The sequence below is a fragment of the Dromiciops gliroides genome, chromosome 4, assembly GCF_019393635.1.
Source record: "Dromiciops gliroides isolate mDroGli1 chromosome 4, mDroGli1.pri, whole genome shotgun sequence".
In the NCBI taxonomy this organism is placed as follows: domain Eukaryota; kingdom Metazoa; phylum Chordata; class Mammalia; order Microbiotheria; family Microbiotheriidae; genus Dromiciops; species Dromiciops gliroides.
The window spans coordinates 241,858,214-241,929,523 of record NC_057864.1 but is presented as its reverse complement, the minus strand read 5'-3'; the positions used below and the strand labels follow the sequence as shown (position 1 = coordinate 241,929,523).

At 41.9% G+C, this 71,310-nt stretch overlaps 2 protein-coding genes, 2 long non-coding RNA genes and 1 other non-coding gene across 12 annotated transcripts; 2 read left to right on the top strand and 3 right to left on the bottom strand.

The window, feature by feature from the left end:
• Positions 1-8,266: 8,266 nt before the first annotated feature.
• LOC122726893 lies at positions 8,267-8,373 on the bottom strand. The gene has a single exon (XR_006352886.1). It is a non-coding gene; the product is annotated as a U6 spliceosomal RNA (small nuclear RNA).
• Positions 8,374-11,548: 3,175 nt separating this feature from the next.
• LOC122725862 (60S ribosomal protein L28-like) lies at positions 11,549-11,959 on the bottom strand. The gene has a single exon (XM_043963211.1). It carries the CDS (start codon positions 11,957-11,959, stop codon positions 11,549-11,551), a length of 411 nt encoding a protein of 136 aa, XP_043819146.1.
• A 40,627-nt stretch (positions 11,960-52,586) lies between these two features.
• Positions 52,587-57,590, top strand: LOC122753160 (DLA class I histocompatibility antigen, A9/A9 alpha chain-like). Of its 8 annotated transcripts, none has more exons than XM_044000315.1 (8): positions 52,702-52,777; positions 53,818-54,087; positions 54,308-54,583; positions 55,496-55,771; positions 55,926-56,030; positions 56,541-56,573; positions 56,761-56,805; positions 56,986-57,590. In XM_044000315.1, the coding sequence occupies exons 1-8, from the start codon at positions 52,717-52,719 to the stop codon at positions 56,988-56,990; spliced, it is 1,071 nt and encodes a 356-aa protein (XP_043856250.1). In that variant the 5' UTR covers positions 52,702-52,716; the 3' UTR covers positions 56,991-57,590. The 8 variants fall into 8 exon arrangements, with proteins under 8 accessions (XP_043856244.1, XP_043856250.1, XP_043856245.1 ...); XM_044000310.1 differs by having other exon boundaries at positions 52,759-52,897; XM_044000314.1 differs by lacking the exon at positions 55,926-56,030 and having other exon boundaries at positions 52,759-52,897.
• A 975-nt stretch (positions 57,591-58,565) lies between these two features.
• LOC122753163 lies at positions 58,566-59,385 on the top strand. Its single transcript, XR_006356251.1, has 2 exons — positions 58,566-59,232; positions 59,289-59,385. It is a non-coding gene; the product is annotated as an uncharacterized LOC122753163 (long non-coding RNA).
• A 4,449-nt stretch (positions 59,386-63,834) lies between these two features.
• LOC122753164 lies at positions 63,835-65,687 on the bottom strand. Its single transcript, XR_006356252.1, has 3 exons — positions 64,796-65,687; positions 64,258-64,336; positions 63,835-64,100 (listed from the first exon to the last, which is right to left on the bottom strand). It is a non-coding gene; the product is annotated as an uncharacterized LOC122753164 (long non-coding RNA).
• Between the last annotated feature and the right edge of the window lie 5,623 nt (positions 65,688-71,310).

The window sequence follows — 71,310 nt, the reverse complement described above, 5'->3', positions numbered from 1 at the left end:
GTTTGGGTTTGAACTGGGACATTTGAATTCAGGAGATTTTTATAAAGGCATTATTAGATTCTTAAAAGGGGTTAAAAAGATTGTTATAAATGAAGACTAGAAGTAGGGTAATGACAGTAGAAGTGGAAAGTCTGTGATGAATGAAAAGAAATTTCAGAAGTATAATCAGAACTTGGCAACTAATTGAATATAAGGAATGGGGAAGGATTAAGAGAATACTCAAGGTATCAAGTTTCAAAATGAATCTGTTCTGGACATGTTGAATTTGAGGTATTGGTGTTGGACAGGTATAGGTAGTTAAGAAATGTCTCACCACAATAATTTTGAAAACCTCAGAACTCTGGTTAACATAGTGACCAACCAGGACTTCAAAAGACTGATGATAAAACACACTTCCTTTTGTCAGAGAGGAGACAAGAATAGACGTATAGAATGAGATGACATTTTCAGACATGGTTAATGTGTTGATTTATTTTGCTTGACTATACTTTGGTATAAGGAAGGGGTTCTATTTGGGAGAAAGGGTGAATTTCATGGAAAGTGACATATGCAAAAGAACTAAATAGAACACAAATTACAGCAAAAGGAAACAAAAACTTCAGATGGGAGACGGAAACAAGGCAATCTTAATACTATTAAATGTAATATACATTCAAAACACCATGCAACAGTTCTTAATTCATATGCAATGTTTTTCTTGGAACCTTTTTGTATATTGGAATGTTTGTGTTAAATTCCTAATAAACAGCATTTAAAAAAATGTTCTCCCTTGCCCCCTTCAGTATATTCACACAAATAGCATACTATAGAATATTTGGGGAACTATTTTTTTGTGGGCTGTTGGGGTTTTTTGTGGGGAGTAGGGGGTAACTTTGAAGGCAAACATAGCTACAGCAAAGGAAATGAAAATGCAAAACTAGTAGTTTTGCAAAAGGAGAACTTAATATAACTAGAGCCTTTAAGCAGGAACTGGCTTGTTTGATTCTTCTATAATTTTAGCTTGTAGTGAGGAAAGTACTTCAATTTCAGGAGTTCTATATAACCTCTCTTGAACTCCCAAACCAGATAGCACCATGGGGTAAGAATGCTTTTTTTTTTTTTTTTTGGTGCGGGGCAATGAGGGTTAAGTGACTTGCCCAGGGTCACACAACTAGTACATGTCAAGTGTCTGAGGTCATATTTGAACTCAGGTCCTCCAGAATCCAGGGCTGGTGCTTTATCCACTTCACTACCTAGCTGCCCTCAAGAATGCATTCTTTTTTTTTTTTTTTTAGTGAGGCAATGGGGGTTAAGTGACTTGCCTAGGGTCACACAGCTAGTAAGTGTTAAGTGTCTGAGGCTGGATTTGAACTCAGGTACTCCTGACTCCAGGGCCGGTGCTCTATCCACTGTGCCACCTAGCTGCCCAAGAATGCATTCTTAATCCTATCCCCAACAATATAAAAGGTACATGTTTGTGGTGATAAGAGTGACCTGTGTTGATCACAGAATACTCTGTAAAGGGTTCTGGAAGGCAATAATAGATAGACTGGAAGGTCGAACACTTCCTGGAGAAGGGAATGAAAAAGGAAGTTGAAAGAATAGCTCTGTTGGAGGCATGAGCACCCAAGATGGTAAACTAAGAAGTTCAAGTTTGATACTGGGACAAAATGAGGCACTCAGGAGTAATCGAACAAAGAAGGTTTATTTTGTCCAAACACAGAAAGGATATACAGCAAGGATACATGGGCACTTAGCTTCTCTGGATGTGGTCCCCCCCTTGTCTCCACCTGGAAAACATTTCTGTTCAGTACATCATGATATGGAAATTCTCATGGTCTCAGGTACCCATCAAGTGTGAGAGGCATTGACTACATGTAGCTGGGACCTGTTCTGCTCCAAAGTCAGGAAGCTTTGTCGGGGAAGCTGAGGCTAATCAGACAGTATGGGAGAAAGAAGTTGAGGAATCTGTGTGAGAAAAATGCTGGTCCTATCATAAGCTGAAGGAGGAGAAAGTGGGAGAAGGTGTACTGTGTATTTGTTCAAGGGGAAGTTCAAGATGTAGACAGAGATGGTGGGAAAGACTGGTGTGTGTCCCTACAACTCTTAGGTAATGGGATGTAAAGTGTGATGGGGGAGAACCTGTGAGAGGAAGAAAATCCTGAGACTCAGCTTATGTAGGAGAATGAGTTTAAGAGGCAGATAAGGGTGATGGAAAAATTCTTGAGTTCTTATGAAGAGGTGAGATTTTAGACAAAGCTCAGGGGGTGGGGGCAGCTAAGTGGTACAGTGGATAAAGCACTGGCCCTAGATTCAGGAGGACCTGAGTTCAAATCTGGCCTCAGACACTTGACACTTACTAGCTGTGTGACCCTGGAAAAGTCACTTAACTCTCATTGCTCCACCAAAAAAAAAAAAAAAAGCTGAGGGGGGTAACATTGAGTTAGTAGGACTGGGTTATGACATCTCAGGCACTGCTCCCCTGTCCAGGACACTGTACTTTGCTTTCCCTTTTTGCAATAGAAAGCTCTTACCAAATGAAGGGAGGTCTCAGTACACCTAGTGTGAAAGAAAGGAAGGACACTGTTGGTATTGACCTGGAGAGATCAAGTAAAGGGAGCAAGAATATTCTATATCTCTACATCCCCAACTACTTCACAGTTTGGTACCTGTATTATGTGGCAATGCCCATAACCAGAGAAATCATTCCTTGGTGACTGCAAAGAATATCTTCTTCCTGTCATCCCTAAGGTTCTTAATTCACCAACCCCTGGATTGTCTTTGAGAGCAGTTAGGGGTTATCTCAGTTTCTTCCCCCTTCTCCCAGCTCCCAAGAATGAATCTGTGCATTTATTGGTCAGCAGAAGTAAGTGATAGAATAGAAACTATGGAGGAGACTGGAGATATGTTCTATGAAGAATGGAGAGGGAGACAGAGTAAATCAACAAGTACACTTTTTTTTTTTTTTTTTAGTGAGGCAATTGGGGTTAAGTGACTTGCCCAGGGTCACAGAGCTAGTAAGTGTTAAGTGTCTGAGGCCGGATTTGAACTCAGGTACTCCTGACTCCAGGGCCAGTGCTCCATCCACTGCGCCATCTAGCTGCCCCTACAAGTACACTCTTGGGAGAGACAGTCTGTCCCATCTTTAAGGATGGAAACACACCCCCAGGGAGGCAAGGTTTGGTGTTGGATAGCAACCCCTTTCCCTGAATATCACATTCTTCAAGGAGTCTACTCCACAAAACCCCCTATTATAGCTGAGTCTGACAATGTAGAATAGCTTTTCTGAGTAGTCTCCCTACTCTTGGCCATGAGGAAGGAGGTATAGTTCATTCTTTTCCAGCACATTCATTAGTTTTTCCATTACTTGAAAGGCATTCAAAGCCTTCCATGACCTAAAACCCAATTCATTTTCCAGATTTATCTTTTACTACTCCCCTTCAGGTAACCTACTTTTTTTTTTTTTTTTGGTGAGGCAATTGGGGTTAAGTGACTTGCCCAGGGTCACACAGCTAGTAAGTGTCAAGTGTCTGAGGTCAGACTTGAACTGAGGTCGGATCCTGAATTCAGGGCCACTGCTTTAACCACTGCACCTCCTAGCTGCTCCTAGGTAGCCTACATTCTAACTAAACTGAACTACATTTCTGTTTCCCCTCTACTCAGTGCCTTTGCTCTGGCCCGCCAAGGCTCAATTAAGATTATGCCTCCTTCCCTTGCTTCTAAGTCCCTTTGCTGACCAATCTCAACCCACTTAACAGGTCAAAACATCTCTCAATCACAAGTTCCCACTTTTCACCTCCTCTTCTGAATCTTGATTATGGACAACCTCATGACTGTTAACCTGTAAATTAAGGAAACAATCCATATAGGAGGAATAAGGTCTTTAGTCGTGGCAGAGGAACTATAGCTTGTGGTATGGCCAAGCAAGAAGCTAGGAATACCCAAAGATGGGAACCGAGGACAGGGTTTTTATGGGGTAACAACAAAAGGGAACCAAAAGATAGTTTCAGCATCACTACAGAAACTATTTAACTACTTAATGTAAATGAACCTTTAACAAAAGAAACTATGGGACTGCTCCTAAGTATAGAAGCTACTGAATTCTAAGTAGAATCCACTTAATGTAGATGGTCCTTTTACATAATAAAGTCCAGAGGATAAGCTGGAGAATCTTTGGGAGGGGATAGTTTGGGGGAGATGGAATTGACAAAGATTGGTTAACCCCAGACAATTCACCTGCCTGAGTGGGGGATCAGTCAGTTCTCAGTAAATTTGTAGTTATCAAGACAAATATCCCCTGCCCTTTATACTGTAAACTCTTGGTGAGTTGGGATCACTTCATTTGTTGTATTTGTATCACCAGCATCCTCTACGGTGCCTAGCATGTAAGTATATACCTAATAAATTGATTGAGAGGTCTATTGTCTTCTCTTTTGTCTGCTTACAGTCCATATAGGTGGAGCTTAACAAATGTTTATTGAATTGGACTGTCTCCAGGGATATGGCAAGCCTCCTGTAAGATAGGACTAGAAAAACTCAACTCCTTCCAGGGGTTTAGATCAACTCTAGCCTGGCTGGGAAGGGAAAAGGAAACAAGCTGTGCCTGTGTGTAAAGCCCTACTCCCCTCTCAAATGTGTGTGGAGAATCTGATTATTGGGTCATTTCAGTCGTGTCTGACTCTTCATGACCCCATTTTTGGGGGTTTTCTTGGCAAATATACAGGAGTAGTTTGCTATTTCTTTCTCCAGTCTATTTTACAGATGAGAAAACTGAGGCAAGTAGGGTTAAGTGACTTGTACAGGGTCACACAGCTAGTAAGCGTCTGGGGCCAGATCTAGACCCTACGCCACCTAGTGGCTTGTGTGGGGAATGTACCTACTTTCAAGTAGGGAGGAGAGACTCACTTCCTCCAACGTAGGCGGGGCTCTTTCCACACCTAAATACGGGGAAATCCACTCCCTCCCACTTAGGGGTGACCTCACCCTTTCCCAGCTCAGGCGCAGACTCAGCATAGACCAGGAGCCTCCTCTCACAGAGGTCTGACACAAACTACAGGGTTTTCCTCAGACTCCCACCTAGGGGAAAGCGTGGGGGTGGTTTCTTTTGCTGCTTTCCCAACGGCTCCCCAAATTAAAGTCCCGTCGTAGAGCCCCGCTTGACTTCAAGCCCTCCACTCCCATGAGCTCCGGAGCCGCCTACGGTTATCCCCTCTTACTTGGGTGGGCGGAACTAGCCAATCCCTGGGTCGCTCAGGTTCACGTGCAGCTGACACCCCGCCCCCGAGGGTGTTTCCACAACTACACTTCTCGTTTTCCAACCCTTCCCCCTGCAATGGGTCTACTATAGCGCCTGCGCTAGAGAGTCTAGGATGGGGAAGTCGGGCTTGTGTGATCCAAGCTTTTCTTGTTCCCATTACCAGACCTCGCATCCCTCCCCCTACTGTGGAGTTGTTCTGCCCGCGATTGGCAGAATTCACAGGCTGGCGAGATAGTGTCTGGTAGAAGTGCTTTTGCTACAGTTCCAGGCCCTGAATTCGAATTCTTTGTTTAACTACTTCCTATCAGCGTGACTTTGGGGCATTATATTAATATAACCTCGTTGAACCTCAGTTTCCTCAAATGTAAAAGGGACATCTGTAAAAAGTTCCCTTCTCTAGCTCTAATCCTATGACTCTGTGACCTTGAGCACACCATTTAACTTCTCAGTGATTAATTTTTCTCATTTATAAAATGAAAAAGGGCAGGTGCGTGACGCAGTGGATAGAGGGCTGGGTCTGGAGTCAGGAAGACCTGAATTCAAATTCTGCCTCAGACCCATACCAGCTGTGTGAGCTTTGGCAAGCCACTTAACCCTGTTTGCCTCAGTTTCCTCGCTTGTAAAATGAGCTGGAGAAGAAAATGGCAAACTCTTCTATTATCTTTGCCATGAAAACCCTAAACAGGGTGCAGAACAAGTCCGACATGACTGGACAAATCACAAAAATGTATTTTTTATTTTATTAAACATTTCCTATTATTTTTAAATCTGATTTTGGAATTTGACTCATCTATTCCAGACCATGGTGACAACTGAAATGACTTTTGTGCATAATTCCTATTTTGGAGAGATGTGAGAGGTTATGATGATGTGACAAAAAGTCTAGTTCGCTATTTTGTTGGTCATGTGACCCAGCAGTAAATCAATAAACATTTATTAAACCCTTACTATCTGGGAGGCACTGTGCTAAGTGGAGGGAATACAAATAAAAACAAAGATAGTCCTTGCCCTTAAGGAGCTAATGGAAGACAACACACAAAAGGAAGATGAAAATGGAGGAAGCAACCCTCCAGGAGAAGGAAGGTACCAAAGCTATGTAGTTGGTGGGAAAAAGGAAGGAAGGCTGTGCAGGTTCCCCTCCTTACTGGAGCCCCTAGAGCCCAACAACCCTGCCCTCCCAGTCAGATGATCCAATCAGAAGAGCAGAGGGTGCTGATATGATGTAAGGCTTATTCAATCAGTAATTTTTTTTTAAGTGAGGCAATTAGGGTTAAGTGACTTGCCCAGGGTCACACAGCTAGTAAGTGTTAGAGGCCGGATTTGAACTCAGGTACTCCTGACTCCAGGGCCGGTGCTCTATCCACTTCGCCACCTAGCTGCCCTGCTTATTCAGTCAAGAAAGAAGTCCTCTTAATTCACTGGTTACACCAAATGGAACGGTCTGGTGTTCTATCTATTTTATCACTGTGTTCATGGATTCCTGCTGTTGAATCCATACAATCTAAAATGGCCTCTTTCTTGGGTTCTGTCATCTACTTGTGAGAACATGTTCTGGAACCAGTATATCTAAGTTTTCAACACATTTAAATTAACTATTTCTAAAAACAAAAACAAATTTTGGACATCTTTTTCTTATAACCAAGATGAACTAAATATTCTTCTAGCCCTTAAGACAATCCTGTACCCTAGCACATTCTAATTGTGTCTCCTTCAGGTGTCACCGCTCCTCTTGCTTTAATTGTTTTTCAGTTGACTGTCCACATCTTTCTGCTAGAGAGCTAAAATTAACATAGGTTAGTTGAGGTGTCCTATCAACACTGAATTGCCCTTTTAATTTTGGCAAACATTCTCCCTAGGTGTTTTCACGTATTTCACTTTTGGTCCAAACTTTGGACTTTTTAATAATCTACCCCTTTTCTCCATTCTAGGTACTTTCCTATTGTAAGATTTCAGTTACATTTCTTTCTTTCTTTTTCACTAGCCCAATTACCTTTTATGTTGTTGTTATTTTCAGCTCCAAATTCTTCTACCCCTCTCCAACCCACGGAGAAGGCAAGAAACATGATGCCCATTATACATATGAAATCATACAAAACATATTTCTACATTAGCCATGTTGCAGGGGCGGGTGGGGAGGGGGAAGCAAGAAAAATTAAAGAAAGTGAAAAAATATGCTACAATCTGTACTCAGGCTTCATCAATTCTCTTTCTGGAAGTGGGTAGCATTTTTCATCATGAGTCCTTTGGAACTGTCGTGGGTCATTATATTGCTTAAAGTTGCTGTCTATAATTTACAGAAACTGGATAAGTATCATTACAATATTGCTGTCACTTTGTACAATGTTCTCCTAGTTCTGTTTAATTTCCCTTTATAGCAGTTCCTTTAAGTCTTCCCAGGTTTTTCTGAAACCATCCCCTTTATCATTTCTTACAGCACAATAGTATTCCATTACAATCATATACCACATTCAGTTACATTTCTAACATAAATTTCTCATGTTTTATACCTGAGGGGGCATGGCTCTTTACCTGACAAAAATCCCCATCTGGTTCCACTATGATGTGATTATTATATGTTATAGTGGGGGGAAGTCTGTTAACAACTGTAGCTGTTTCTAATGTTTTAAATGCCTTTTTATTCTGGTTTAATTCTAATAATTCATTTCCAGATACTCTTTCCTTAGAGCTGTCATTAACATCATTTTAACTCTATTGAGTATCTTGTCCTACCCTGTAGGAGGTCTTACAATTAGGCCCTAGTCACTTCTACATATTCTATAATTTACAGAAACTGGATAAGTTTTCTTTTTCTCCTTATATCTTTTAGTAAAAAAACCTTTATTTTTCCTTAATTTTATTTTTTGTTCATTAATTTATTAAATTATTTACTTATTCATTTACATGTTCATTTACTTATTTTTTCTATTTATTTTTCATTCATTTATATGTTTTCACATTTGCTTATTTCAGTCCAGATCTCTCATTTAATCAGTGTAGGGAACTCCTAGTTTGGAAAATCTTTCCACCAATAAAAATATGGAAAGCTTCACAAATTTGTATGTCATCCTTGCTCAGGGGCCATGCTAATCTTCTCTGTATTGGTCCAATTTTAGTGTATGTGCTGCCGAAGCAAGCACTTCCTTAATTTTCAATAGTGTTTTGTAAAATATCCTCAATAACTTTAATACTTAGCCTACCTTAGGGATGATTTAAACTTTGAGAACATGAATCCTACCTATATCAGTAAGGTCAGTAGTGGAGAAATTTGCCTAGAATTATGAACTGAAAGTGCTCTAGAGCCCCACAGCATTCAGAATCCTGCCCACACAAGACCAAAGACCAGCTGACTACACTCCAAAATGTAATACCAAGAAATTTCATTTCAGATATACAGATTTTATAAAGAGGTTTTTATTCATTTTCTGATTTAGTTTATCACAAAAGGCATTCAATCAGCATTGCTAAATAGTAGAAGGCCAACTATCTAAACTCTAACTTATTTGTGTTTGTATTTCCACAACTAAGGACTTCTCTGGCATTCATGTGGTGATTTAAAAATTCAGGAAACATAATTTCTGGGTAATTTAATCATGTTATTAATAATGCCAGCATTTTAATAAAAGGATGGTCATTTGGTTGTCTCTCTCATACACCAAAGACAAATCATGGGGATGGCAATTGGAAGAGGGGTATTCCTGAGGGTGTCAATCAACTCTGGTTAACAATTAATGAGAGGGGGCAACTAGGTGGCACAGTGGATAAAGCACTGGCTCTGGAGTCAGGAGGACCTGAGTTCAAATCCGGCCTCAGACACTTAACACTTACTAGCTGTGTGACCCTAGGCAAGTCATTTAACCCCAATTGCCTTGCCAAAAAAACAAACACACACACACACACACACACACACACAATTAGTGAGAAAATGAATATTACAATGAGGGGCTGAACCTATTCAAATGAACTTTGATTATATCATTTACTTCTAATTTACTGGAAGCCTTAGGGAATCTATTCAAAGAACTTATCCCCACCCAAACCTGAGCAGAGCACAATGGCTTCCCTATGTGGGTGGGGTCTAAACAAGAAAGAGAGACCAATCTCATTATCAGTAATGTCCTGTAAGTGACTGAACTTTTGAAATCAGGACTTTTAAAAAAGGGGGGAACTCTGGATCTCCTCAAATCTTTGGTTATTAATAATCACTTCAGTGTGAACTCACTTTCCCCAGTACAAGGGAGAGTGCCCTTAGGATTTGTTGGGAAATGTTTGTACTGTTGTTGGGTTTTTTCTTAAAAATTTGTTTTGGCTGATATTCTTGAAGTAAATATTCCTTTGTTTTGTTTTTTTTAATATTTTATTTTTCCCAATTACATCTAAAGACATTTTTAACATACATGTTTTAAAAAATTGAGTACCAAATTTTCTCCCTTCCTTCCTTGCCTCCCCCTTCCTTGAGACAGTGAGCAATTTGATATAGAGTATACATGTGTAGTCATATAAAACAGATTTCCATATTAGTCATGTTGTGAAAGAAGACACAGACCAAAAGGAAAAAAAAAAAGTATGGGGACAATGATATGATTGTAGCCTTTGCAAAACATAACTGATGGAATGTAACCATTCATCAGTTGACTAACCCCTGTGGCAAATTCATGGTACAGACAAAGCCAACTCTAAAGAACTCCATATTTTCTACCATAAAGAACATTATAACAGCATTAGAAGAATCAATGATAATTCAGAAACCCCTGCCACTTTGGCATGCAGAGAATTGGGGAACCAGTTAAAAAAATTTGGTGTACCCCAAACTCTAGCAATATAGACTCCTACCTTTAACAAGCTTTTCCTTCTACAGGTAAAAAACTTCCCCACTAAGAGCACATGGCTCTGCTTTCTGGCCTACCTCAACCTCCCCCACCCCCTCCTTTGCTTTTCTCCTACTTACCCTTTTTCCTTAAAGCCATCTCTCTTTTTTTTTTTTTTGAAAGGCATTGAAAAGGCCTGGAATTCACTACATACTTAAGTTTCCTCATGAACCCAAAATAATACTTAGCAAACCTTTTGATTTTTGGTTTTTGTTTTGTTTTTTACTTTTGTTTCTTTTTAACTCAATTTTGTAAACTGAATGAATTTCAAAGATATATCTAGTATATACCATTCAATTCTGATGACTTCAAAAATCTATTACTTTGACTGGGCTAAGGATATAGGTCTGGAGGCCTGGAATTCACCATGCCATCTTTTTTGTTTTTTTGACCCTTTCTCCCTTTCCTATATTGTTATTAACATATTGTTTGTTAGCATAGGGTATTATATTCTGTTATTTTTTACTGTTTCATCAAGGGAACACTGTATTCCTCAAAGAGACATAGGAGTGAATGTGGTACAATAATGGAACTTGGCAGATGCCCAGGGGTCCGACTTGGTTGATCTAGTAGTGTTTGAATTGGGTGTGAATGAGAAACTACTAAGTACCCACTTAAAACGATTAGATTTTTAGCCACCTAGTTAAACTTGGCCAACCCTGAGAAGGAGTGTCCCTGAGGACTGGAAAGTACCCAGGCCCCAGTCCCTGTTATAGTCAGATTATTTTGTTCATGTTTTATTCCATTGCTAACAATAGAAATCATGTATTTTGCTTTACTGAACCTGATGTATCCTGGTACTACCACCCCACTTGCCTACAGTACAAACCCCTTAACTGCCGCCCCCCCCCCTTGTTCTATGACCAGGCAGGAAAGATGTCTCCTGCTAGCACAGACTCCACCCAGATACTACCTCTCCATTCTTACATTTCTCCTGGTACCAACACTCCCCTCTTCCCCCTTGCCCCTCCTTACCCGGGTGGAGTGGTTTCACCCTTTTCCCCTCCTGTAGTGTGACCTTTCCCCTTCCTCTTCCCCCCCAACTCTCAGACATAGCTGAGCATATAGCCATACCCTGATCACGAGCTGAACATGCATCTTGGGTGAGAGACAGGATTGGATGGTAGATTGTGAGCTCACCCTGTTGCACGAGGGGAACACCCCTAAAAACTTCCATAAAAACCCAACTCATGAACCCATTACTGCGCTCCTCATCCCTGGCATGGGGTCACCCATTCTCATGAGAATGTAATAAATCTGCCTCTGCTTGACTTGGTGGTCTCCTTGAGTTATTTAGGTAAACTGAGGCAATTTTTGTCCCAAACAATTTCCCATTCTGATTCTTTCATTTAATTTTTTTTCTCTTGTTGCTATTGCTAGCATTTCTTTTCTGTCTTTTTTTTTTTTGAGCAGTTTTACTTTATTAGCCAAAGGCAGGTCTGGCCTCCTAAGTGCTCTTGGGTGGGCAGGTTCGCTTCTTCTTCACCACCACTGGCTTCTGGCTCCTCAGGATGGCACTGGCCTGGCACAGAGCGGCCATGTGGAGATTCCAGTATTTGTTCTTGCGGATGATGTGCCGGATGCTGTTGAGCGTGGCCCGGGCATTTTTGTTGCTGGTGGCCCTCACATAGGAAGTGGCAGGTTTCCTCTGACCTTCCCAGCACTTCAGCACCACCACAATGCCCTTGCTGTTGGCGGCTGGCTTGATGCCCACCATTTTCTGGTGGATCAGTCCATTGTAGCGGAAGGAGTTTCGGGCCTTCAGGTTGTTGGGCTTGGTGCTGTACGTCTGCTTGTTGTGCTTGATGAAGAAGCTGGAGCAGTTCCAGAGGACCATCCACTGCAGATGGGGCGACATGGTGGTGGCAGGGGTGACCTCGGGCGGTGGGGGGCTGCTCTTGAGGAGACTCCCAGAGATGGAAAAGGTATTGCTAGCATTTCTAAAACAATATTGAGCAATATTGGTGACACAGTATAGTTTCCTAGTTTATCTCTCTCTCTCTCTCTCTCTTTTTTTTTTTTGACCTGGCAGTGAGGGTTAAGTGACTTGCCTAGGCTCACACAGCTAGTAGGTGTCTAGTGTCTGAGGCTGGATTTGAACTCAGGTCCTCCTGAATCCAGGGCCAGTGCTTTATCCACTACACCACCTAGCTGCCCCCTCCAGCCCTTTATCTTAACTCTGTTTCTATTATTGTTAATTGTTTCTTGTAAACAACATTCTGCTATTTCCATTTCATGGGTAAATTCATTCCATTCACATTCAAAGTTATAATTACTAATTTTGTATTTTTTCCCATCCTATATTCTCTCACAATTTTCCTTCTTCCATTTAACCTATCCATCCTCAATCATTTAATTTACTTCTTTTTTTTTTTTTAATTTTTTCTTAGTGAGGCAATTGGGGTTAAGTGACTTGCCCAGGGTCACACAGCTAGTAAGTGTTAAGTGTCTGAGGCTGGATTTGAACTCAGGTACTCCTGACTCCAGGGCCGGTGCTCTATCCACTGCACCACCTAGCTGCCCCCATTTAATTTACTTCTAACAGCTATCTTGCCCCCTCCTCCTATTCCTTAATCTACCTACCCTTCTAAGAGTCCTTCTCTTATCCTCTCTTCCACCATCCTAATTCTTAATCTTCATACCCTTCTAAAAGTCCCTCCCTAATCTTATTTCCTTGCCCTCTGATTTTTAAAATAAATTTAGAGGGGCAGCTGGGAGTACCTGAGTTCAAATCCGGCCTCAGACACTTGAGATTTACTAGCTGTGTGACCCTGGGCCAGTCACTTAACCCCCATTGCCCTGCAAAAAAGAAAAAAAGAGAAAAAAAATTTTAAAGACTTTTATGCCCTTCTAGATATATATGTTGTTCTCTCTTTAACCCAGCTCTGATGAGAATAATATTCCAGCACTACCAGCCCCCACACCTACCTGCTTCTTCTGTATCAGTTTTTCCTTTCATGCTTCATTTGTGTGAGATAATTGTTCATTTTTACCTCTCCCTACCCAGTTTATTTATTTATTTTCTGGTGGGGCCATGGGGGTTAAGTGACTTGCCCAGGGTCACACAGCTAGTAAGTCTCAAGTGTCTGAGGCGGGATTTGAACTAGGTACTCCTGAATCCAGGGCCAGTGCTTTATCCACTGTACCACCTAGCTGCCCCCAGTGATAACATTCTTAAGAGTACTGATAACATCTTTACATATAAGAAGTAAATAGTTTGACCTTATTGAATCCCTTATAATTTGTCTTTAATGTTTACCTGATGTTTCTCCTAGATGTTATATGTTGAATTGATGTGGGCTGGAATTTGGGGTCAAATTGATTGTGAGTCATCCCAAAAGAATTACAAGACTCAGTGACTTAGTTTCCCAAGTTTTATTGCAAAGCTGTGGGTGACCACAGGGAGAGAACCAAAATAGTGGAAAGGTATCTCTCAAATAAGGAAAGGAAAGACAGTTATATTTATAGTATGGATAAATTGATTATCAGTCTCATTATAATAATCTCCACCTTGGGGAGGTATAGGGGAGGGCCTGTCCTCATTATAATATTCTTCACCTCTGGGAGGTACAGGGGAGGGCTTATACTAATTTGGAGTTCCTGGGGGTCCTAAGCCAAACCCCGAGGCGGGTACTGTAGAAATATTTTAACTAGCTTGCTTAATTTGGGCGGGGGGGATCAATCTGACTGGATGACTAATCTGGGGACTTTTGACTAACTGGCTATCTGACTGCTATTAACTTAATATGGGCCGTTTAAAAATTTCTCCACCACCGTGTCTACCTGCTTCGTCAGTCTGCCCTCTGCCGCCTTTGCCGCCCCTCCAATCTTGTCAACTCCCCAGTCCTCTTTTTTTTTTTTTAAAGTGAGGCAATTGGGGTTAAGTGACTTGCCCAGGGTCACACAGCTAGTAAGTGTTAAGTGTCTGAGGCTGGCTTTGAACTCAGGTACTCCTGACTCCAGGGCCGGTGCTCTATCCATTGCGCCACCTAGCTGCCCCCAACCCCCCAGTCCTCTTAATCTTGTCCACCCCCGTACTGTCTAACTCTCCAGTCTCTATATATCTTCCTTCTCTTCACTCAAATCTCAGGGCTTCCTGCTCCTCCACACACCCCAAGCTAATCCGCCAGCCAGGGCTGTGGCTGGGGTGGGGGGGTGGGGCGCTCGAACCTCCAATGCATACCACACCCAGGGCTCCAGGGGCCTGTGCCCCCTGCTGTGCACCCAGGGACCTCGGCACAGGCTATGCCAGAGCCCGGCCTGGACGAGCCCGGGATCTATTGGATAGATCCGATCAGGGCAGAGGGAGCTGGGGCTCCCAACCCCCAGCTGTCTGACCTGGCCTCTTGTACAGCCCACAGGACTTTTTGGCTCAGCTGAAGCAGAGGGGAAGGGGCACCAGCACCTCCCAATAGAGGAGACCCTGAGGGCCTAAGGCTTTCTAATCTCAGCCCAAAGGTAGGGTTTCCAAATCAAAATAAGTTTCCACTGTACCTTTTTCAGTGGAGGTGTGTTTTGGGGGTTTACAAGTCATAAGGTGAATCTGGGGACAAATTTGGCCTTTTCTGCTCATGTCTCTTTCTGATTTCCATGGCTAGTTTCAAAATATAATCATTTTTCATTAGAATTTCTATAGGTTGTCTTTTTCCTTTATTGTTATTTTGACCTCACCTGCTCTGGTCCATTATGGATGTTGATCACTATGGGTATGAGAACCTAACATAAGTTATCCATTAACTGGGATCTGACTCCCTTTTAGAGCTAATATCTGTATCAGAGCTTGGGTCTTGGGTTTTTCTATTAACCCTTTTTTTGCTTCCCACATCAGAATTTTCCATTGACTTCTGGTCTTTTTGTCACAAATACCTGAAAGTCTTTCTGTTCATTAAATATCCATTTTTTTTTTAACATCAGGATTATATTCAGCTTTGCTGGGTAAGTTGTTTTTGGTTGCAACCCCAGCTTTTTTGCTCTTTGAAATGTAATATTCCAAGCCATATGATCTTTTTGTTTTGTTTTGTTTTGTTTTGTTTTGTGGGGCAATGGGGGTTAAGTGACTTGCCCAGGGTCACACAGCTAGTAAGTGTCAAGTGTCTGAGGCCGGATTTGAACTCAGGTCCTCCTGAATCCAGGGCCGGTGCTTTATCCACTGTACCACCTAGCTGCCCCCACCATATGATCTTTTTTTTTTTTAATTAATAAAGTATTTTTTTCTGTTACATATAAAGATAGTTCTCAACTCTTGTCCATACAAGCTTTACAATCTTATATTTTTCTCCCTCCCTCCCCCCTCCCCTAGACAGCAGGCAATCTGATATAGGTTTTATATATATATATATATATATATATATATATACACACACACACACACATAATAACATTAATCCTATTTCTGCATTAGTCATGTTATAAGAGAAAGAAAATCGGAGCAATGATGGAAATCCTCAAAATAGAAAAAAAACAACAGGATCAAAAACAAAAGAAATAGTATGGTTCATTTAGCATCTATACTCCGAAGTTCTTTTTTTTTTTTTTCCTGGATTTGGAGATCCTCTTCCATCACGAGTTCCCGGGAACTCTTCTGTGCCATTGCATTGGTGAGAAGAATATAGTCCATCACAGTAGAGCCATATGATCTTTTAATGTAGAAGCTGCTAGGTCTTGTGTAATCCTGATTATGGCTCTGTGGTATTTTTTTTTTTTTTAGTGAGGCAATTGGGGTTAAGTGACTTGCCCAGGGTCACACAGCTAGTAAGTGTTAAGTGTCTGAGGTCAGATTTGAACTCAGGTCCTCCTGACTCCAGGGCCGGCGCTCTATCCACTGCGCCACCTAGCTGCCCCCGCTCTGTGGTATTTAAACTGTTATTTTCTTGTTGCTTGTAGTACTTTTTCCTTAACTTGGGAGCTTGCTTATGATATTCCTGTAAATTTTCCTTCTGAGATCTCTTTCAGATGGTGATAGGTGGATTTTTTTCTATTTCTAAAACTTCAGGGAAATTTTCTTTAATAATTTCTTTAAAAATTTTCTTTTATATTGAGACTTTTTTATTTTTACTTTCAGGTAGTCCAACAATTCTCATATTGTCTCTCCTCAATCTATTCTTCAGATCAGTTGCTTTTCTACAAAAATACCATCTTTGAATAGTCTTTGTTAAAAAAAAAGCCCATTTGGTTTTCAAGCATTAACTACTGCTTCTACCTCCTAGAATCTTCCACTACCTTTGGAAGTTCAGGAGTAGTTCTTATTACATAAAATCCTGGACGCACAATAATAATGTTGCCACCTTCAATACCTGCTTGATTAGGATTACTAGGAATAGGATACAACTTGGGAACCAGCCCACAACTTCTACATTTTGGCATTGCATAAGAAAGGCATTTCATGAATAATCTCCTAGTCCTGGAACACCCTATATAGGTGAGATAGTGCCATGGCATTTACTTCACAATTACAACTATGCAAAGAAGAAGGACCCATAGTTCATGCTTCACTCAACACAGCACATCCCAAACGTTCACACGGGACAATTCCTTTCCTTTCATAATGTCTGGATGGAGGCTGGCCAATAATAAGATCCCACCCCTGGGCCCTGCCAGGAAAGGAGACTTTCCATAGCAAACCAGCTACAGGGGGTTCAACCTTTGGGTAGATCTTCAGCAAGATTACTCCTCCAGGGCTTGCTAACAGAGTGACTTTGTTACCGTGGCAACCCAGCAGCAGGGTCCCACCCCTTGGGCAGATTTGCAATAAGATTACTCCTCCAGGTCCTGCTAACAGAAAAGTCCTATTAACAGAACAATGCAGTAACAGGGCACCACCCTTGGGGCAGACCAGCAACAAGGTCCCTCCTCCAGGGCCAACCACCAGAAAGATTCTGTTAACTATAGAAAACCAGCAGCAGGGCAGCACCCCTGCAGAAAGCCAACCCACACCCAGGGAAGGCTAAAAGGGAGGACTAACACCCCACTCCCCATACCAGTCAGAAAGGAAGCTTACTCTACAGAGAAGGCAAGCAGCTAATCCTTACAGCCCAGTGAAAGCCACCAATAAGACCCAGAGCCTCAGGACAAAAACTTGGGACAGTGCAGGAAAAGAAGACCAACTCTCTCATAAAAACACTAAGTCATAAAAAAGGCATAAAAATTAGCAAAAAAAAAAAATTAAGCTTGACTATAGAAAGTTACTATGGTGATAGGGAACATCAAGGCATAAACTGAGAGGAAGAAAATAGTAACAATTACAGGTGAAGCTTCAAAGAAAAATGTAAATTGGTCTCAGACCCAAAAAAGAATTCCCAGAAGAGCTTAAAAAGGACTTTAAAAAGCAAATTAGACCTAAAAAAAAAATAAAAAGAATGGGGGGCAGCTTGGTGGCACAGTGGATAGAACACCGGCCCAAAAGCAAATTAGAGGAGTGGAAGAAACATTGGGAAAAGTAAAGAGAGTAATACAAGAGAACCATGAAAAAAGAGTCAATAGCATGGGAAAAGATATGCAAAAATTTACTGAGTAAAACAACTCCCTAAAAACAGAATTAGCCAAATGGAAAAGGAAGTACAAAAGGTCACTGAATAAAATATATATATATATATATATTTTGCAGGCAATGGGGGTTAAGTGACTTGCCCAGGGTCACACAGCTAGTAAGTGTTAAGTGTCTGAGGCCAGATTTGAACTCAGGTACTCCTGAATCCAGAGCCGGTGCTTTAACCACTGCACCATCTAGCTGCCCCATAAAATAATTCTTTAAAAATTAGAATTGAACAAATGGAAACTAATGACTCTATGAGACATCAAGATATGATAAAACAATCAAAAAAGCAAAAAAAAAAATAGGAGAAAATGTGAAATTTCCCATTGGAAAAACAACTGACCTAAGAGAGATATGGGAGATGCAGGAGAAATAATATAAAAATTGTTGGACTAGGGGGCAGCTAGGTGGCGCAGTGGATAGAGCACCGGTCCTGGAGTCAGGAGTACCTGAGTTCAAATGTGGCCTCAGACACTTAACACTTACTAGCTGTGTGACCCTGGGCAAGTCACTTAACCCCAATTGCCTCACTAAAAAAAAAAAAATTGTTGGACTACCTGAAAGCTGTGATGTGTGTGTGTGTGTGTCTGTGTGTGTATACACACACAAAGCCTGGACAATATCTTTCTTTCTTTTTGGACAATATCTTTCAAGAAGTTATTAAAGATAGGGGCAGTGAGGTGGCACAGTGGATAAAGCACTAGCCCTGGATTCAGGAGGACCTGAGTTCTTTTTTTTTTTTAATTTTTTTTTGGTGAGGCAATTGGGGTTAAGTGACTTGCCCAGGGTCACACAGCTAGTAAGTGTTAAGTGTCTGAGGCCGGATTTGAACTCAGGTACTCCTGAATCCAGGGCCAGTGCTTTATCCACTGCGCCATCTAGCTGCCCCCAGGACCTGAGTTCTAATCCAGTCTCAGACACTTGACACTTACTAGCTGTGTGACCCTGGGCAAGTAACTTAACTCTCATTGCCCCACAAACAAACAAACAAAAACCCAAATAAGAAATTATCAAGGAAAACTGCTCTGATATATTAGAACCAGAGGGCAAAAATAGAAAGAATCCAGTAATCACCGCCTGAAAGAGATCCCAAAATGAAAACTCCCAGGAACATCATAACCAAATTTCAAAGCTCACAGATCAAAGAGAAGGTATTGCAAGTAGCCCAAAAGAAACAATTTAAATACTATGGAGCTCTACTCAGAATTACACTGGATTTGGCTGCTTCCACATTAAAGAACTACAGGGGGGCATCTAGGTGGCTCAGTGGATAGAGCACCAGCCCTGGAGTGAGGAGGACCTGAGTTCAAATCCGGCCTCAGACACTTAACACTTACTAGCTGTGTGACCCTTAACCCCAATTGCCTAAAAAAAAATAGAACTACAGGGCTTGGAATATGATATACCAGAAGGCAAAAGAATTAGGTTTACGACCAATAATCACCTACCCAGAAAAATTGAATATAATCTTTCTGGGGAAAAAATTGCTATTTAATGAATAGAGGGTGTTCAAATATTTCTGATTAAAAGGGCAGAAATGAATAGAAAATTTGACCTCCACGTACAAGACTCAAGGGAAACATAAAAATGTAAAAAAGAAAAAGAAAGAAAAATGTAAGAAATTCAGTAAGGTTAAAGTGTTTATATTTCTATGTGACAATATTTGTAAGTCTTAACTTTATCATAAGAGCAATTATAAGGCATATATGTAGACAGAGGATGTGGTTATAAGGTGACATTGATGGGACGATAACATTTGTAAGACTTAACAACTTTCTTGTAAGAGTAATTAGAAGGAGTATATGTAGACAGAGTGGTTATAAAGTAACATTGATGGGACGATACCCTCAAAAAACAAAATAAATAGGTAAGAAAGAAATTTAATGCAAGAAGGAGGGAAAAATTGAATGGGGGTAAATTGTCCCACAAAAAAGAGGCATGACAGAACTATTGTAATGGAGGGGAGGATGGAGGTAGTGGTGGCTGGAAAAGATTAAACCTTACTCATCAAAGTTGACTCGAAGAGGGAATAACATACATGCTCAATCAGATATAGCTATCTATCTTACCCTATAAGGAAGTAAAAAAGGGACAGGGATAATAGAAGGGGGACAGAGAACTGATACAAGGGAGGGGATATTGGGGAAAATGGTCATTAGAAGTAAAACACTTGTGAGAGGGGAAAGGGTGGGGGTAAGAGTAGAGGAGATAAATAGGCAAAAAATAGAATGGAGGGAAATAGACAGTTATCATAACTATAAATGTGAATGGGATGAACTCACCCATTAAACAGAAATGTATAGCAGAATGGATTAAACATCAAAATCTTACAATATGTTATTTACAAGAAACACATTTAAAGCAGAGAGATATACACAGGGTAACTGTAAGGGTCCAGAACAGAATCTATTTTACTTCAGCTGAAGAAAAGAAAGCAGGAGTAGCAATCATGATTTCAGGCAAAGCAAAAGCAAAAATTAGATCTAATTAAAAGAGATAAAGAAGGAAACTATATCTTGCTAAAAGGTACCATAGCCAATGAAGTCATATCAATATCACCAAATGGTGTAGCATCTAAATCCTTATAAAGTTGCATGAGTTACAGGAGGAAATAGATAATAAAATTATACTAGTAGAGGACCTTAATCTTTCCCTCTCAAAAGTAGATAAATCTAAAAAATAAATAAGAAAGAAGTTAAGGAAGTGAATAAAATTCTGGAAAAGTTAGATATGATAGATCTCTGGAGAAAATTGAATGGGAATAGCAGTACATGGGACCTACACAAAAATTGATCATATATTAGGACATAAAAACCTCACAACCAGATGCAGAAAAGCAAAAATAGTAAACGCATCCTTTTGAGATTAATGCAATAAAAATTACATTCAATAATAATTGAAAGAGATGAAAAATCAGTTGGAAATTAAATAATCTGATCCTAAAAAACAAGTGGGTCAAAAACCAAATTATGGAAACAATTGATGATTTCATTAAAGAAAATGATGATGAGACAACATATCCACATTTATGGTATGCGATCAAAGCAGTATTTAGGGGAAAATTTATATTCCTAAATGCTTACATCAATAAAATAGAGAAAAAGCAGATTAATGAACTGGGCATGCAACAAAAAAAACCCCTATAAAATGAACAGATTAAAAATCTCCAACTAAATACCACATTGGAAATCCTGAAAATCAAAGGAGAGATTAATAAAATTGAAAATAAGAAAACCACTGAATTAATAAATAAAACTAGAAACTGGTTTTATGAAAAAAACCAATAAAATAAATAAACCATTGGTTAATTTGATCAAAAAAAGGAAAGAAGACCAAATTACTAGTATCAAAAATGAAAGGTATGGACTCACCACCAATGAAAAGGAAATTAAGACAATTATTAGGAACAATTTTTCCCAATTATATGCCAATAAACTTGACAATCTAAAGGAAATAGATGCATATCTACAAAAATATAAATTACCCAGATTAAAAGAAGAAATAAAATATTTAAGTAACCCAATTTTAGAAAAAGAAATTGAACAAATCATCAATGAACTTCCTAAGAAAAAATCCCCTGGACCAGATGGATTCATAAGTGACTTTTACCAAACATTTTTTTTTCATTTATTTAGAATTTTTCCTCAAATTACATGTAAAAACAAATTTTACCATTGATTGTGTGTGTGTGTGTGTGTGTGTTTTGGTGAGGCAATTGGGCTTAAGTGACTTGTGCAGAGTCACACAGCTAGTAAGTGTCAAGTGTCTGAGGATGGATTTGAACTCAGGTCCTCCTGAATCCAGGGCCGGTGCTTTATTCACTGCACTGCCTAGCTGCCCCTACCATTGATTTTTAAAACTTTGTGTTCCAAATTCTCTTCTTCCCTCCCCACCCCCTTAAAAACTCAAGCAATTCAGTATAAGTTATACATGTGTAATCATGCAAAACATTTCCACATTAGATTGTGAAAGAAAACAGACAGTGAAAAAGGAACTAACAAAAAATGCTTTAATCTGTATTCAGATACCATCAGTTCTTTCTCTGTAGATGGAATGCATTTTTCATAAGTCCTTCAGAGTAAACTACATTTATATAGTACATTAAAGTGAGATTTCCTTACAATAAACCCATGAGGTTGATTATTGTAACAGTAATGGATAGCATTTATATAGTACCTTATACCTGACACAGAATTTTCTTCACAATAGCCCAGCAAAGTACCATATGTTTTGTCACTGTCATCATCAATCAATCATTACCCATCAGTCCTCATCATCATCCTCAATCAACCCTCATCATCAATCAATCCATTATCATCACCATCATCATCACATTACTCTTGCCTTTGCTTCAAAATTCTTTTCAGTTACTATTTTTAACTGTTTTCCTCCATCCTATTCCATCCCCATGATATTTACTCTATCTTCTTTTACCCTATTCCTCCTCAAAAGTGTTTTGCTTCTGATTACCCCCTCCCCCACTCTTTCCTCCCTTCTTTTCCCCTTCCCTCCTTATCCCCTTCCCCTCCTACTTTCCTGCAGGATTAGATAGTTACTCTACCCAATTGAGTGTGTATGTTATTCCCTCCTTGAGCTAACTCTGAGAATAAGGTCTTTGAGCCAGTTCTGATGAGTGTAAGGTTCATTCACTGCCCCACTCCTTCCCCATCTCTCCCCCGACTCCATAAGCCCTTTCCTGCTTTTTTCATGTGAGATTTCACCCCATTCTACCTCTCCCCTTCCCCCTCCCCCAGTGCAATCCTCTCCTCCCTCACTTTTTTTTTTTTTTTTTTGCAGGGCAATGAGGGTTAAGTGACTTGCCCAGGGTCACACAGCTAGTAAGTGTCAAGTGTCTGAGGCCGGATTTGAACTCAGGTACTCCTGAATCCAGGGCCGGTGCTTTACCACTGCGCCATCTAGCTGCCCCCTCCTCCCTCACTTTTACCCTAAAGATGTTATTATGGGGCAGCTAGGTGACACAGTAGACAAAGCACCTGTCCCAAACTCAGGAGGACCTGAGCCCATGGTAGTAGTAGTAGTAGTAGTAGTAGTAGTAGTAGTAGTAGTAGTAGTAGTAGTAGTAGTAGTAGTAGTAGTAGCAGCAGCAGCAGCAGCAGTAGTAGTAGTAGTAGTAGTAGTAGTAGTAGTAGTAGTTTGGTAGTAGTTTTTCAGTAGTAGTAGTAGTAGTAGTAGTAGTAGTAGTAGTAGTAGTAGTAGTAGTAGTTCAGTCATTTCAGTCCTGTCTAATTCCTCGTGACTCCATTTGTTGTTTTCTTGGCAAAGATACTGGAGTGATTTTCCATTTCCTTCTCCAGTTTATTTTATAGATGAGGAAATTGAGGCAAATAGGGTTAAGTTAAGCCCAGGGTCACAAACTAATAAGTGTCTGAGTCCAGACTTGAACTCAAAGATAAGTCTTCTTGACTCACATATGTGTGTGCATCTCTCTCTCTCTCTCTCTCTCTCTCTCTCCATATAGATAGATATACACACACATACACACACACATATATATACACACACTCTTTTAATTGACAGTGCCCTGTCTCTACCCTGAAATTACTCTGTGTAAATTTTTGTGTATGTACATATGTCTTGTGCATTTATGTGTTCACACACACATGCACATATATGTGTATATGCACATGTGTATACATTGTGTGCATAAAGGGCACTCAGCAATATGTATACATACACACATATATTATATATATATGTACACCCAACATATATATGTGTACATTTATGTATACACAGAAATATATGCAAATAAATACAAAGTAGTTTCAAGGTGGAGACAGGCAAATGGGAAGGGATAAGGAAAAGTCTCACGTAGGAGGTGGTGTTGGAGGAAGCTAGTGATTCTAAGAGCTACAGGTGAGAAGGAAGAACATTACAGATATGAGGGACAGTCTGTGCAAAGACATGGAGATAGGAGATGGCCAATTTGGTTGGATTGTAGAGTATATGGAAGAGAAGAATAGATAATAGGCTTGGAAAGGTAGAGTTTGATGCCAGATGGTGAAGGTGTTTTGACTATCAAATGGAAGAGTGTATTTTCTTAGATCCTAGAAGTAAAAAGGAGCCAATGGAAGTTCTTATTCAAGGGACATCTAACATGGTCAGATCCTTTAGGATTATCCTTTTGGTAATCAGGGAGAGGCATGGCTGGAGATAAGAGAGAATTGAGGTAAGGAGACCAATTAAGAGGTTATTGCACACTTGACACTTACTAGCTGTGTGGCCCTGGGCAAGTCACTTAACCCTCATTGCCCCGCAAAAAAAAATAAAAAAGAGGTTATTGCAGTAATGTTTTATATAGTCATACATGTATAACCCATATCTGATTATTTGTCCACTCAGGGAGGGGGGAGGGGAGGGAAGGAAAGAGGGATAAAAATTGGAACCCCCAAAAATATTTATTATTTTTTAAAAAGAGGTTATTGAAGTAGTGTGGTCAAGAGGGCATTGAAAGGTCAGGTTTAAAGCTGGAGCCTTAGAATCCATTTAGTCCAGGCCTTTCATTTTATAAATAGAAACCTAGTCTCAGAGAGGCCAAATGCATTTCCCAAGGTCATACAAGTGATGAGAGGCAAAGCCAGGATTTGAACCCAAGCTCTCTGACTCCAAATCCAGTGCTTTTTCCATTGTGGATGGGATGGAGAGAAACTGTGGAGGTAAAATTAGCAAGACTATAGCAACTTTTATTAGGTGTCTGGGGTGAGGGAGAGTGAGGAATTAAGTGTGATTCTAAGTTGCAAACCCAGGTGACTAGAAGGATAGTAGTGACCTTGATACAGACAGAGAAGCTTAGTATGTGTTTTTTCCTTTGAAGGAACAGGGGACATGAGATAATGAATTCTGCTTTGCACACATTGAGTATGATGCCTGTGACATACTCAGTTTGAAATATCCAATAGGTTATTGGTGATGCAAAATTGGAGCCACTGAAAGAGATTAGAGGTTTTTCCATGTAGATCTAGGAGTCTTCTCCATGTAGATAATAATCAAACCCATGGAAGCTAATGAAGTCACTCACAGACAATGTGGAGAGAGAATGGAAGAGGCCCAGGATAGAGCTTTGTCATATACCCACAGTAAGGAGATGGCCTATGGATGTTGATCCAGCAAAGGAGACTAAGGAGTGGGCAAGTAGGAGGAGGACCAAGAGAAAGAAATCAGAGTTGTCATGGAGACTCAGAGAGGAGAGAGTTATCAGCCAATCTTTGGTGTATAATCCTCATGAATCATCTGAGGACTGCCACCTTTTACCCCACCAGGTGATCTGAGACTTTAGGCCTCTCTGTTGCTAAGATCTTTAGTGGAGGTCTAACTCAAAATCTATAGGAGCTACAGAAGTATCTTCCTATTTCCAGTCCTCCCCCAATCTCTTCTGGTTACATAGAGGTTTTCTTTCTTTTTAAAAAAAATTTGATTTTTAAAAACAATTTTCAGTTCTAAATTCTCTTCTCCCACACAATGAGAAAGCAAGAAATTCAATATACAATATACATAGGAAGTTATATAAAACATATTTCCATATTAGCTATATTCTAAAAAAAAAAAACCCAAGGGGAAAAAATACGTTTCAGTCTGAACATAATTACTTCACTATCTGAAGGTGAATAGCATACTTCATTATGTGGCCTTTGGAATTGTGGTAGAACATTGTACTTATAAGGGTTATTAAGTCTTTCATAGTTTATCTTTACACTATTGCTATTACCATATAAATTTCCTGGTTCTGCTAACTTCACTTTATATCAGATCATTCAAGTCTTACAGGTCTTTTCTGAAAATATCTCCTTCAACTTTTCAGCACAATAATATTCCATTATATTCATATTCAAAAACTTGTGCGGCCATTCCCCAACTGATGGGCATCCCTTTAGTTTCCAATTCTTTGTCACTTCAAAAAGAGCCACTATAGATATTTTTGCATATATGGATCCTTTTCCTTTTTCTTAGATCTATTTGGAATACAGATCTGGTAGTGGTATTTCTGGGTCAAAGGATATATACAGTTTTATAGCTTTTGGGATATAGTTCCAAATTGTTCTCTAGAATGCTTAGACCAATTCATAGCTCTATCAACAGTATATCAGTGTACCTCTTTTCCTATATTCCCTCTAATATTTATCATTTCCCTTTTTTTGTTATCTTAGCCAATCTGATGAATATGAGGTAAAAAGTGAGCATTTCTGTAATGATTGATGATGATTTGAAGCATTTTTTCATACAACTATTGGTAACTTTGATTTCTTTTGCTGAAAACTGTCCCTGACCATTTATCAGTTGGAGAATGGTTCTTATTCTTATAAAATTGGCTTAGTTTTAATAGTTGAGAAATGAGACCTTTGTCAGAGAAACTTGATTTTGTGGAAATTTATTTTGATTTGGGGACCCTACCTTTGGGCTAAGATTAGACAGCCTGGACCCTCAGGATTTTTTCTATGTGGGAGGGACTGATGCCCCCTCCCCCTCTGTTTCAGCTGAGCCAAAAAAACCCTGTGGGCTGTATGAGGGGGGGTGCCGGGAGCCCAGAGGTTTGAGTGGTTAGAAGGAAGATATATACCAGGGAGTTAGTGTGGGTGGTGGACTGACGGAGCAGACAGACAGAACAGGAGATGGTAAAGGAGGCCGGAAGATTGGGGGGGGGGGAGACGCTGGAGCACTAGGAGAACGCTAGAAGAAGGTCCATTGGTACACAGGAGGAGGATGAAAAGTTCCAGGCGCAGTGGGTGGAAAGAGACACCCCATAAAGCAGTCAGGTTGTACATTTTATTTCCCTGTATTTTTATGTTTGAATTGTATCTCATAAATAAACTCCGCTTTGATTATTTAGTTAAGAGGCTTCTTATTCATATTTTTTTCATTCATTTTTTTTTTTTTTTAGTGAGGCAATTGGGGTTAAGTGACTTGCCCAGGGTCACACAGCTAGTAAGTCTTAAGTGTCTGAGGCCGGATTTGAACTCAGGTACTCCTGACTCCAGGGCCGCTGCTCTATCCACTGTGCCATCTAGCTGCCCCAGTTAAGAGGCTTCTTAATCTTTTGCTTATCAATTTGGGAGCAGTGTAGAGAACTTTTTAAATGGCCCATATTAAGTTAATAGCAGTCAGATAGCCAGTGAGTCAAGAGGCCACAGATTAGTCCTCCAGTCAGATTAGTCCCCCCAAATTAGGCCAGCAAGTTAATAAAATATTTTTACAATGTGAATCCTCCCCACCTTCCCAGTTTCCTGCTTTTTTTCCCTTTTTTTGGCCACATTGGTTTTGTTTGTGCAAAAACTTTTCAATTTTATGTAATCAAAATTATTCACTTTACCCCCTGTGAACCTCTTTATATCTTATTTGGTCATGAACTTTTCTATCCATGGATCTGACAGATAATTTCTTCCATGTTCTCCTAATTTGCTTATGGGGTATATGAGGTGTTCAAGAGGACTAGTACCTCTGGTGTGGGGGCTTGCCAAGTCCTTTTCAGGACTGCTCCTCTACCTTTGGTGTCTGTCTGATTTGCCTCTCACCTGTGGCTCCAAGAAGCTATAGTCTGAATAGTGCCCACACATTGGTAAACTGTCTCATGATGGGCTAAGCCAAGTTGTGGGCAAACAGCAGGCTTCAAACCTATTGATGAATTAGAGGGATGTCTACCTCAAGCATGTGAAGGCTTTCCCTGGTCAGATGGATGGATGATAACAATTTATCCCAATGGCCATGAAGATGGCTGAAGCAGATGCTGTGGAGCACCTAGAGCTTGGTCAGATATTGAAGACGTGGTGCAGTGGATAATGCACCAGCCCCAGATTCAGGAGTACCTGAGTTCAAATCTAGCCTCACACACTTGACACTTACTAGCTGTGTGACCCTGGGCAAGTCACTTAACCCCCATTGCCCTGCAAAAAAACAAACAAACAAACAAACAAAACCAGATATTGAAGACACTGTATTCCAGGCCATCTTCAGTCTTCTTGACCTTTGTCCTGCCACTGGACTTTGAATCAGGAAGAAAGAATGAGTCTAACAACTTTGTACAACTCTTCCTCACTTAAATCCAATTCACAAACAAGTCAAGACATTACCCTAGGATGTCATTGGTCCTTTTTGAAAACGAAGGACAAACAACAATAAAACAACAACAATTTGCTTATGATATCACCTTTTATGTCTAAATTATGTACATGTACACAAGCTTATCTTGTGAGTAGATCCAAAGGTTTTCAATAAACTTCAATATGATATTTCCTCTATGAAGCCAAGAATTATTCCATCGGACTTTATGTGGCCTTTCCACCCCTTTCCTGAGTATAGCAGTTATTTTCATCACAAAATCACTCATTTAGAAGGCAATTACTGCTAAATGTAGGAAACAGTAAGGTCGGGAGAATGTGGTTAATTCCCCCTTGCTTAAGTATTCCTATAGCTCCCCAAATAATCCAAACCCATTTGCTAAAAAAGAATAAGGAAATAAAATAAATGGGAAGGGACTAGTAGAAAGGAGTTTAAAAATGAAGAGAGGGGGCAGCTAGGTGGCGCAGTGGATAGGGTACTGGCCCTGGAGTCAGGAGTACCTGAGTTCAAATCTGGCCTCAGACGCTTAACACTTACTAGCTGTGTGACCCTGGGCAAGTCACTTAACCCCAATTGTCTCACTAAAAAAATAAAAAAAACAAAAATGAAGAGAGGTTTGAGGACAATTGCTAAAACAAGGTTTTAGAGAAGATGGGAAGAGATGAGATCAAGGACCCTGGCAAGGAAGAGAGTCAGTGCTTCCTTTGAGGAGAGGATAAGTGAAAACATGACTTTTGAGACATAGAGAAGAAGAGGTAAATGAGCTTTTCCCAGATGTCCTCAATCTTCTCAGTAGTAGGTAAGGCTATCTGATGATAGAGGGGGGAGGGTGGGAGTAGAGTTGAGGTTTGAGGAGAAGTAGGCATAACATAGATGCTGTGGTAGATATGATAAAGAGTCAATAAGTTATGAAGTATTTGCCATGTGAGGTTAGATAGCATAAAGTTATGGTGGATCTAGTCATCACAGTTTCATGGGTACCCTTAGAATTTTTCAGGGGCCTAGAAGTAAAAATCAGAGTGGGGAGCACCCAGGATTGGAGATTAACAAGATGATAATTGGAGGAAGGGCAGTGGGTTTAGGGATTCAAGATTGGAGGGGAAGAGGACAGCTAGGTGGCGCAGTGGATAGAGCGATGGCCCTGGATTCAGGAGGACCTGAGTTCACATCCGCCCTCAGACACTTGATGCTCATTAGCTGTGTGACCCTGGACAAGTCACTTAACCCTCGGTGCCCTGCAAAAAAAAAAAAAAAGATTGGAGGGGAAGAACAATTTTGAAATAGCTATTTGTTCTGATGTTGAGAATAACATAACAAAGGAAGGGTATGTATAGGAGACAAAACATCGTCCACTTTGACTAGAGTTTAGAGTACATGGAGGGAAGTAGCATTAGATAAGGCTGGAAAGCAAGAGTGGCACCAGATTATGAAGAGTCTTGAACATCACAAAGATTTTTAAACTTCATTTCATGAATATATAGGGAGCAAATGACATAACCAAATCAACAAACATTCAATTGAAAGATTTTGAGCTTTTCAAAGATCAAATAATTCAATTTAGTAAACATTTATTAAGTACTAGCCATTGTGCACAAAGTACTGTGTTTAGCACCAACAATATACAAAGACAAAAATGAAAAAAAAATCCTTATTCTCACGGCGTGTACAATTCTATGAGGTAGGGAGGGGGAAAGAATTCACATCTAAGTAGGCACATGTTACTTGGAGGAGAAACAAATAAGTACAAGGTAATTTGAGGTGGTTTCTGACTGGATCCTTGGGGAAAAAATAACTAGTATTTATATAGAGCTTTGACATTTACAAAACACTTTTTCTATACAATCTCATTTGGTCCTCACAACCACCCTGTGAATATTTTCCACATTTACAGATGAAAGAACAAAAGTTGACAGAAGCTGAGTAGTATTCTGAGTGTTGTACACATAGTAAATGGTAGGAAGGGACAGTTATATGGCACAGTGGATAGAGTGCTGGGGCCTAGAGTCAGGAAGACCTGAGTTTAAATATGACCTCAGACACTTATTAGCTGTGTGACTCTGGACAAGTCACTTAACTCTGTTTGCCTCATTTCCTTGTCTGTAAAGTAATCTGGAGAAGGAAATGACAAGCCACTTAGTATCTTTGCCAAAACCAGACCAAACCCAATGTGAGATTTAAAATTGGATATAAGAACATTAAACTCCCCTTTAACCTTTCCCTTATATATCTCCCAGACCAGTAAGAGAAAGGAGCCTCTGTGCCTTAATTAGAGAGGGATTACTTAGCTTTTATTGTTTGGGAATTACTTAGCCAACAAACAGGTGATACTGATTAGGGAAATAGGAAAGTAGAAATACAAATGAATAGTCTTAGATCTAAGCTTAGTCTATATTCTTTTATAAAACTCACCGAATCCCAAAACTGCCTCTCAGGCTGAGAACCAGAATCAAGTGCGTGCTGCCACCGAGAACCAGAGCTGATCACCCAAACGCACCGTCAAAGCCCAGCCAGAGTTTTCCTGTGAAGTCCTCTGCCGCCCTCCACCCCCCCCAAAGTCAGGAACCAAAAAGAGAGTGACCTCTCCGCACAGGCCCTCCTTCCTGTCCCCTCCCAGAAAATGGGAGGCTCCTCAAGTTGATTGGCTGGTAGCCTTGGTGGACAGTACCCATGCACAAATGTTACTTCCTGATGCCAAGGAAAAGCCACATGGCCTTGCCCTCTGAGGCATTCTACTCATGGTGGAGCTTTCCTATAGTAAGTCTCCAGTAGGTGGCATCATTCCAATCTTTACACCAAACCCAAATGGAGTCATGAAGAATTGGGAATGGTTGAAAAATGGCTGAACAACAACAACAAATGATCAGAAGCTGGATTCAAAATCAGATCTTCCTAATTTCAAGTCTGGCACTCTATCCAATGTCACCTTGTTGCTTCTGTAATAATGAAGCATTGCAAATTTTTGAGCAGGAGAATTGAAATGATTAAATGTGTGCCTTAGGAATAATATCTTATCAACTGTGTGTAGGATGGATGATAGAGATGAATATGCTAGAAGTAAGGAGACCAATCATGAAGCCATTAACATAAGCCAAGCAAGAGGTGATAAATGTCTACACTAGGGTGATAGCTATGTGAGTGAAGAGAAGGGTATGAATGCTAGAAAGGTATAGGTAAAGTAGATAAGACTTGGCAATGGATTGGATATAGAGTATGAGGAAGAGAGAAGAGGCTCCTAGGTTACAAATGTAGGTATCTGGGAAGACAGTAATGCCCTCAACAGAAAGAGATATTTGGTTGAGGGTCAAGCTCAAAGAAGGGGAGAAAATGAGCTTCATTTGGAAGTATTAAGTTTGTTGATTTGGTTATGTCCCATGTGCTTTCAAAACACATTTGACTTGTTCCCTCTACATCCATGATTTGTGATCAGGGATATCTAAGTGGAGATATCCAGGAGACAGTTGGCAACGCAAGATTAGAATTCTGGAAGGAGATAATGATTGGTTCAAACATTCTGGAGAGCAATTAGGAACTATATCCCCAAAGTTTCTAAACTATATCCTTGGCTCTACTATACAACTATTATTCTTACAATCCAAAGAGATCAGTGAAAGGTGAAAGTGCATATTTCTAAAACATATTTATAACAGCTCTTTTTGTGGTAGCTAAAATTTGGAAACTAATGGGGTATACTTTCTACTGGAGAATGGCCAAACAAATTCTGATATGTGAATATAATGGAATCTTATTGTGCTGTAGGAAATGACAAAATGGCCAATTTCAGAGAAAACTTGGAAGATCTTTATGAACTGGTGCAAGGTGATGAGCAGAACTAGGAGATCAATTTATGTAATGATGAAAATGTCGTAGAGGAAAAAAACCTTGAAAGTCTTTGAAACTTTGGCCAATACAATGATAAGCCATGTGTCCAGAGGATAGAAGATGAAAGTTACCATTCACTTAAAATGTTTAAAATGGGGGCAGCTAGGTAGCTCAGTGGATAGAGCACCAGCCCTGGATTCAGGAGGACCTGAGTTCAAATCTGGCCTCAGACACTTAACACTTACTAGCTGTGTGACCCTGGGCAAGTCACTTAACTCCCATTGCCCTCCAAAAAACAAACAAACAAACAAAAAAACCAATTTCAGTCATGGCCAATGTGGGAATTTGTCTTGTTGGAATAGGCATGCTTATAATGAGGATTTTGTCCTTTTTGGTTTTCCTTTTGGTTCAGTGTGTGTGTGTGTGTGTGTGTGTGTGTGTGTGTGTGTGTGTGTGTGTGTAGGAGTAGTGGAAGGGACAGATATGTGTAAAAATAAACGTTAAATTTTTTTTCCCTAATTGTCAACTACAGTTAATTCTGAAAATTATCAGAGCTCACACAGGCCATCATAGCCACTGTTAATTCTAAGAAATAAAATAAAATAGAAACAAAATTAAAAATAGAGCCAACAGTAGTCTAAGCAAAAAGCTTTCTTTTGTCAGAAATAAAAATACTGGACTTTCCTTTTTGGTGAATGTATGAAGGTTTTATTACATTCTTTTTTTTTTTTTTTTTTGGTGAGGCAATTGGGGTTAAGTGACTTGCCCAGGGTCACACAGCTAGTAAGTGTGTAAAGTGTCTGAGGCCAGATTTGAACTCAGGTCTTCCTGAATCCAGGGCCGGTGCTCTATCCACTGCACCACCTAGCTGCCCCGTTTTATTACATTCTTGCAAGAATGTGCATGTACTATAAAGAAAAGTGGCACACTTTGCCATAGCAAGCTACTCTTTTTAATCCCTAATCCTATCACAAAGGTCCCTTTCCTCTTTGCATCCACTGGTTGAAGACTAAGAGGTGTACAGTTTTCCTGGAACGCCTCTACATATTTCCCCTTAACACGTCCCCCCTCCCGTTACATACATCGCATGTTTGAAAATGGCAGCAGTTTCTGCTTTCGGGGTGTTGGCAGTTAGTATGCATGAGCTAATTAAGCAAGCGCAGTACAAACTAGCTTTAATCTCTGGCACACTTGGTCTAGCTAGACTATTAGCCTTGATGTCCTCTTCTATATCTACTTTTAGACACCTGCAAGACTATCTTTTAGCTTTGAAGTCCCCTTTCTGCAGTTGTTCTTTCTTACCCAGACTCCCTCCCTGTTTCGTTTTCTGAGGTGACAACATTTTTCTGGTGAGAGACTTTATTTCATTTCTCTCACATTGGAGGAGGGAAACTAGACACATGTGCCAGAGCCTTCTCTAGAAGGAAACCCTTTTTAGTGAAGCCAAATGTTAATACATATAACAATGGCACCTCAGTGAGCTGTAGCCCTGACCATGAAGAGTAAAAGCAACAATGAGACAAATTTGATTCACAGCAGGGCTTCATGACCAGAGCATGGGTCTTGGAGGTGCTTTTCCTAGCTCAGGGACCACCTGGAGCTGGTGTGAAACAATTCTGGGATTTTTCTGTGGCAGAATTAACCAGAGGGTGAGCACAAAGGATTATTGTTATGCCAAGCTCAGGGCACAGCTTGCTTGCTGGGCCTTAGCTCTGGAAAACAAGGTGTCTCCTAATAGCAAAAAGAGAAGGGTGGTCTTGGCATAGGGATCCTAAAACAATTAAATAACATCTCACTCATTTCCCTTCTTCTTACCCCACTCCCTAACATTAAAAAGGGAATAAAAACAAAGCCCTTGAAACATGTAGTCAAGCAACAAATTCCTGCATTGTCCATGTCTATTGCTATATATTTATATCTATATATCTGTACTCTGTACTCTTGAGTCTATCATCTCTTTGTTAGGAGATTGATAGAATGTTTTATCATGAGTCCTCTGGAATTGTGGTGATCATTGTGTGAATGTACATTCTTAAGTCTTTCAAAGTTTTTGTAAGTAAATTTATTTTCGAAATATTTTATTGGGGGCAGCTAAGTGGCCCAGTGGATAAAGCACCAGCCCTGGATTCAGGAGCACCTGAGTTCAAATCTGGCCTCAGATACTTGACACTAGCTGTGTGACCCTGGGCAAATTACTTAACCCTCATTGCCCCGCAAAAAACAAAAACAAAAAAATATTTTATTGATGTTTTCTGTTTTTTATATCACTATAGTATTTCAGGTATCCCTCTCTTTCACCCTCCCAAGAGCTATCCCATATAGTAAATAGTGTATTTGTTTGTTTGTTTTAATTTTTTTTTTGTTTGTTTTTTTCAGGGCAATGAGGGTTAAGTGACTTGCCCAGAGTCACACAGCTAGTAAGTGTCAAGTGTCTGAAGCTGGATTTGAACTCAGGTCCTCCTGAATTCAGGGCCAGGACTTTATCCACTGTGCCACCTAGCTTACCCTTTTTTTCATTTAAAAAAATTTTTTTTTCTTGATACAACATTAAAGAAATTATTAAGGAAAATTTCCCTGAAGTTTTAGAATGAGAGGGTAAAGTAGAAATAGAAAAAAATCAACTCATCATAACCTAAAAGAGATCTCAGGAGGAAAACTTATAGGAATAACATAGGCAAGTTTCAAAGCTCCCAGGTTAACAAAATAACAATTTAAATACCACAGAGTTACAATAAGGATCACAGAAGACCTAGCAAGTTTTACATTAAAAGACCACAGGGCGGGGCAGCTAGATGGTGCAGTGGATAAAGCACTGGCCCTGGAGTCAGGAGTACCTGAGTTCAAATCCAGCCTCAGACACTTAACACTAGCTGTGTGATCCTGGGCAAGTCACTTAACCCCAATTGCCTCACCCCCCCCAAAAAAAAAACCAACATAGGTCTTGGAACATTATATTTCAAAGAGCAAAAAAGCTTAGATTGCAACCAAAAATAACTTACCCAGCAAAGCTGAGTATAATCCTGAATGAAAAAAAAAATGGATATTTAATGAATTGAAAGGCTTTTAGATATCTGTGACAAAAAGACCAGAATTCAATAGAAAATTCGACATATAAGATCCAGGAAACATCAGGTAAACATTAAAGACCAACTATAATGGACTAAACAAGGTTAAACTGTTTACTTCTTATATGTGAAAATGTTAGAGATGGACATAAAAACCTCTTTGAACTCTTGGGGGATAACATCCTCTTGCCATATAACCTGGAAGATTTCAGTCAGCTTTTGTATGAGCAGTGGACCCCTGCCTGTAAATCTCTGCTGGAATAGAATCAGCACCAGGCACTTTGCCTAATAGCCTTCAAAACCTCTTCTTCAGTTGGAAGTTTGGCTAGAGAGGGATTGACTTCAACTTGAGGTATATAGTCAATGGCTTCAACATTGATCGATGATAGTTTGTTGAGAATACTATAGAAGTCTTGATTTGGGGGCAGGAAGGAGGTGAAGTGGATAGTGTCAGGCTTGGGATCAGGAAGACCTGAGTTCAAATCTGGTCTCAGACATTTAGCAGCTGTGTGACCCTGGGCAAATCATTTAACCCTGTTTGCCTTAGGTCCTCATCTGTAAAATGAGCTGGAGAAGGAAATGGCAAACCACTCCAGCAGGATACTATCAGAAAGACCAGGAGGGACCTGCATGAGCTGATGCAAAGTGAAATCTACTATATACAAAAGAACAGTAATATTGTGAGATGTTCTGCTATGAATGACTTGGTTATTTTCAGCAATGCAATGATCCAAGACAACCCAGAACGTCTTATGAAAAATACAATCCATCTACAGAGAGAGAACTGATGATATTTGAATACAGATTGAAACATAATTATTTTATTAGTTACTTTATCAGAAAAAAAAATGATGAGCAGGATGCTATCAGAAAAACCTGGATAGACCTACATGAACTGATGCAGAGTGAAATGTACTGTATACAAAATAACAGCAATAGTTTAAGATGATCTGCTGTGAATGACTTGGTTATTTTCAGCAATGCAATGATCCAAGATAACTCTCAAAGACTTATGAAAAATGCAGTCCATCTACACAGAAAGAACTGATGGTATCTGAAAACAGATTGAAGCATAATTTTTTTTGATAGTTCCTTAATATGAAGTTTTGTTTTTGTCTGTTTTCTTTCTCAACCTGGCTAATGTGGAGATGTTTTGCATGACTATTCATGTATAACTTAAAAAAAAAGATTCAATGGGAAAAAACAACACTCTAGTATCTTTGCCAAGAAAGCCCCAAATGAGGTCACAAAGAGTCAGACACAAGTGAAAACCAACTGAAATACAACTTCCTTATTTGACTCAAAAAAACAACTTGAATAACAACTTCTTGATTCTCAGCCTGCTGCTCTATCCACTATGTTACACCCTAGTCTAATAATTTTTGGAAAGGTGCCAACTTTCTCATTAAATAATTGTCAGAGAGCTATCACATCTAATTTCTCCAACTTAATGGATTTAATTTCTTTATTTTTAATCTTCTGCTTTCCCTCACTGGGCTTTTCTGGATGGATGCTTTCCATAGTACCTGCAGTGTTCTCTTTTTGTGTCACCTAGGTTAGCAAAATACTTTTTTTCTTGATATTTATTCAGTCTTGTGTTTGTTTTTCATCTTTGTGTCATTTTGAAAGAGTTAGGGAGGCTATTTTGCTTCTTTTCACTCCAGCATCTTGAGGAACCCTTTTTTGGATGTCATTTGTCCAGTACTACATATTCCAGCCATTGCTATCAGGTGTGGATTTCCATTGCTCTTCACATGAGTCAACGCAGAGGGATTATAAAACCCCTTAGACAAATATTTGGTGCTTACCTCATTTATAGTGTTTAATCAGGTACATTATAGGTTTTTCTTAAAGTCACAAATGAAACAACTATATCTTGAAAGGGCTAGTGTGTTTTAAATTTTTTTTGTGAGGCAATTGGGGTTAAGTGACTTCCCTAGGGTCACACAGCTAGCAAATGTCAAGTGTCTTGAGACCGGATTTGACTTCAGATCCTCCTGACTCCAGGGCTGGTGCTTTATCCACTACGTCACCTAGCTGCCCCGAAATGGCTCGTTTTACTGAAAAATTCACATAAATTGTGACTTTGAACCAAATGAGTATTTCCCTGGTTATTGAGGAGACAGTATTGCCAAGGGATGATACATATAGCTGAATACCACTCACCTCTTACAGGCCAACAGAAGAGCAGTTTAAAAGCATAGAGTTGGTCTACCAACTCCTAATCATAGAATCATTAAAATTTTAGAGTTAGAAGGCATTTTAGAGCATATCATATTCCCAACCCTTACTCTACAAACAAGAAAACTGAATTCCAGTAGATTTAAGTGACTTGTCCAAGGTCACATAGCTAATATTAATTAGCAGGTCCAAAACCAGAACCCAGGGTTTGTGATAGCAAGTTCAGTATTTTTTCCACAATGACTTTGGCCTGGAGCAGAATGATTCTCAGCTGTTCAGTACCAGTAGACTGTTTCCAAGTAAAAAGGCAGGTCATATCCATGCAGGGTCCTTTTCCAACATTGCCAGTTGCTTTCTTTTCTTTTTTAAAAAAAATTGGAGGCCAGATGTCCGTATTTCAAACAAGCTGGAAGTGTAAGGACTACTCAATTGAACCCACTGATGATTGGCATGGAAACTTTCACCTCCTCAGTTTCCAATCTGGACTAGTTCACCTAAAGGAAGCTTGGTGGCCCCCCCCTCTCTGGAGCTCAGCATATTGGTGGTAGTCTTTTTTTTTTGTTGTTTGTTTGTTTGTTTGTTTGTTTTGTTTTTGCAGGGCAATGAGGGTTAAGTGACTTGCCCAGGGTCACACAGCTAGTTAAGTGTCAAGTGTCTGAGGCTGGATTTGAACTCAGGTTCTCCTGAATCCAGGGCCGGTGCTTTATCCACTGCGCCACCTAGCTGCCACCTAGCTGCCCCCTTTTAGGTTGTGTGTGTGTGTGTGTGTGTGTGTGTGTGGCAATTGGGGTTAAGTGACTTGCCCAGGGTCACACACACAGCTAGTTAAGTGTCAAGTGTCTGAGGCCGGATTTGAACTCAGGTCCTCCTGAATCCAGGGCCAGTGCTCTATCCACTGCGCCACCTAGCTGCCCCCCTGGTGCCGGTCTTAATGGATACCCAACCAGCTTCTATTTTACTGCTGTTCAAAACTACTGAACTGTGATGTTTAAAATTTAAATGTGTTCGCCAAAAATTAAAAAGCTTCAGTACCAGTCTTTGGGCATTAAACATTTATTAGAACATACAGATATTTACAAAGAGTTCAGAAGGTTATGAAAAAGAAGTCCTACCTAGCCTAGAGTTCCAGCTTGGTTGGGTTCTTCCTGAAGTCCTCCTCCACAAGTCTGTTTTAATCAGGAACTCCTCAAGAGCCTGTCTTAATCAGGAACTTCCTCTTCCAGCCTGTTTTAATCAGGAATTCCTTCACCAGCCTGTTTTAATCAGGAACTCCTTAGCAAGCTGTTTGTGGAAGCTTTTTTTATAGATCTGGAACAGAGGCAGTTCTTACACACTGCTTCAAGGTGATTGGTTGGCATCATCCAAATCTTTGAAGGTCTTTGAAGGTGTTCTCAAGTTGAGTTCACAGTCTAGTTTCTGAGAACAATACCTTCTTAAGGGATAGCCAGGTGTGATTACAATTCAATTAACTTGAAGTAGGCTTAATTAGCAGTTAATCACTCTCACTTGATTCAATCAGTCTTGATTAATCTCCAGGTGGGTCTTTGAGTATCTGCTAAATCCTATTATTTCATCACATTCCCCCCTTTGTTTCACAGAACTCAAGTGATCCTCCAGCCTCAGCTTCTTCCAGCAGCAGAGGTTACAGGTGTGCACTACCACTCCCTGTACCAATTGCCTTCTCATTCAAAATTGCCTTGTCATTTTTATAAATATTTAATCAATTCACCTTTCACATTTTCCCATGGACTATTTTGTGCCATGTAGATGAAATAAAACTCTCAATAGAAATCCTAAGAACTCCAAGTTTTATCTCATTTCAAGAAACATTAAGTGGCTGTTTTCATATGATATGGTAGACACTATTCAAAGCAACTTAACTTCTGTCATAATTAAAAACAAATTCTCATCTTGGTAGTGAGTTGCACTTGGTTGTGTTTATCATGTTTTCCCTTTCCAGACTTGGAACTGTTGATTTTGAATATTTGGCTTATTTTTATAGCCTTTTTTAGATTGAGTAAAAAAACCTGGAAAAGTTTTCTATCCAGGAAAATCAACTATTTTTGAACCTAATAGCAGTGGTCTCTTTAAAAAAGTTTTGTAGGGGCAGCTAGGTGGTGCAGAGGATGGAGCACCAGCGCTGGATTCAGGAGGACCTGAGTTCAAATTCGGCCTCAGACACTTAACACTTGCTAGCTGTGTGACCCTAGGCAAGTCATTTAACCCCAATTGCCTCACCAAAAAAAAAAAAAAGTTTTGTAGCTGAAAATCACTTTATTTGTCATCAGCATACATTTAGGGCAGAAAGAAGGGGGATTCAGATTAGCTAGGATCTCTCTCCATGATGGTCGATGAATAAATGTTCATTACTCGTCCACTATTTGGTGCATTGTATACTAGGTTCTATGGGAGATGCAAAAGAATTATAGGATTGTGCTAAGAAAGGTTTCCCCAGCTAACCTCATTTTGTAATAATATTGTTAATGTATTATTTATAACATTATTCCTAGACAATTATTTCCTGAAACATGGTTTCACTAACATAATCTTATGGAATTAATCAAAAGCATCAAATGGAGTGTACATGATGTGTTCTAGTTTAAGGAGATGAGGCTAAGACACAAAATAATAAGTATATAACTAAATATCTATCTGCTGCAGTCCTAGTGCTGGAAGGATTAAGCAAAGCAGAAAATTAACAAGGGATAAAATACTAAGAATGCTTTTCTTTCCTCTCCACTATCTAAATCCTACCCATCCATTAGGGAAGCTAGGTGGTGCAGTGGATAGAATGTCAGGCCTGGGGTCAGGAAAACTCATCTTTCTGAATTCAAATTTGGCCTCTTATATACTTACTAACTGTGTGACCCTGGGCAAGTCACTCAACCTTGTTTGCCTCAGTTTCCTCATCTGCAAAGTGAGTTGGAGAAGGAAATGGCAAAACACTCCAGTATCTTTACCAAGAACACCCAAAAGGGGTCATGAAGAGTTGGACATACCTGGAAAAGTGACTGAACCCATCCATTAAGACATCTCCTAGGGGCAGCTAGGTGGCACAGTGGATAGAGCACTGGCCCTGGAGTCAGGAGGACCTGAGTTCAAATCTGGCCTCAGACACTTAACACTTACTAGCTGGGTGACCCTGGGCAAGTCACTTAACCCCAATTGCCTCACTGAAAAAAAACAAAAACCAAAAACCAAAACAACAACAAAAAAGACATCTCCTTTATGAAACTCTCTCTGAGAATCTTAGCCCTTAGTGAAAAGAGCAAAAGACTAGTAATTAGTAAACTTAGATTTACACTGTTATTGTGACTGGGAGAAGTCATTTAATCTCTCTGAGCATCAGTTTCCTTATCTGTAAAAATGGAGATAATACTAGGGTTTTTGTTTGTTTGTTTTTGTTTTTTTGGCGGGGCAATGAGGGTTAAGTGACTTGCCCAGGGTCACACAGTGAGCATCAAGTGTCTGAATCTGGATTTGAACTCAAGTTCACCTGAATCCGGGGCTGGTGCTTTATTCACTGCACCACCTAGCTGCCCCCAAACTAACTTCTTAAAAAACCAACCCCCCCCCCAAAAAAAAACCCAAACCACCATACTATTTCTTTTGTTTTTCGTGCTGTTGGTTTTCTGATTTGAGGTTTTTCCTTTGTGTTCTGATCCTTCTTGTATAGTATGACTAATGCAGAAATATGTTTAATGTTATTGTGTATATATAACCTATATCAGATTGCCTGCTGTCTGGGGGGGAGGAGGGGAGGGAGAAAAATTTGAAATTTGAAATCTTATATAAACAAATGTTGAAAACTATTTCTACATGTAACTGGAAAATAATAAAATACTTTTATTTAAAAAAAAAAACAAATAAGGAAAAAAAACCCCAAACCCCAAACCAAAAAAACAGACCTTAGAGGAAGGACTCTACTACTTTGTTTTGATAATTCTTCAACAAGAATAAGGAATGCATGGGATGAGAGGGTGTTTGATGGGTGGAGACACCTTGCAGGAAATGCCTATATCAATGAAAAATGAGAGATTCTTTGAGGAAGCCACAATTATTGCATTTCCTTCCTCACACAGCTGTAGTAAGGAAAATGCTTTATAAACACAAGGTTTATACAAATGTGAGTCCTTATTATCATGTAAAAAAGTAAGGGGAGCTTTGGGAACCCCCACACTTAGGGGGCATGATTAGGAAGATGAATCAGTGAAGGAGACAGAGAAAGAACAGTCAAACAGGAGGAGAACCTGGAGAGGAGAGAGTATCCTAGAAAACAAGGTAGTCAGCAGTGCCAAATGCAGCAGATAGAGTGTGATGCATGAAGACTGAAAAGAGACCATGGGATTTGTCGAGAGATCACTGGTGACTTTGAAGAGGGCATTTTCTTTTTTTTTTTTCTTTTTTTTTGAGGCAATTGGGGTTAAGTGACTTGCCCAGGGTCACACAGCTAGTAATTGTTAAGTGTCTGAGGCCAGATTTGAACTCAAGTCCTCCGGAATCCAGGGCCAGTGCTCTATCCACTGCACCACCTAGCTGCCCCTTGAAGAGGGCATTTTCAATCCAGTGTTGAAGTCAGAAGCTAGATTGCAAAGCCAGACACACTCTAGAGAACTCCTGAACTGGGCCACTGGCAAATCAGTCACCCCAAAAGGTCATGTTATAGGTGACAATTTTTTTCAGCCTTCTTACTTCAACTACCAGAACCTGGCATTTGACACCTGCATGGGGCCCACCTGTCTTCCCCCCAAGCAGGCAAACTTGATGCCCGTACCTGGGAAAGCCAGTGTCTCATGAGCTCCTGTACTTCTGCTCAGACTTGTATTTTCCTCCTAGAAAGGTTCAGTACAAAAGCAAGTACTCCACCTCTGACACAACAGCCTGGCCACACACCATAGGTTCTGTTCAAGGTTGTTTATATCATCTGGGACTTTTGATGGCTGTAAATATGACACAATATCTTCTGATATGTCCAGTCTTGTGCAAAACGTTCTTAGGTCAAGGACCTTATCAGGAAGCAAGACTTTTTTTTTTTTCCTGAAGCCATGACAATTCTCTTTCATCTCTGGGTGGCTGCAACACTGGTCATTTTTGTTTACATACCTGCCCTGCCCCAGGGATATAACGACATTTTATGGCATTGGACACATTGACAAACATGACTCACTTTGGCCCCTGTTCTGGAAATCTCACTGCTGCCACTGCCACTTGTCTATTTCTAAATTAAAAATGTTGGTTCTATAATCTTACCTCTCACTTCACTTTCAATCAGTGTCCCCAAACAATTTCACATTTCATTTTCCTCCAAAGAATCATCTTTTTATGAAATATTCTCCTTATCTTCATTCCTGGAATATTTTCTCCAGGGCCACTCCCAGCTCTATCAAGACTGAGTCATTCTACTGCTTACCATAGATTTTTTTTTTAAATAATGAGTCTACTCATTGATTTGGTTTTTGATTTTTTTTTTTTTGCTGAGGCAATTGGGGTTAAGTGACTTGCCCAAGGGGTCACACAGCTAGTAAGTGTCAAGTGTCTGAGGTAAAATTTGAACTCAGGTCCTCCTGAATCCTGGTCCGCTGCTCTATCCACTGCACCACCTAGCTGCCCCCTACTCATTGATTTGAGAGCCTGTTGCTTTATGTGAACTACGGTTTCCAGCCTCATTTTCCACCCTGTACTTTCACTAAACACTAATGTTCTTACATTCAGTGACAGAGAGGGTTTCAGCTGCCTAGACTGAATTACAGTGTCAGTAGCCTTAATGGTACACAAAGAGGGGGCCTATCACCATAACACCCTTTAAGAGCTTAGGTAGCTCTTGGTCTTGGGGGCCATTTTTGAATAGACTCAGATCATTTCTGTACCAGTAAATATTCCTAGAAACTGACTCACGTCATACTTCTCTTCCCCTTCACTTAGATGTTGAATCTTATGGCCTACTACCTGACTGCCTTTCTTACATCCCATGTTTCACTGTTCCTTGAGGCAGCTAGTGGAGCAATGTGCTGGGCCTGGAATCAGGAAGACTTGAATTCAAATCCTACCCGGGACACATTATACAGCTGTATGACCTTGGGCAAGTCACTTAAGTTGTTTGCTTCAGTTTCCTCAACAACCTTCTAGGGTTGTGAGAATCAAATGAGATAATATTTGTAAATGTTTTTAATACCATGACTGGCTCATAGTAGGTACTATGCGCATACATACATATATACATATATGTATGCATGCATACATATGTACATATGTATATAAAAGTCAGAATATCAATACCATCATAAAAAGGAAGTGGTGAGAGAAGGGAAAGGATGGTGAGGGATATATATATATATATATAAAACTTTCCCTTCCCTCACCACTTCCTTTTTATGATAATATTGATACTCTGACTTGATTCACTTCTCAATGGTTATAATCCCACTCCTTTATATTTTCCCTATACTCTTGGCTGTCATAAAAACCCTGTTCCCCATTCCCCACCACCTACTCTCTTTCTTCCATTCCTTTCAAATCTACCCCTCAAATGTCTCACTCCAGACCTACCTATTCCTTTCACTGGTCCAGGCATTCTGGAATTGTGCATAGTGAATAAACTTTTTTAAAAAATTTTGAGCCTTTTCCTTTCCCACTTCCACTTCCCTCAGAGAGATCCATCTGTCAAAGACTTGGATCCCTCCTTATGGCACTGCATCTCTGCCTATCCTTTCCATTACTAGTTGAATTTTTACTTATCCTTCCCGACTTGCTGGTTTACTCCTTGCTCCCTGTTGCCACTTCCAGATTTTCTTTCACAATCGCTCAGGAGTTTTTCCTCCCTTAAGGTTCATTCAATCCAAATTTATCATAAAACCAGTATTCAGACAACTTTTATTCACTGAATCCTAGCACACTCCTCTTCCTTCCTCAATTAGTCCAGTGCTTGGCTCACAGCCTTCTCTTCTCCAAATCTTGCCCTCAGACTAGAAGGCATACATATACACATTCAACATACACATAGACACTCCTGTAAGAACCTTAACTTCCCAGTTCACCAGTCACCTACTCCTCCACTCTACCTTAGCTATCTTGCCAAGACCCTCAAGTATTTTACTTCCATGTTCATTAACTCTGGAATTCCTTTATCTGGTCATAATCTTTTATCAATCTATCTTTCTTTCTGCCTAACCCTGAGCATGACCTCCATTCCTTCTACTCCTCAGTTCTCCCCCAGGCTATCATCCTGGTACCAGGAACACCCTCTTCCCTTCCTGATCTGGACATCTTGATGAACCAGTTCAATTCTACATTATCCTTACCCTTGAGTCCCTTGCTCCATTATCCTATAACTGTTCATCTCTTGCTCAGTGCCAACCTTAGATCACTCCCCTCATCTGCCACATTTGTGCCTATTCACATGCTGCTGGATGGAGATAAAGGAAATCATGAAATGATATTGACTGGATCAATACAGCAAGTTTATGTTACATAATCTTAACTGGGCCCTCACTGCAGCAATGCAATCAATCATTTTACACCTCTCTGGTCAGTTCTCTATCCTCCTCACTACAGTGGCCATTCCAAATCTTTTCATTCTTTCTTAACCTTCCCATGGAACTCTCTTAGAGAGTCTTAGAGAGACGGATCTCTCTGAGGGAAGTGGAAGTGGGAAAGGAAAAAGGGGAACTCTCTCTCCTGAATCTCCCAGCTGAGAACCTTGCCTCAAGGACCTTCACCAAGAAAAAATTGAGATCGGACCTTTCTCTTTCCCCCTTCTCCTCATCTTTTTTTTTTTTTTTTTTAGTGAGGCAATTGGGGTCAAGTGACTTGCCCAGGGTCACACAGCTAGTAAGTGTTAAGTGTCTGAGGCCGGATTTGAACCCAGGTACTCCTGACTCCAGGGCCGGTGCTCTATCCACTGCGCCACCTAGCTGCCCCCCCTTCTCATCTTACATCACTTGGATGTCTTTTCTCAGTTCTGTCTCATCCAAAGAGAAGGTTCTTCTCCTTGCCAAAACTAACCCCTCTAAAGTATTCTTTTTTTTTTTTTTTGAGAGGCAATGGGGGTTAAGTGACTTGCCTAGGGTCACACAGCTAGTGTTAAGTGTCTGAGCCTGGATTTGAACTCGGGTCCTCCTGACTCCAGGGCCAGTGCTCTATCTACTGCGCCACCTAGCTGCCCCACTCTGTAGTACTCTTTTTTTTTATGAGATATTTTATTTTTTCCGTTACATGTAAAGATAGTTCTCAACTTTTGTTTATACATGCTTTACAATTTCAGATTTTTCTCCCTCCCTCCCCTCCCTCTCCCCTCCCCTAGACAGCAGGTAATCTGATATAGGTTATATCTATATATCTCTATACATATACATATAGATATATATATATATACACACACATATATATACACATAATAACATTAATCCTATTTCTGCATTAATCCTGTTACAAGAGAAAGAATCAGAGCAGTGATGCAAAACCTCAAAATAGAAAAAAAAAACACAACAGCACCCAAAACAAAAGAAATAATATGGTTCAATCAGCATCTATACTCCACAGTTCTTTCTTTCTTTTTTTTTTCTTGGATTTGGAGATCTTCTTCTATCATGAGTTCCCTGGAACTCTTCTGTACCATTGCATTGGTGAGAAGAATATAGTCCATCACAGTAGGTCAACTCTGTAGTACTCTTGATCCCATGCCCTCTTCTCCAGCAGATTTACTCCTCTATCAACTTCACTCTCTCTTTTATCACTGATATTTTCCTGCTTCCCACAAACAAACCCATGTCTTTTCTTTCCTTAAAAGTCTCATAGGGGCAGCTAGGTGGCACAGTGGATAGAGTACCGGCCCTGGAGTCAGGAGGACCCCAGTTCAAAGCCGGCCTCAGACACTTAACACTTACTAGCTGTGTGACCCTGGGCAAGTCACTTAACCCCAATTGCCTCACCAAAAACCAAAAACACAAAAACAAAACAAAACAAAAAAAGTCTTGTGCTTGATCCTACTATTCATTAGCTATTGTCCTATATTTCTCCTATCTTTTGTGGCTAAACTCCTTGGGAAGATCATCTACAGTTGGTTCCTTCACTTCCTCTCTTACTCTTTTCTAACCCTTTGCAGTCTGATTGCCATGGTTGACATTAAGGTAAACTGAGGAGCAAAGTTCTGAGCACATTCAATTTATTGGTAAGGCTAGCATTTACTAATGAGAGGGATCTTTAGCTCCTCAGCAAGCCAAAAGACCTCAAATTAGAGCAGACAGATAATTTTTACAGACAAAAGGAGGAACATCCAAAAACTAGAAGGCAGTCCATCATGGATGGGAAAACAATAGGATTGCCTGGAAATTTGGAATGCAGGGCTAGCAACAACCCCTCCTTGTCATTAAGGAGTGCTGATTGAATTATGGAGCCCATTTACTTCTTGCAGGGTTTGTTAGTGGAAAAGAAATAAAAGACTTCCTGGCACCCACCTGCACCTTGCAAGGCTTGTTACTGTACACAAGTATGTGAGGCTCATTAGTAAGATAACAGGTCTTCCTTAATTGTACATGGGCAGCAAGATATGTAGAGATAATATATTTCTTTGAATTAAGGTGATTTATGGGACAACTTGGGCAAGTAGGTGGTACAGCAGATAGGGTACCAGGCCTGGAGTCGGGAAGACTCATCTCCCTGCGTTCAAATCTGGCCTCAGACACTATCTGTATGACCCTGGTCAAGTCACCTAACCCTGTTTCCTCATCTGTAAAATGATCTGAAGAAGGAAATGGCAAATCACTACAGTATTTTTGCCAAAGAAAACCCCAGATGAGGATACAAAGAGTTGGACACAGTTGAAAAATGACTAAACAACAGTTTGGGACAGCTTATCTCAGAGAGGAAGGCTGACCTTCTAAGCCTACAAACTTCTCAACTCAGAGACAAAGTTAGGTAGTTATACAAAATACAGAGTCAAATCAACTTCAAATAGAATTCATTACAAAAATAGAATCAATCAAGCAATGGAATCAATTTGATTTTCTCCTGACTTTCCACCTCATCATTCAATTGAAACTACTCTCTCCAAAGTTATCATCTCCTAATTGCCGAACCTTTTTTTCTCAATTCTCTTCCTTCTTGACTTCTCTGCAGACTTTGACACTGATAATCATCTTCTGGAGATTTCTCTTTAGTTTTTTGAGACATTTTCTTTCCTGGTTCTCCTCCTACCTTTTCTGGCTCTTCTTCCCAAGTCATGCTTGCTTACTGTGAGTGTCCCGAAAGACTCTGACCTGGGCCTCCTCTTTTCTCTCTGTACCATCTCATTTTCTGATCTCATTAACTCTCATGGATCCAATGATCATTTCTATGCAAAGGATTCTCAGACCTGTTTATCCATCCTACTAACCTCCTTCCTGAGCTTATATCACCAACTGTGTATTGAACATTTTGAACCAGATGTCCTGTAGACATCTCAAAGCTTAACACTTCCAAAACAGAACTTTTCCTAAGTCTTCCCAGACTCTTTTCAGTTCAAGAGCACCCTTATCCAAGTCAACCAGGCTCACCACTTCAGTCATGCCTTGACTTCTCACTTGAATCTACCTAGTATAACCAATATATTGACAAGTGTTATCTATCTTCTTGACATTTTTGGGGGGGGCGGGGCAATGGGGGTTAAGTGACTTGCCCAGGGTAACACAGCTAGTAAGTGTCAAGTGTCTGAGGCTGGATTTAAACTCAGGTATTCCCGAATTCAGGCCCAGTGCTTTATCCACTGTGCTACCTAGCTGCCTCCGACATCTTTTATATATCTCCTTCTCTTCACTCACACAACCTCCACCCTGGTGCAGTACCTCATCACCTCACATCTGGACTACTGCAGTAACTTACCTATTGGTCTCTCTGCCTCGATTCTCTCCCCCCTCCAGTTTATCTTCTTCTTCTTCTTCTTCTTCTTCTTCTTCTTCGTGAGGCAATTGGGGTTAAGTGACTTGCCCAGGGTCACACAGCTAGTAAGTGTTAAGCGTCTGAAGCCGGATATGAACTCAGGTCCTCCTGAATCCAGGGCTGGTGCTCTATCCACTGTGCCACCTAGCTGACCCTCCAGTTTATCTTCTACTTGACTGTCAAAGTGATCTTCCTAAAATGCAAGTCTGACTGTTTCACTCCTCCCTGCCTCCCTCTCTCAATTAACTCCAATATCTTTCTGGTACCTTTCTGTTGCCATTTAAAGCTGTATACAATCTGATCCCTTGTTACTTTTCCAGACTTCTTCCATTTTTACTTCCCTTCACAAACTCTACTACGTAGTGATACTGGTCTACTTGCTACACCTCAACCATGATACTCCAGTTCTTGACTCTGGGTACTTTCACTGGCTGCTCCCCATACCTAAAATTCTTTCTCTCCTTATCTCTAAGTCCTGGCTTCCCTCAAGCCTCAGTTTAAATCCCACCTTCTACAAAAAGCTTTTCTCCATTCCTTACCCCCAAAGTGCCTTTCCTCAGAGATTGCCTCAAATTTACCTTGTATACATATCTGGTATGTATATGCATAGTTGTTTGCATATTGTATCCCCTCATTGGGGTAGCAGGGTGGCTCAGTGGGTAGAGTACTGGGCTTAGAGACAGGAAGACTTGAATTCAAATTTGACACCAGCTGTGTAACCCTGGACAAGTCACTTAACCATGTTTGCCTCTGTTTCTTATTTGTAAAACATGTTGGAGAAGGAAATGGCAAACCATTTCAGCATCTTTGCCAAGAAAATCCCAAATGGAATCATGAAGAGTTGGGCACAACTGAAAAATGACTGAACAAACAAGACAAATCCCACATTAGATTGTGAGCTCCTTGAGAGATAAGACTGTGATTTTGCCTTTCTTTGTCTCCTCAGGACTTAGTACATAGTAAGCACTTAAAAAGACTTTTGATGCAAAAATTAAATTAAATTAAATTAAATTAAAATCCCCTGGGGCAGCTAGGTGGCACTGTCCCTCGAGTCAGGAGGACCTGAGTTCAAATCTGGCCTCAGACACTTAACACTTACTAGCTGTATGACCCTGGGCAAATAATTTAACTCTATTTGCCTCAGTTTCCTTATCTATAAAATGAGTTAAAGAAGGAAATAGCAAACCAGTCTAGTATCTTTGCCAAGAAAACCCCAAATAGGGTCATGAAGAGTTGTAAATGCCTTAACAACAACAAATATTTTGAACTGACTGACTCTACTTTCTGAAGCTTTGTTCACTACTGCTCCTGAAAAAGGAACAAAATATTACTTTAACCATGAGCTCTTAGGGACACAGAAGTGTCAGGAATGCTTCTAGTACCTAGTTGACACAAGCCTGAGGAGGGAGCATAGGCAAAGAGAAGAGGGGCAGAGCCAGATGTGTTATCACAATCAAGGCAAGCTTGATCCACCATCTGGTAGATCCCCAATAAAAGATTGATGTGTGTCAGTTGTGAAGGCAATCACTGGACATCAGGGGCAATCCCTTCTGTGAAAAAAAAAAAAAGCATTAGGGTACAAAGTTCAAGCCTGAAATAGAGGAAAGCATGGGTTAGGAACCAATTTCTAGGTATTCCAAAGCAAAGAAATTGAGATAAGAATGTAAAGCCCAGAGTGACGGGGAAAAAGGGCCAAGGAGATCTATGCGTCAATCAGGATGCATTCTACCAAAAGTACTGGCAAAATGATAGTTTAACACAAATTTGCCTTCTTGAGGCTCTGCTCCTCTGTGTGATGAAATAATGGGATTTTGCAGATACTCAAAGACCCACCTGGAGATTAATCTAGACTGATTGAATCAAGTGAGAGTGATTGACTGCTGATTAGCCTACTTAATTGGATTGTAATCACACCTGGCTAACCCTTAAGAAGGTATTGTTCTCAGAAGCTAGACTGTGAACTCAACTTGAGAACACCTTCAAAACCAGTGGATTTGGATGATGCCAACCAATCAGCTTGAAGCAGTGTGTAAGGACTGCCTCTGTTCCAGACCTATAAAAAGCTTCCACAATCAGCTTGCTGGAGAGTTCTTGATTAAAGCAGGCTTGTGGAGGAGGACTTGAGGAAGAACCCAACCAGGCTGGAACTCTATGCAAGATAGGCCTTTTCTTAACTTTCTGAACTCCATATTAATACCTGTATGCTTTAATAAATGTTTAATGCCCAAAGACTGGTGCTAAAGCTTCCAATTTAAGGCGATCACACAATATAGATTTAAAATATCACATCTGAATAATCACACCTATGCCTGTGCTACATCTTTTTTCTTTTTTTGCTCCCTTCCTAGAATGCCTTCCCAGATCTCAAGATCATAGCTTGGTGGAAATGCTTGAGTAGTAATGAGTTACAAGTGCATTATGCACTTGTGGCCAGGGCATTCACAACTCCTGGTACTCTGCAGCCTATTGGAAAGCCTGACTCTTTTTTTGGGGGAGGGGGGAACAATGAGGGTTAAGTGACTTGCCCAGGGTCACACAGCTAGTGTCAAGTGTCTGAAGTTGGATTTGAACTCAGGTCCTCCTGAATCCAAGGCTGGTGCTTTATCCATTGTGCCACCTAGCTGCCCCAAGCCTGACTTTTTCCATAGAAAGTTCATACTTCTTTCCCAGGATCTACTTTTTTCCATAGCCCAGCTCTTGATTGTCTGGATAATGTTCTTTGAAGCTGCTTTCTTCCTTGGGTGATTATCTCTCTCTGACCACCTCTGTCTGGAGTGTGTGTGTCTGCTTCCCACAGGATGCAATGTTTCTTTCTTTTTTTTTAATTTTTGTTTGTTTTGCAGGCAATGGGGGTTAAGTGACTTGCCCAGGGTCACACAGCTAGTAAGTGTCAAGTGTCTGAGGCCGGATTTGAACTCAGGTACTCCTGAATTCAGGGCCGGTGCTTTAACCACTGCGCCATCTAGCTGCCCCCGATGCAATGTTTCTTATTGGTCCAGTAGCTCTTCTTAAAAGATGCTATTGGGGTAGGGAATAGGGATAAGGATAAACCTGTCATTTAGTTGGTATAGGGAACTCCTGGGGAATGAAACTCCTTCTACTAATTCAAGTCAGCACCTTCTTTGCAACTTATAGAGCTTTAGAGAGCTGACAAGAGAATACCAAGAAATTAAATGACTTGAATTATATAAATGTAAGTACTATTGGCTGGAGCAGGAGATCACTGGGAGAGGAGTATCTCCAAAAGGGGTGTTTGGGTGGAGTCTGAGAGTTGGAAGAGTGACAGGTTTATCCTTATCCCTATTCCCTACCCCAATAGCAGCTTTGAAGAAGAGCTACTGGACCAATAAGAAACATTGACAGGATACAGGAGAATACTGGGGAGAGGAGAAGGTAAAAGAGGCAGGAAGGAGAGAGGGAGAGCAGTGGTTGTAGCTGGGAGGATGGAGGGGGAGTTTGCTCAGGTCACCTCATTCTTTGCCTCAGATGCCTGGCAGGAGCTGGGCAGGTGGTATATAGGGTTGTTTTTTTTTGGTGAGGCAATTGGGGTAAAGTGACTTGCCAGGGTCACACAGCTAGTAAGTGTCAAATGTCTGAGGTTGCATTTGAACTCAGGTCCTCCTGAATCCAGGGCCAGTGCTCTATCCACTGCGCCACCTAGCTGACCCTAGGTGGTATATAGTCACTGCTAGGCTTGAACTGGGGTCCATATCTTTTTCCTTAGAGTAACATAGCTAGGATGCCTCAAAACTGGGGCTTCAATCAGGGTCTTTCTGGCTTCAATGCCAGTTCTCTAGCTAGTATTTCAAATTCCCTCCTCACCCCCACTTCCTCATATAGGGGGTTTCATTCCTCAGCCATTACCTGAGTCTTGACTATCTGGACCTCCTCAGAGGTCAGCTGTTTAACACCCTAACTTGTTAGGTGGCTAATTTGTTTGCTCAACTAAAGTCTTTTTTCCCCCTCTCTTTTTCAATTCAGAGAAGTATTCCAGCCTCATTAAAATGTTATGCCTCTTCTCAGCAATACAATGGGTCCAAGATAGTTCCACAGGACTCATGATGGAAAATGCTCTCCAAATCCAGAAAAAAGAACTGTGGACTCTAAGATTCAGATTGAAACATTCAGTTCCTACTTTTTGTTTTTCTTTTCTGAGGTTTTCCCCTTGTGTTCTGATTCTTCTTTCACAGTATGACTAATGCAGAAATGTGTTTAATGTGATTGTACAAATATAACCTATATCAGACTGCTTGCTCTCTTGGGGAGAGGGGAAGGAGGGAGAAAAATTTGGAACTAGAAATCTTATAAAAACAAATGTTGAAAACTATATCTACATGTAACTAGAAAATAATAAAATACTTTTGTGATTAAAATGTAAAAAAATGTCACGAGTAGTCACTTTTAAAATTTAAAAAAAATTTTTAAATTAAATTAAATTTTATTTGGGTAGTCAGTTTTTATAACGACTTGACTGGGTGACGGTGGTAGTAATTTGATCAAATCTGGCCCACCTTCCTTAAACAAGTTTTCCTGACACACTTTCTCCTAGCTTGTATGTCAGCAGATCCCTGGCTCCCATGTCCATACCTCATCTCTTCTTCCTTTTGTCTCTCCTCTCCACTTTTCTCCCTGTTTAAGAAACAAAATGGTCTCTCCTGAAATTTTCACCCTGTCTCCAAAGGTAGGCTACACTCCCAAACAGATTAACTTCTGTGAAGGAGTACTTTCTAGATGTGTGGGGAAAAGTGTCAGTCTGAGGCAGTATGGAGGCAGAAAGGTGAAAGAGTTGGATATTAGGATACTCCTTGATGGGCACTCTCAAGTTCAAGTTCGGACCTTTGTCCTTGGCGAGGAATAGAAAGTTTAGGGACTATGCAGAGGCTGTTCAGTTTCAGTTTTGCTTTGATCGCTATATTCTGTAAACGAAATTCTGGGTAAGAATCTCCATTGGGTGGCAGGCTCGGTAAAGACTGCTTGCTATTTCCTGCTCACTTTCTGAGAAAGGGCTCTCGAACATGAAGGCTCTGGTTCTCTAACATGCAACCTTTTCTGCTCTCCTTTTTGTTGGCGGCTGTGGTCCGGTCAGATCCCAAAGCAAGTGAGTAAAGAATGCTGTTGTTCTTTTCAGTCGTCTCTGACTCTTCGTTACCCCATTTTGGGTTTTCTTGGCAAAGAGACGAGAGTGGTTTACCATTTCCTTCTCCAGCTTATTTTCTAGGTGAGTAGGGTTAATAGAATTAAACTGAAGCCTGGGGACTGTGAAGATTAACCAGAGATTGATTATTGTGTGAAGAGAGTCCTTCCCCATCCCCATCCCCATCCCCATCCCCATTCCCATCCCCATCTTGGGCTCCTGGGGAAAGATTTCCTAATCTCCAGGTTCGGTTTGTTCTAACCAGGGAAGGGGGTGGTGATAGTGGAAAAGAAGCGGGCAGTGAATAAGTTTGCTTATTTCCGGCCTGGGGGCGGGGTGGGTGGGTGGGGGTCTCGATCTACTGCCTCTTAATTTTGGGAGTGTTCAGAACGATTTGCTGAGGCAGAAGTGACGGGTTGAAGATCTGGGGAAAACAGTCCTGGGGATGCCGGGGGCAAAGCTAGCAAGCAGAGTCTAGCAGGGGTCTTCGGTATCGAAAGGGGAGTGGCATGCTTAGAAAGGAAGGTCCTAGGAGAGGATGGGGGAGGAGGTGGTTGGGTGGAAGTCTGGGGACAGGGGGACTTAGGGAAGGGGAAGGGTAGGAGGCCTGGGACGTAGAGTACGGGGGAGAGATTCGGAAGGCGGAGTCACATTTGGGGCGATAGGAAGGGGTTCACAGGAAAGAGAAGCTTTGGATCTCAGGGTAGTTTTGTGAGGAATTTTGAAATTTTAGATGCGTTATATAAATGTAACTAAGAGGCGGTATTCAGAAGGGACGTCGTTTTGAGTCTGATATTGGGAGGAGTCGTCGGGGAATCGAAAGAGACCAGACTGGTACATAACAAGGGGAAATGGGGGAGGAGTCAGAGGTAAGACGGTGGCCGGAAGGTTCTCAGGCTGGAGTGAGTAGGCTTCGGCTTTTGTTACAGGGGCCAGAGGCCCTGAGGGAGGGCAGTGCACAGTCATTGCTAGCCTTGAACCACGATCGATATGTTTGTCCTTAGGATTTCACTCTTTGAGGTATTTCCAAACTTCCATGACTTTGCCCGGGCTCCAGGAACCGCGGTTCATTTCCGTGGGCTACGTGGACGACCAGCAGTTCGTGCGCTTCGACAGCCACAGCTCGAGTCAAAGGGAGGAGCACCTGGCGCCGTGGGTGGACAAGATCGGCCAGGACCACGAGGAGAGGAACTCACGTATCGTCAGGGAGACCGCGCACACTTTCCAAGTGGGCCTGCAGAACCTGCAGGCCTATTACAATCGGAGCGAGGGAGGTGAGTGCCATAGGGTACCAGGGTCTCTCGTTATGCCCACCCAGGCTTGGGTCTTAGGCTGGGGAGAAGAAGGGCGGGGCAGGAGAAGATAGATCGTGAAGGGGCATGTACACTCCCGGAGGCCACGTTTCAGATAGACCCCTTAAAGTCGGGGGAGTTCTTGGGCCCAGCTGAGCGTGTGGGCGGACTGACTGACTAGTCTTCTGGGGTTGGTCAAAAGTTCACACCTATCAGCGCTTGGTCGGCTGCGAGGCGTCTTCGGACGGGACCTTCCGGCGTGGGTTTGAGCAGTTCGCCTACGATGGGCACGACTACATCTCCTTGGATCCGGAGACGCTGAGCTGGACCGCCGCAGATACCGCGGCTGAGAACTCCAAGCGCAAGTGGGAGGCGGAACGCAGCATCGCCCAGAGACAGAAGGTTTATCTGCAGCAGAACTGCGTTGAGTGGTTGAAAAAGTACCTGGAGTACGGGAAGGAGACGCTGCAGCGGGCAGGTACTGCCTGTTTGGGTGCTCGAGGCTTGGCCTGCCCTGCCCCTCCGACACCCCCTATCAGGTGGAGGTGGGGGCAGAGTTAGTGGCTGGGACTCTACTTGTGGGCTCCACGTTAGAGGCATCTGGACCGGGGGCTGCGTGGGGGTGGGGGTGGAGGGTGGAGGGTGCAGGGTGCAGTGCGCAGTGCTCAGTGCGTCAGACCGGGGCTATGTTTCCTTACCCCACGAGGCTTATGAGCCCCTTTACCTTCCTCTTTAGGTCCTTCCAAGGGACCCGGAGGCCGTAGAATTAAAACTGTTGAGGATCCTGGAGAGGGAAGGAAGAGGACACAGGGAATCCAAAGAGACAAAAGCTGTTTCCGTAGCAATCTAGCTCCAGTTCAGTTTGTTCATGACTTGGCTTGGGCTGCAGGAAAGAACAGGCAGTACTGTTGCCTCAGGGAGAGCAATCATTTCCTGACAAAGTATGAGGCAGTTCATCTGGCACGACCAAACGACCAAGCGTTGGTCCCTTTCATTACAATTGGAGCCTCCCTTGAAGTGGGGAGCTCCACCTCACTTCCTCTCTTACTCTCTCTATGTCTCATATTCCCCTCCCCGAAGGGAATTTCTGACCCAGGAATTCCACAGCTGAGGTGTGCCTGTTCTTGGTCCCCACCTGTATATAAGCAAAGGAGGGGTGGGGCCAAGCATCTCTTTTTCCCTGTGAAATGGGGCCACCTATACTTCTTTGTTTCCCTCTCAGTCTCAGGAGCTGTCTCTGGATTCATAGGTGACCTCAGGTGCACGGGTTACCCTGGCCAAGGCCTTGTGTTCTTACTCAAATGTCCAGTCTTATTTTGGTGCCCCCATTGTGGACCTTAGCTTTTGAAGAAGGGAGGCCCCTGTAAATGCCTTTGACCTTTGTCCACAGACCCGCCTTCTGCCAGAGTGACCCATCACACTGAACCCAATGGGGAGGTGACCCTTCGATGCCGGGTCCAGGACTTTTACCCTGCAGACATCTCCCTGACTTGGCTCAGGGATGGGGAGGAACAGCTGCTAGATACAGAGTCCATTGAGACCAGGCCTGCAGGAGATGGGACCTTTCAGAAGTGGGCAGCTGTGGGGATGCCCTCGGGCCAGGAAGGGAGATACATCTGCCTGGTTCAGCATGAAGGGCTGCCTGAGCCCCTCACCCTGAAATGGGGTAAGAACAGTGAGGAGGGGCTGGGGGAAAGGCCATTTCCCACATCCCAGAAAGAGCAGAGGGACATAGAGGTATTGGGGGAGGTTGAGGAAGGAGTTAGTGACTCTCAGGCCACAGAGGGCTCAGGGACTCTAATCTCCCTCTTCCATTTTAGAGCCAGAGTCCTCCTCCATCTGGGTCATTGTGGGGGGCATTGCTGTTGTCCTCCTCCTCATTGCGGTCATTGCTGGAGTTATGATCTGGAGGCACAAGAAGTCAGGTGGGCAAGACTGGAAGGGGGTCACCAGGCAGTAGCCACAGGGGAGATTCTGGCTTCCCCTGACTTGGCAGCTTCTCTGTCTGTCCCCAAGTTGTTTCTTTCCATCAAAGAGACTGTTAGAGGCCCTAAGACTCTAGATGAACGAGCCTGTAAATAGAAAACACTTTTCTGGAGGATGTCTTGCAGTGTCTATAACAGGCTGGCTGAGGGGAAACTGCTTCAGACTCAGACCAGAAATGAGTATGGGGATTTCTGCCAAAGGAACTGGGGGTCTCCCAGCTGGGGGTTGTAGAACAGATTTGGACACCCAATGATGCAGAACCTGAGGTTGGGAAGTATCCATTGGTGGTGCCTCTTTTCTCTCTTCCTGTTAGATGTAGATGCTGGACTGGAGGGGGCAGGGGCATGACATCACAGTTGTAATTTGGTGTGTCTCTATCACAAGTCAGTGAATTTCTGGGACCTTAGTATGATCTCTCCTGCATTCCCCAATGATTTTTTCTTTTCCAGGTGGAAAAGGAGGGGACTATGTTCAGGCTGCAGGTAAGTACAGGGTTGTCATGGGGGGTAGGAAGAAGGGGCCAGCCCATGGTATCTCTGGGACATGAGAAATGAGAAGACAGAGGAGAGGTTTACCCCAGTAGCCTTTCCTTGGTGTTCTCTTCCCTTCCCATGCCCCAGTTCTGGAAAATATGTCCCTGATTGGGTTGTTTACCTCCTTTGTCTCCAGGCAGTGACGGTGCCCAGGGGTCAGATGTCTCTCTTACAATCAAAGGTGAGACTGTGGGAGTCCTGGAGCTGGAGAGGGGCTGGTGTAAAGGGGGCCAAACAGAGGAGGGTATGGGAGTGGTTGGGGTGAGGATTGGATTGGGGGTGAGGCAGGCTTTTCAGAATGAGAGGCTTGAGGTCAGAGGTGACTTTGAGGATTCCCTTTAACCTGTCTTTCTATCTTCAGCTTGAGAAAATTGCCCTGTGAGAAAGAAAACAAGTATATTCAAGTCTCCAATTCCTGTTGACCTCTGGCTTCTCTCTCCCGACACTGGCCTCTGTGATCATCTCTGTACTCTACTGGCCAGATAGGAGATGCTTCTTCTTGCCTAAATCATCCCATTGTAGAGTACTGTGCATGGGAGACTTGTGTTCTCTCTCTTCACAAGACTCACTGTTCCCCTGTGACTTACAAGTAGCAGTATGGAAATCTTTCTTTTGTATCTGATGAATACTAAAATTAGAGCCTCAGGCTCCCCAACGAAGCCATCCCTCCCTCTCCCCCTCCTCCTCCCGCTCCGTTTCAGCTGCAGGGGCCTCGGAGCCAGGCTAAGCTGAGCAGATGAAAACCCCATACCCTGGCATGGCACGGCTGGTTCGGAGGCCTCAGGCATGCGTGGGGGGCACGAGCCCTGGGTATAGTACACATGGCTCCCTGGAGACCCCGACCAAGGCCCTAGGGGGGCTAAACAATTAGCTTGATGTGTGTGGGGACTTGGCCCTGGGGTTCCCAAGGAGAGAGGCCTTTTATATACCTGGGTAGTTAGATTGTCAGGGAGGATGCCAGAAAAACGGTATGGAAAGAAAGGGGGCTGGCAGTTAGAAGGAAGGTTTGCTATCGTGTAGACTCTACAAGGGGGGAGACCGTAGAAGGTCGGTCGGTAGGAGATGCAGGGAAACGCTACAGAGACAGAGACAGGAGTGGAACAGTGAAAGCAAGAGGGGCTGACAGTGAAAGTGGAGGAGAGCTAGCAAGAAGGTAGAGACGCTGAGAGGTCTGTGGGAGAAGAAGTACAGGGGTCCTAGAGTGAAGGAGAAAAAAGAGTGAAAGGGAGAGGACTGAGAAAGTTGCAGAGGACTGAAGGCTAACTGTCCTAGACATTTTTTTTTTTTTTTAGTGAGGCAATTGGGGTTAAGTGACTTGCCCAGGGTCACACAGCTAGTAAGTGTTAAGTGTCTGAGGCCGGATTTGAACTCAGGTACTCCTGACTCCAGGGCTGGTGCTCTATCCACTGCGCCACCTAGCTTCCCCTAGTGTAGAAATATTTTAACTGACTAGCCTAATTTGGGGGGCCTAATCTGACTGGAGGACTAATCTAGGGACTTTTGACTAACTGGCTCTCTGACTGCTATTAATTTAATGTGGGCCGTTTATAAAGTTCCACCACACTGCTCCACTTCCTTTTCTTTCTTTCTTTTTTTTTTTTTTTTGCGGGGCAATGGGGATTAAGTGACTTGCCCAGGGTCACACAGCTAGTAGATAGCAAGTGTCTGAGGCCGGATTTGAACTCAGGTCCTCTTGAATCCAGGGCCAGTGCAACCCCAATTGCCTCACGCCAAAAAAAAAAAGAAAAAAAAAGAAGCCTCTTAACTAAATAATCAAAGCAGAGTTTATTTATGAGATACTATTTTAAATTACGAATACAGGGAAATAAAATGTACAACCTGACTGCGTTCAGTGGGTCTCTTTCCACCTGCTGTGGCATTGCCACCTCTTGCCTTAGGGTATGTTCCACTTTCACTGCCCAGCTCCTTTCACTAACTCTGAGCCCCTTTCACTTTGTCTCTCCCTCTGCTTCTAACTTTCCTCTCCATACTGCCACCGCTGAATCCCTGTGTTTCTCTCTCACCAACCTCTCCTTCTGTTCTCCTAGTGCTCCAGTGTCCTCTGTTCCGTTCGTCTTGTTAGCCCTCTTCTCAGTGTCCTCCTTAATCTTGGCAGCCCCGTTAATCTTGTCCGGCTCCCCCCTCTCAGTCTAACTCCCAGGTCTATATATATCCCTTCTCTCCACTCAAATCTTGGGGCTTTTTGCACCCCCCACACACAGCAAGCTAATCTGCCGGCTGCCCTCGTGCTGTGGCTGGGGGGAGACGCTTAAGTGTCTCGTGTGTACCATACCCAGGGCTCCAGGGCTCCAGGGGCCTGTGCCCCTCCTGTGTGCCTGGGACCTCAGCACAGGCTATGCCAGAGCCTGGCCTGGACGAGCCCGGGATCTCTCAGATAGATCCTCTCAGGGTGGAGGGAGCTGGGGTCCCTCCCCCCAGCTGTACGACCTGGCATCTTGTACAGCCCATGGGGCTGCTTCTGCCCAGCTGAAGCGCAGGGGGAGGGGCACTAGCCCTTCCGACAGAAAAGACCCTGAGGGCCTAAGGCTTTTTAATCTCAGCCCAAAGGTAGGGTCCCCAAATCAAAATAAATTTCCACACTAGTGAGGTGTGGCTGCAGGCCAGCCAGCATACCCCCAGTCAGCGAAGCACGAAGGGCAGGAGAGAAGGTTTCAAATGCAGTCAGGTCGTATATTACTTTTGTTGCCTTTATCCCTAAGTTTATTCATCTAAATAAACCCATTTGCTTTAATTGAAAAAACAGGTGTTTGCTTCTCAATTTGTGAGAAGCAGTTGTAGGGGATTTAAAAAATGGCCCATACTTGGGGGGCAGCTAGGTGGCGCAGTGGATAAAGCGCCAGCTTTGGATTCAGGAGGACCTGAGTTCAAATCTGACCTCAGACACTTGCCACTTACTAGCTGTGTGACCTTGGGCAAGTCACTTAACCCTCATTTCCTCACCAAAAACAAAAACAACAACAACAAAAATGGCCCATAGTAAATTAAAAGCAGTCAGATAGCCAGCCAGGAGTCTACAGATTAGTACCACCAGTTAAAATATTTTTTTACATTGAATGGCAATCACAAAGGGATTTACAAGCTAGTTATAATTTTTCAGCTATGGTTATAATTTTTCAAATAGCCTATAGTTATAAGTTTTTCAAATTAGAAGTTATAGTTAATATTTTTTACAATACTTAATTCACTGAAATAGGAAACCTCTGATAGAAGTGGAGCAGCTTTTCTGACTCTGATCCCTAATCCCTGTGACCCACACAGTCTCCCTTTCCACATCCCCCATCTCAACATTTACAGGTGTCCATGAGCAGAAGGGGCAGCTTCAGTAGGTTGTTGGCTCCTCTTTGCAGAATCTTCAAGTAGTGACTGGTTGACCAACCCTCGTGGGCTTTGTTACTGTGTAGATTCCATGCAGGTATAGGATTGACCAGAGGAGTCAGGTACACAGCTTGCTGAGTGGCTGCAAGACTCTGCTTTGGAAGCACAAGTGTGGTTGGGAAATATTTAACAAAGAAGTGAAATTGCAATAAAGCAGGTAACATTTTTTTTTTTTTGGTGAAGCAGTTGGGGTTAAGTGACTTGCCCCCCAGGGTCACACAGCTAGTAAGTGTCAAGTATCTGAGGCCAAATTTGAACTCAGATCCACTGCACCACCTAGCTTCCCCAGTAACATTTCATTTTAAAACCAAGGAGATGTGTGGTCTGCACAAATCCTTGTATTAGTGACTCCCATTTCTATGTGGGGGCAGCTAGGTGGCACACTGGATAGAGTGCTGGGCCTGGAGTCAGGGAGATTCATCCTCTTGAGTCCAAATATGAGCTCAGATGCTTCCTAGCTGTGTGACCCTGGGCTAGTCACTTAAACATGTTTACCTCTGGTTTCACATCTGTCAAATGAGCTGGAGAAGGAAATGGCAAACCATTCTAGTATCTTTGTCAAGAAAACCCTAAATTTGGTCACAAAGTGTTAGACACAACTGAACAACAACAACAAAAGTTTCTATTTGAGGTTGACATTACTGGGTTAGGCTACCTGACTTCTGAGGGGCCTAATGACTCTCAAATTATGTGATTTTGATTTCCTCTACACTTATGGTTGGTTAATATCAAGGGTTTCCCTGGCCCTTTGCTACTCCCCACTCAACACACATAGGACTATGTAAAGATATTTAGGCTGCCCATTGTGACCAATTGTTGGGGCAACATCCTAGAGTCACATATTTGGGTGCTGGGGTCAGGGTCAGGGAAGCAAAGGGCTTCGAATACCAAGCGTTAGTTTGCCCTGTAAGGATCTGGGCTTTGCCTTCTTCCTTTTCTAACAGTCTTCCTATAGCTCACAGGTTCAGAGTAAAAGATCTTGCTTTATAAGCCTTAGTAACACTGATGGTGCAAATGTTAATCGTCATTTTACAGATGGAGAGACTGAGGTACAGCAATGTTTGGTGAGGGGCTCAGAGCCACACACGTAGGGAAAGCCAGAGTTAGGACTTGACCTCAGGTCTTCTGCTCCCCCACGGTGCTTCTCATGCCCCAAACTCCAGATCCCAGCAGCAGCCCTGGTTGAGGCATGGCATGGATAGAACTCTGCAGGTATGACTGAAATCTCTCTGTATCCCCATTTATTCCCTAATTAGTGATACCTCACCCTGCAGCTCTCCTTCTCCTGAATACCCTTTTGATAGCAGTGATCTGTCTTCCTTGGAATCTGTACATATCTTTGGAATCTTCTGACAAAGGCATATAAGCAGGATGGGAGGGGAGAGGAGGCATCCCTGTGTGTCATAGCCATGTGCTTCCAGCTATTAAAAGAATGAAAAAATAGAAGGCAATGTGAACAATCTCATTGGAAAAACAACTGAATTGGAAAATAGATCCAGGAGAGATAATTTGAAAATTAATGGACTCTCTGAAAGCCATCACCAAAAAAAAAAAAAAAAGCCTAGACATCATCTTCCAGGACATTGTTGGGGAAAAATGCCCTGATATTCTACAACTAGAAGGTAAAATAGAAATTGAAAGAATCCACGGATCACCTCCTGAAAGAGATCTCAAAATGAAAACTTCCAGGAATATTATAGCCAAATTCCAGAACTCCCAGGCCAAGGAGAAAATATTGCAAGTGGCCAGAAAGAAACAATTCAAGTATTGTGGAGCAACAGTCAGGATAATACAAGATCAAGCAGCTTCTACATTAAAGGATTGAAGGGCTTGGAATATAATATTCTGGAGGGCAAAGGAACTGGGATTATAGCCAAGAATCACCTACCCAGCAAAACGGAATATAATCCTTCAGGGGAAAAATGGGAATTCAATGAAAGAGAGGACTTTTAGGCATTCTTGATGAAAAGACCTGAGTTGAACTGAAAACTTGACTTTCAAATACAAGACCCTAGAGAATAATAAAAAGGGAAACAGGAAAAATAAACCATAAGGGATATATTAAAAGGTTAAACTGTTTACATTCCTACATGGGAAGATGATACTTGTAACTCATAAGAACTTTCTCATTATTAGGGCACATGGGTGGAGTATATTTAGACAGAGGGCACAGGTGTGAGTTGAATACGAAGGGATGATATCTTTAAAAAATAAAATTATGGGGTGAGAGTGGAATGCACTGGGATAAAGGGAAAGGGAGAGGTGGAATGGGGTAAAGTATCTCATAAAAGAAGCAAGAAAAAGCTTATATAGTGGAGGGAAAGATGGGGGAGGTGCAGGGGAGTGAGTGAGCCTTACTCTCATCAGAATTGGCTCAAAGAGGGAATAACATACACACTCAATTGGGTATAGTAATATATCTTATCCTGCAGGAAAGTAGGAGGGGAAGGGGATAGGGAGGTGAAAGAATGGAGGGTAGATTGGGGGAGGGGGCAGTCAGAAGCAAAACACTTGAGGTCGGACAGGGTGAAAGAAGATAGAAAATAGAGTAAATGTCATGGGGATGGTAGAGGATAGAGAGAAATACAGTTAGCAATAGTAACTGAAAAAAATTTGAAGCAAGGTTGTCTGACAGGCCTCAGTTCTCAAACACATAGAGAACTTAGTCAAATGTGTTAAAATAAGAGCCATCCCCCAATTGGTAGATGATCAAAAGATATAAAGTCTTCAGATGAAATAATAAAAGCTATCTACAGCCATATAAAAAAATGCTCTAATTCACTATTAAAAAATTTTTTTTTCAGGGCAGTAAAGGTTAAGTGACTTGTTCAGGGTCACACAGCTAGTAAGTGTCAAGCATCTGAGACCAGATTTGAACTGAGGTCCTCCTGAATCCAGGGCCAATGTTTTATCCACTGTGCCAACTAGCTGACCCCTCTAACTTACTATTGATTGGAGAGATGCAGTTAAAAACAATTTTGGGAGTACTACTTTATTGGATTGGATAATAGGGCAGCAGAGGAAAATGACAAAAGTTGTAGGGGATATGGGGAAAATGAGACATTAATACATTCTTGGTAAAGTTGTAAACTGATTAAATCTGTAAGGGGGGGCAGCTAGGTGGCACAGTGGATAAAGCATCGGCCCTGGATTCAGGAGTACCTGAGTTCAAATCCGGCCTCAGACACTTGACACTTACTAGCTGTGTGACCCTGGGCAAGTCACTTAACCTCCATTGCCCTGCAAAAAAAAAAATCTGTAAGGGGGCTAAAATTCTAGTTATACTATCTAAAATCTAATGAATGGTCACCAACAAATTATAAGCTTTAGCAAGAGTATTTAAGTGTTTAAGTATTTATTAAAGAGCATTAGGATCAGAGAGAAAGGTAAAAATCTAACTATTTCTAAGAGACCCCCATCATCCGACCCACCATGGCGAGGTCAGGAACCAAAAGAGAGAACCCCTCCACCAGCATCCGCTTCTTACTTTGTGTCAAGTGTCTGAGCCTCTTTCCTTAAACAGGCCCTGCAGCCTTTGCCTTTGCTCAGAGGGTCCAATCAGAGGGACAGAGGGTACTGATAAGATGTGAGCACTGAGGCAGATTCAATCTTGCAGCATCATGAGATTTCCCAATGAACTTTCCTGGGGAAGGAAGGCATGCTGGAGAGGTGCAGAGGAGCACAGCAGCACTGTGGTTGGGAGTGAATGGGGAGGACTCTGCTGAGGCCTCTCCTGAAATAGAGGCCCTGGAGACCCTGCCCCTGCTCTCCAATCACAGGCCTCCTCCTCTGCCAAAAGAGGGAAAAGGCCCAGATCCTCCAGCACAGGGGCTTGTAACCAGGGTTCCATGACCTTGTTTTTACAAATACTTAAATTAACTCCATTTTTAATAGACTAAAATGGATTCTAGTGGAGTTGACATTTCAGATATAACGGGTGGGTCTAGACACGTTTCTGTTGATGTGAACGAATTCTTTGGGGAAGCTCATTCTGACGTATTCCAGATTTGAAGAGAGGTTGTCAGTGGGTCCAAGTTCCAGCCCTTTCATAAGCAGTAAAAGTGTTTTCCTCAGATGTCTCTGATAAAATGATTGGAACATGTTGGTAACTGTGGGCATTACACATGCTCAATCTTCCCCATCATTTCTGAGTGTGGTCTTAGGAGTCCATATTGGATGCTAAGGGACTCCCTGCTTTTGAAGAGGCCACAGACTATGGGAACACACGCACACTCACCCTTCATGCTCATGTGTGCCCAGGTATAGGCCAATTGAATTAAGCCTCTTCAAAGCTCCTTCTCCTGGTTTGCAGGAGCCTGAGGGAAGATGAGATCTTTGGACTTAGTTGCCTCAGATGCTGATACACAAATTAGCCTTGTCCCCATCCCCCACCCCCTCAGGCCTGCAGCGGCAAACCACCATCCTGGGGCACCAATATGATTCCCTCTAAATTTGGTTGCCCTGAGGACAAGCACCCTTTATCCAACCTTGGTTATGCCTCTGGGTGAGCATCTTCCAGGGAAAATGCCATCCCCAAGCACCAAAGGTGAGGAAAAGGGGCTTACCCCCTCCCCCCAGAGATCAGTGGAGAGGGAATAGTTCTAGGGGAGCCCAGTAAGTGAGCCCAAGGTTCCCTCAGTTTAGTGGGTCAGCACCTGCATCAGAAAGGAAGTCCCCACTCACCTGGTCTGCTCTTCAACTCCCTGACAATGCTCTGGAGAAAAACCAGTTATGATCAAAGGTATAGCACCTGCAGCCTTGGTCTCTTACCGTACCTGGGGGCATTTGGTTGCCTCTGCACGTTGACATCTCCAGGGTCTGATGAAGACAGAAGCTGGAAGTAAAAGACTCAGGACTATGATGAAAGGAGGTCTCAGAGGTCGAGCAGATTCCACTTGCCAGCCTGGGGACACTTTTTAAAAGGACAGAAGGGATTCTGTGTGTTTCAGCTTGGTTTGGAGCTTGCACCAGGTGCTTTTCAGGCATTTTCACTTTTCTGGTGGGTGGGGGAGAAGGAGGTATGGGAAGGTGCTGCTGGAAGGAGCAGATGCCCAGAAGTCACCTGACCACATGGGGTAAGGTTGGGGGCGGGGGAAGTCTCCAGGTACAGCATGTAATGGAGAGACAGCAAGGCAGGACTCACCAGGGGCTTCCTAGGAGTTTCACCTAGTGATTGGAAACATTAAAGTATAAGGTTCTTGAGAGCAGGAGCACTTTTTGTTATTCTTCATATCCCCAGTGCTTAGGACAGTTCCTGGCACACAGTAGGGAGTTGTTGACTGACTAGGGAGCAGACAATGATGTCAATGAGAGGATTGCTCATTTCTCCAGGAAACTCTGAAGCCTGAAGGACTCTTGTCCTTGGCTGAAGGACTGTCCCTCTTCTCAAAAAGTCTTTCTATGTATCTGTAAAAATACAGGTGCAGAAGAGAGGGTGTATGTAGAAGGAACAATGCATGTTGAACCAGAGGGGCTTCTTTCCCTGTGGAAGTCCGATTAGATGCTAGTAGTCTTTTCCTTTTCTTTGTAGTAAAAATTCATGGAATCGCTTAGTGAGTAATTCTTTGGGGGTCACAATAAGGAGGGAAAAGTATTCTGGGAAGCAAGAGAGATGAGGACAATGAGCTAGAGTTACAAAGTATTGAGAAAATATTACAATTTATAGATTTGAACACTGGAGGAAACAAGAGAGTTATAGAGACCAGGTGTAGATATCAAGGGACTGGGGTAACCAAGGACATTCTCTCAGCGCTGGAACTGATAGGTCGTCTATAAGTGTTGATACATGAGCCATTAGCTCCAGCCTAGCTCACCCCCTTGTGGCTGTAATAGATACAGCAGTTTGAATAACTACTCTAGCTCCTTCCTCATACCCCGACCCCAGCCAGAAGCCTCCTGAAGTACTCGCTGCCTCTGTGTGTGTTTAATAACTTGTAGGGCTTTGAGATTCGGAAGTGGAAGGGACCTTAGAGATCCTCCAGTCCAACTCCCTCATTTTACATATGAAGAAACTAAAGCAAAGAACTTTTTAATGACTTGCCCAAGGTCACACAGGTGATGGGAATGAGAAATTGATTTATTTCTTTTTAAAAATTTTTTTTTTTAGTGAGGCAATTCTGGTTAAGTGACTTGCCCAGGGTCACACAGCTAGTAAGTGTTAAGTGTCTGAGTTCGGATTTGAACTCAGGTATTCCTGACTCCAGGGCTGGTGCTCTATCCACTGCACCACCTAGCTGGCCCCAGAAATTGATTTCTAACCTAGGTAGGCCCTTGAATTGTGAATCCAGTCAGTCAACAAGCAATTTCCAAGAACCTCCTATGTGCCAAGTGCTGTGCTAAGGGGTGAGGATACAGAGAAGGGCAAAAACATCCGTGCCCTCAAGGAGCTCCTAGTTTATGGGAAGGGACAACATGTGATCAGCTATGTGTATAGAAGAGATATACAGGGCAAATGGAAGGTAATATCAAAAGGAAAACACAAGCAGGAGGAGGGTTGTTGGAAGACCAGGAAAGGACCTTTGCAATAGCCTGGGTTTGAACAGTATTTAGAAGGAAGCCAGGGAAGGCAGAGCACAGAAGTGATGAGGCAACACATTCGAGACCTGGGGGAAGCCAGTGAAGAGGCCCAGAGCTGAGAGGTGGAGTCCTGTGGGGAGAACAGCAAAGAGTCCATCTTAAAGGAAGTGGAGGGGAGTGAAGTGTAAGAAGAGTGTAGAGGTTGGAAGCAGCCACGTTACTAAGACCTGTAAAGAGCAAACAGGATCTTGTGTTTGATCCTGAAGGTGACAGGGAGACCCTGGAGTTTACTGAACGGGGGCTGGGGGTGTGATGTGACCAGACCTTTGCTTTAGGAAGGTCACTGGCAGCTGAGGGGGGGATGGACTGGAGGGAGGAGAGACTGGAAGCAGGAAGTGGAGTGAAGGGGACATGGAGCAGAGCTGTTGTGAAGGTAAAAATGAGGAACTCTGGGAACCTCTTTCCTGAAGCCCCTCCCCCTGGCTCCCCGCCCTCCTTGTCAGGAGGGTGATCTGCCTTCATGCCCCTGTACCAAAAACTGTTGTCCCATCATCAGATGCTTTGACTGTAGTTGGGAATGGGCAGCACCTTCTGGATTTGAGAGAGAAGCAGGGAAATCATGGCCTTTCTCACTTCCTAAACTAATGCCCATATTCTGGTGATAATGGAGATTTCTTTTTTTTTTTTAATTTTCTAGTTGTTTATTTATAGAGAAATTTTAGAACAGTGTTTTTTTGTTTGTTTTGTTTTTTTTTGGCAGGGCAATGGGGGTTAAGTGACTTGCCCCGGGTCACACAGCTAGTAAGTGTCAAGTGTCTGAGGCTGTATTTGAACTCAGGTACTCCTGAATCCAGGGCCAGCACTTTAACCACTTCGCCATCTACCTTCCCCACAATGGAGATTTCTTGAAGGAAAGAGGAGGTGTGAATTAACCAATCATCTTACTTTTACATGTGAGGAACCCACTATGAGGAGAAGGCACCTGAGGGCAAGACATGTGGCTTTTCTTTGGCGTCAAGAAGTGACGTTTGCTTGTGGGAAGAAGAGGGGGCGAGGCTGGAGCGCTCTCTCTTTCATGAGGACAAGACAGAAAGCAATCTGATATAGGCTATATATCACATTAAACACATTTTTGCATTAGTCATGTTGTAACAGAAGAATCAGAACAAAAGGGGAAAACTTTGAAAAAGAGAAAAAAACCCAACAAAGTAAAAACAGTATGGTTCAATCTGCATTCAGAACCCACAGTTCTTTTTTTCTGGATGTGGAGAACATTTTCCATCATGAGTTCTTTGGAATTGTCTTGGGTCATTGCACTGCTGAGAGGAGTCAAGTCTATCACAGTTGATCATCACACAATGTTGCTGTTACTGGCACCTTGAAATTTATAGCAGGAGTCTAATTGGAACCCAGATATTCTTGGTACGTGAGTAGGACCACATAGTGATGATAACCTCATGGCCCTCAACTGTTTCCAGCACTCCCACTCCCCAACAGCTGTAACTTTTCAGATTCAAGTCTCCTCCAATCCCCGTATAAAAGTATTGTCTTTACTCTGGCTGATGGAGGAACAAGCCATAAATCTGCTCCTCCCCAGGAGCTGAAGTTGACTCCTCCTCCTGGCAATAGCCTCTTGTGCCAAATAAGAACAACTTTTACTTAAACTGAATGGTGTGTGCAAGTAATTCTTTGATAGAGGGATATTTTCAGATCCAGTTTTATGCTGTCAACACTTATTAATCTGGTCCTTCACTCCTCTACAGGTTGTCTATGTCTCCAGAGGGCAGCCTTTCCTTCTAATACTCATCTGCTGTAAGTTAGCAAAGTTGTTTATTTAATCTCAAGTTGACTCTTTCAGATCTGCTTTTTATTCTGCTTCCTGCAGTCCTTTTCCTAAGAAAACCAAATCAGTGAATATCCCAGGATTCTTTCTCATGCCAAGAGTCATTCTTTTTTTTTTTTTTTTTTTTTTTTTTAGTGAGGCAATTGGGGTTAAGTGACTTGCCCAGGGTCACACAGCTAGTAAATGTTAAGTGTCCGAGGCCAGATTTGAATTCAGGTCCTCCTGACTCCAGGGCTGGTGCTCTATCCACTGTGCCACCTAGCTGCCCCCCCAGGATTCTTTCTTAGACAGCTGTTCTCCAGCTGTTTCATGCCAGGTCAGAAGCCTTTCTCTCTGTCTCTGTCTCTTTCTCTATCTCTCTGTCTCTGTCTGTCTGTCTGTCTGTCTGTCTCTCTCTCTGTGTCTCTCTCAGAACTTGTTAGACTTTGCTGCTTATTGTTTTCCTTTGAACAGTACAATCCCCAGGATCTGTCTAGAATGCTTAGAATAGCTCCCTGCATCCCTCTAATTAATAAAGCTAAAGTCACTGAATTATACACCCTCTATACCCTGAAACCTGCAGATGTAACCCTGGATTAAAACGTGCTTTATGCAAGAAGAATATTTATGTTTTGGGTCCTAGGATATTTTCTCTTTTCCCCTCCTCCCATTTGAAGGACTGGGGAGAGAACATGGCAACTTGCAAGGTATAGATGCTGATGGTTGGGGCTGATAACTCAGCATCATAGATTAAGAGCTCCCACATACCTTAGGTATCTACTCCAGCTCCTAAATGAACATGAATCCCTTCTCCATCTTAACCATGTGGTTATCTAGTCTCTGATTTGGGACCTCCAAGGAGGAGGAAGCTATGATTTCCAGAGGCATCCTATTGTACTTCTAGATAGACCTAATCCTTAGGAAGATTTCCTTAGTAGAGATGAAATCAGCATCTGTGCAACATTCACTCAGTTCCTAGTTGTGTCCTCTTGGACTCATTTAATTCAGTTTTCAAACACTCCTTCAAATACTTGAAGACAACCATCTTCTCCTCTCAGTATCTTTTCTTCTCCTAGCGAAACACCCCCTATTCCTTCAACCAATCCTCTATAACAAATTCTCTAGTCCCCTCACCATTCTGGTACCTGTCTTCCGGACACATTATTCCCACCTCTTCTAAAACATGGTGCCCCAGACTGAATGTGATAGTCTAGATGTGGCCTGGCCAAGGCAGGTCTTGTAGATCTACTGCTTAGAGGAGTCTGGAGGGGCAAAGAGAACATGGGAAATTCTGAGAGAAGGGAGTGTTAGCAACTGAAGGAGAGAGGGGCTGAAAAGACTGCATCCTAATCTTTCACAGGGGAGATTTCACTGAAAGAAGGGAAAAATCTAAGGATTTACTATCTAAAATCTGAGTGGTCACCAATAAATTATAAGCTTAACAAGAGTATTTAAATGTTTAAGTATTTATTAAAGAGCATTAGGATCAGAGAGAAAGGTAAAAATCGAACTATTTCTAAGAGACCCTATCATCCGACTCACCATGGCAAGGTCAGGAACCAAAAGAGAGAGAACCCCTCCCCCAGTGTCCGCTTCCTACTTCGTATCCTTCTCCCAGAAAATGGGAGGCTCCTCAAGTTGATTGGCTGGTAGCCTTGATAGACAGTACCCACGAGCAAATGTCACTTCCTGACGCCAAGGACCTTGACCACATGGCTTGCCCTCAGAGGCCTTCTCCTCATGGTGGAGCTTTTCTACAGTAAGTCTCCAGCAGGTGGCATCATTTCAATCATTACAGTCGCCTCTTTGTTTTGTTGGAAAACCTGAATGGGTTTGCTCAATGAAACAGCCCAAAATAACAGAATATAATATCCTGTGCTAACTAAGAATATGTTAATATCAGTATAGAAAAGGGAGAGAGAAAAGTTTTGTCCAGAGGGGCAGTCCCTCATAAACTGGTGCTTTGACATTGGCCTTTGCAGAGAGTACATGTTACAGATGGTGTGTATAATAACAGAAGGAGAAAACAAAACCAACAAAAAAAAACTTCATATAAAGTCTCTGAGTTTTCTTGTCTTCTTGGAGTGGTAAGATGTCATCAGGAGGAAACTGGACTCTGGTCTGGTCTCTTGTCTGGAGAGCTGAGCTCTGGTCTGGACTCTGATCTGGAAAGCTAGACTCTGGACTCTGGTCTGGAAAGCTGTATTCTCTTCTTTAACTATTTGAATTGCTGGATTTTTTACAAAAACCTTAGCATAGCATTATCAATGATCAAATTAATACATTCCATTACATTTCCCTCCTTCATATAATACAGGGTTGAGGTAGTTATGCAATCTATAACACTTCTTACCACCATGTGTCTGGATCAAAGCCAAATTTAGTAATGTGTTCATGATGGAAAGGTTATCATACCACATCTCATGGTTTCGAGACAGCCAGTGATTGTGCTAGGCCACAGGTGGATGGATTCTGACCATGCCATTAGACTTAGTGAGAGAAGGTTATTTTAGGAGGGAGAGAGGAAGGAACTGGACTGTGTCTAGCAATTGTGTTCTACATAGTCATCATCATAAGCAAACCATGGACTTATGTATACCCGTCTCTCCTCTTTTTTATTTTGAATATGCTTATCAAAAATAATACTTCTAGAATCAATTTACACTTGCCATGGCAACCAATTTGCCAGGGAAATGCTTTATAGAGTTCAATCAAATAATCAGTTGAGAGAAAAAAAATAACAAAAACAAACAACTCAGAATATGGGAGCACAATACTCCTAGAATTAACATTGTATTATGAAATCAAAACCATCTTGCATTGTTTCAAAATAGAGATAGATGAATGAATAGAAGAAAATACACATGAAAGAATAAAAGACAATGAAATTAAAACTAGGGAAATCTAAATGAATATGAACTTAACATTAATAAGAGTATTACAAAATATAAA

What these genes read in the sequence shown, in the direction of transcription:
- LOC122725862 (XM_043963211.1), bottom strand. Translation starts at nt 11,959, where the DNA reads ATGTCGCCCCATCTGCAGTGGATGGTCCTCTGGAACTGCTCCAGCTTC.
- LOC122753160 (XM_044000308.1), top strand. Translation starts at nt 52,789, where the DNA reads ATGCTGTTGTTCTTTTCAGTCGTCTCTGACTCTTCGTTACCCCATTTT. An exon ending in TTCTCCAGCTTATTTTCTAG is followed by an intron (nt 52,898 to 53,817) that starts GTGAGTAGGGTT and finishes GTTTGTCCTTAG; the next exon opens with GATTTCACTCTTTGAGGTAT. An exon ending in TTACAATCGGAGCGAGGGAG is followed by an intron (nt 54,088 to 54,307) that starts GTGAGTGCCATA and finishes GTTGGTCAAAAG; the next exon opens with TTCACACCTATCAGCGCTTG.